Source organism: Magnolia sinica, chromosome 6, assembly GCF_029962835.1.
Source record: "Magnolia sinica isolate HGM2019 chromosome 6, MsV1, whole genome shotgun sequence".
In the NCBI taxonomy this organism is placed as follows: domain Eukaryota; kingdom Viridiplantae; phylum Streptophyta; class Magnoliopsida; order Magnoliales; family Magnoliaceae; genus Magnolia; species Magnolia sinica.
In genome coordinates, this window is record NC_080578.1 from 13,798,077 (window position 1) to 13,870,165 (window position 72,089).

Consider the following 72,089-nt stretch of genomic DNA (forward strand, 5'->3'; position numbering starts at 1 on the left):
TGGCTCGACTAGTCGAAGGTCCCTTCGACTGGTCAAAGCCTATTCGAGTCGAAGTCTAGCAACAATGTATTTGGGATTTTCGAGACACTCGACCAGTCGAGGGATAGGCTCGACCAGTCGAAGGGGTCCTTCGACTAGTCGAAGCTCTGGCTCGACTAGTCGAAGGTTACGTGGACTGCGTAAATTTGAGACGATTTCCGGACTATTCTAAAGTTGGTGCAAAAAAGGAGTTTCTTAAACTATAAATAAGGGTCCCTGGGGCTATTCTAAAGTATGTTAAGGCTTTCTAAAGTATTCTAAAGGGTTTCTAAAAAGGTTCTAGGGTAATCAAAAGGTGTAGCAAGGGTAAGATTCGAGGTTGTTCGAATCGAGTAAGTCCTCTCTCTTTTTAGTTTTTATTTTCATAGTGGATTTCTGTCGCTTTGTGCTGTGATTTTTTCTTGGAAGGATTTTTCACGTTAAATCTTTGTGTTCTCTTGTGATTGCTTGGTGCTCTTGGATTGTTATCCTACATCCATATCTTTGTGATTCCGCAGCACAAATCCCAACAAGTGGTATTAGAGCAATCGTTGGGGCACAGATCTGAATCTGAGGGATAAGCAATAATGGTAAGCACTAGGTATGATATTAAGAAGTACTTAAGAAAAAATAACTTTGAGTTATGGAAGATTCAGATGATTAAGATGGTGCTCTTAAGGAATGAAAGTCTATTATGACTGATGATGATTAGAATACTCTTGATAAGAAGACCTTATCCTCGATCCATTTATGTCTTACAGATGAGGTTCTCTACAATGTCATGAGGGAGAAAACTGCGACTAAGTTATAGGCGAAGTTAGAAGATGTTTATGCAAAAAAAAATCATTTAAAAATTGCCTACACTTGAAGCGTTAGTGGTATAACTTCAAGATAGCAGAGGGTGGAAATCTGGAGGCTCACATCAGCAACTTTAATAAATTAGTTTGTAAATTGCTGGATATGAAGGAAGTGATGAAAGATGAGGAACAAGCATGTATGTTGCTGAATTCTCTTTCGGCATCGTATAAGTCATTCAACGACATAATGTGCACCACGAATAAAATCCTGAGTGTCGATATCATTATCTCGGCTCTTCAAGGGAAGGCCATGAGAAAACTAAACGGCGATATGGGGACATCTTCTGATGCACTGTTTACGGGGGGTAGGAATTCTGAACAAGGTACAGGATCTTCAAGTTTTGGATCTAAATCCAAGGGCCAGGCTAAGGTAAGATAAAGTGCTAGAACCATGTGATGGAAGGACACATTAAGAAGGGTTGTGCAAATCTTAAATCAAAGAGAGAAAAATCTGAGGCTTCAGATAGGGAGGCCAACACTACCACGCCAGATGGATCGAGTGGATGTGATAGTGATGTCTTGTCTATGTTTACGATCAGACGCTCATACGATGATTGTAGGGGCGAGTGGATTCTAGACACAGGGGCATCCTTTCACATGACTCCTCATTGGAATTGGTTCGTTAACTACAGAGAGTGAGATAGTGGATGATTTCTTGCCTCTAAGTGCAGAGGTTTGTAAGTAATATCCTGTGAATACAGGATTGATCCCACAGGGAGATGATTTATGAGAATGAGAAAATTAAATATAAAATTAACTAAGTAATGGAAACTAAACAAATGAAATGATTTCAAAGATTTTAAATGTATCGAATTCAATTAATTTGAAAACAACACCCAAGATTTAAAGTTCTACACAGGTTAATGTTCCATAAGTCATGATGACTTTGATAACACAACTAGGATCTGAGCACTATGGTCAGCCTAATTAAAAAATAAAACAGTTTAAATATTTTAATAAATGATATAAAAGATTAAAGAATCATGGATTAACATCATTGATATATATTCCCAAGCTTCAGCGATTTTAAGCATTCAATATCCATGAGATAATGAATTAAAGAAATGTAGCAGGTTGAGAACATCTCCCATCTAGGAAATCTAACTAATCCAGGTTATGCCTATTCATTAATATGGATCTCATATGATGGAAACATATGGATCTCACATGAGGATTAAAAACCTAAACATAGATAATTGATAACATGTATACATCATTCATCTCATCATTAAAAACAATCAATATTATAATTTATAAAATCATTAAACTAATCTTCTTCCTTTGTAGCTTGGGCTAGAGGGAACTAGAAAAATATAACTAAATTGTAAAATAGAAAAGCAACAAGAAATAAATAAATACAAATAGAAAAGATCTAAAAGAAAAAAATAATTTATAAAACTTTAATAAAATTGAAAACTCTCTAAAAACCTTAAATCTTGCTCTTGAATGCTTTGAATTATGCGTAGGATTGCCCTGAGAAGCCCTATTTATAAGTGAGGAACTCTAACTTTCACACCTAATTGGAAAACTCTAAAAACCGCCTCAAATTTATGCAGTTTGCTAAAATAGACTTTACTCTGCGCAGTTTTTCAAAATAGATTTTACTCTGCACAATTTTACAAAATGACCCAAAGTTTCAGAATATGCTTTTTCAGGACGATTTCATGATTCCTTTTCTTCACTTCAAATCTTTAATTTTCTTCATTCCTCACTTGGTTTTCTTGGATCTTTGGCATGTGAATTCTTCAATCTTGGTCTCCTAAGATCCATCTCTTGCCTTAATAATTCTTGAGCATCAAATCCATGCTTTGAGCACCCTTTTCAATCTAAGCTTTTAAATTCACCTTACAATACAAATATGAGTAAAATAGATCATTAAGCATTATCATGTTCATAAAACTAAGATATAAATGGGGGATAATATGCAATATTTGAATCTCAAGAGTAGACAGGTATTTATGGGTAATGACAGTGCTTGCAATGTTATAGTTGTTGGTACAATGCGTATATGTTCACCACCCCAAGTATAGGGTCGCGATGTAGTAATAATCTTGATAAGACCGAGGTCGAATCCATAAGGACTGAACCTTGTACGTAATCTGAAAGTAACTAGAACTAGAACTAGAAGAAGATGTAATCTAAATCAGGAAATTTTAAGAGAATAATGGTGAAATCTTAAACCAAAACTTGTAAAATTCAAAGGTAGGAAACTAGAGTGCCAAGGATCCACTTATAGAGATCAGGGAGATCTATGCTTGATTCTTAAACACAACTGGAATCAGAGTCCTATCCTATCCAATTGGAAGATATAACATTAAAAATCAACTATGAACTTCCTTTGATCCAGTTTTCAAGAGATGAGAAGGATTAGAATTAGAATTGATTCCATCACAAAACCATGCCCACGAGACAAAGCAAACAACAGAATAAACCAATCCACAACCAATTTCAAAGAGTTATGAATGTTATGAAGGATTTCATCATCCAATCATGCCCATGAGACGATGGTGAACAATAGAGCTTCCTAACTTCATAATCATAATAATGAAAAGAACATACTCAAAACTATCGCAGATTCATTGTAATTTAAGTCACAATAAACCATTAAAAACTAAAGGCATTCCTTATAATTAAACTAGAATCAAAATTAGTTCAACTTAAACCTGAATAAAAAGGCATAAAGAAAAATCTCTTATCTCACTACAAGCTTCACCTCTTAGCCCTATCTAAGAGGTTTAACCAACCATGATCATGATTAACCTATAAACTCTTAAAAACATTAAGGAAGAAAACTAAATAAGAAAAGGAAGAAAAATTGTTTGAAGATCGCCGCCTCCATGCTATCTCTCTCCCTCTCCTCTTCTCTTTATGTCCATCCTTGCGTCTACGGCTGCCTGCATTGAATGCCTCTCTCTCTCTCTCTCTCTCTCTCTCTCTCTCTCTCTCTCTCCTTCTTCTTCTTCTTGCTCTTTTATAAGCAGCAGGGCGGCATGCTAGGAGTCGGTTTAGAGTCAGACCAACTCTGTTTCGCAGTAGAGTTCGCGTGCACAGTGAAAGCACAAATCGAGTTGCGTTTGGAGCAGATTCGCAGTGCGAAATCCACCCATCCATTGATTTTAACTCCTTGGTGGGGTTCAAGACCCCCTCTTGCAGCTTCTGGACGGTCCGGATCATAAATCCGACTGTGATAAAGATCACATAACGGCCCACAGAGGGCCGGATGTGTGGACACACGTCCCTTACGCACGTGACTACGCTGGACTATTCGGTGGGCCCCACAATGATGTTTTTGGAAAGATCCACCCCGTTCATTGGATTCCTGATGAAAAATCAGTTGGAAAGGAGTGGTTTTGGTCGAGTTTTGGTGCAGTCCACTGTATCAAATCAACTCGTCGTTCATCCTGCATTTTCTAGTAATCCACGTGTGTATGTGTGCATAGGACCAAAAGGAGAGCTTGGCTGGGATTGTGGCCACCCCCTGGACATGTTGGACAGTTCAAATCGACCATCAGAGTTGTGATGGTGGGCCATAATGCATGGCAACGGGATGCCTATCTGCTGTTGTGCGAAGGACGTCGGGTCAGCTCGACTTTAACCGGGCTTTGGGTCCGGTGCTGCTCAGCCGTACACATGTTGTGCACACGCATCACATGTGTAGGTCCCACTGTGATGTTTATGAGAAATTCGTTCCATCCATTTGTTTGGCCACCTCATCTAAGGTGTTGAGACTAAAATTGAAGCATATCCAGATATCAGGTGGGCCCCAGATCAATGATTCATGAGCTGATCTGACTATTGGGTCACTTCCACAAGGATCCAAGGGCTGAAATTCGATGTGTATTAAAGTTTTGAGCCAAACGGATAGTAGGAACCCTCTGATCTTGCATTCTGGACGACTATCAGGCCCTTTTAACTTCAATCACGTGATTTGCTCGGATATCCGGTGTGTAAATTCTTCAATCTCGATCGTCTAAGTTCCGTCCCTTGCCTTGATGATTTATAAGCGTTAAATCCATGCTTTTAATACTCTTTTTCAGTCCAAGCTCTTAAATTCACCTTACAACAAAAACACGATTAAAATAGGACGTTAAGCATTATCATGTACGTAAAATCATATGATAATCAAGGTCTAATATGTAATATTTGACCCTTAATAGTATCAAGATGTTTGATGGGACAGAGCGTACCCTAACCGGGCTGAGGCACGTTCCTGACATGAAGAAGAACCTGATTTCTCTTGGTATACTTGAGGCAATGGGCTGCAAGTTCACATGTATTGATGGTACTTTTAAAGTATCTAAGGGAGCACGGGTAATCGTGAAAGCGCAATGACTCAGTAATCTTTATAGGTTGATCGGGAGCACTTCAACAGGTAGAGCTGCAATGGATGTAGTGGATTCTATCTCTACACGTGTGTGGCATGCTGGGCATGGCCACATGAGCGGGCAGGGCATGAAGGATGTGACACGTCGACAGAGATACAGAGTAGGTAGAGCAATCACATGTGAGAAGAATCACACCACATAAATTGCAAGTTATCGGTGAGGTACATGGTTGACTCCAACATTGCATATGCTCTCATTACAAACGAGAGGAATTTGTATTCTATTCAAATGGCTCTAGGTGAGCCCGGTACTGAGAAGTGGAAGGTGACTATGGGCGATGTGATGGACTCGTTGTACCAGATTGACACATAGGATCTAGTGGAGCTTCCAGTGGGCCGAAGAGCGGGGAATATAGGTGGATCTTCAGGAGGATACAGCATAGATACAGAGCGAGGTTGGTAGCGAAAGGTTATGTTCAAAGAGAAGGGATCGGCTTCTCAGAGATATTCACGTCGACGGTATAGCAGATATCTATTACATCCGTGATTGGCGTTGTTGGCCAATGCGATCTCGAGCTGGAAGGATAGATGTGGAGTCTGCACTTCTGTACGGGAAATTGGAAGATCAGATCTACATGAAGTAACTAGAGCGGTTCGAAGTTAAAGGGGCTGAGAAAAAGAGTTTGCAGGAGGTCATGGTATGACTGTCGCCTAGGCAGTGGTATAAAATTTGATTCCTTCATGGTGAGTCAGGTATTATATGTTGATACATGCAGATCGTCAATCATGACATGTCTGAAATCAACGTACTAAAGACTCGGCTAAGTGAGACATTCAAGATGAATGATCGGGGGGCTGCAAAGATAGTTCTCGGCATTGAGACTAAAAGAAGAGTAGGCTTTAGTTATCTCAAGAAGAATACATTGGGTAGGTATTGATCAAGTATGTGATGGACCAGGCAAAGCCGAAAAGCGTTCCCTACGCATCTCTCCTCAAGTTTTCCTTAGGACATGTTCCAAAACATATGAGGAAAAGCATGATATGTCTCATGAGCCTTATTCGAATGCGATTGGCAGTGTATGTCATGGTCTATATTAGATCAGTTATTTCACACACAATCGGTATTGCAAGCAAATACCCCGGCAAGCAACATTGGATGGCGATGAGATGGTTACTTTGATACATTCGAGGTACAGAAGACTACATCTTACTTTTGAGAAGACAAGAGCAAAGGTGGTTGGGCATGTGGATTCAGATTCGGCAGACATGCTCACCTAGATCGTTCCTGCAGAGAAGTTTAAATTCTATGCAACTTCTCTGGGCTTGGTGATGGTGTAAAGGGAAGATAAAGTGTGCACGAGAAGCATTGATGGAGCTGTGATGCAAGACAAAAATAAGAGAAAAAGTCAAGAAGCTACACAATTGAATATTGAAGACATGGTGGAGATTGTTATTAAAATAGATGTGTTAAATCTGGTCTGAGGTGCTTGATCAATTGAGGGACTGGCTCGACTAGTCGAAGGTCCCTTCAACTGGTCGAAGCCTGTTCGACTCGAAGTCCAGCAACAATGTATTTGGAATTTTCGAGACGCTCGACCAGTCAAGGGACAGGCTCGACCAGTCGAAGGGATCCTTCGACCAGTCAAAGCTTTGGCTCGACTAGTCGAAGGATACGCAGACTGCGCGCGGACTATGTAAATTTGAGGTAATTTTCGGACTATTCCAAAGTCGTTGCAAAAAAGGAGTTTCCTAAACTATAAATAGGAGTCCCTAGGGCTATTCTAAAGTATGTTAAGGCTTTCTAAAGTATTCTAAAGGGTTTCTAAAAGGGTTCTAGGGTTATTAAAGGGTGTATCACGGGTGAGATTCGAGGTTGTTCGAATCTAAAAGGTAAGTCCTCTCTCTTTGTAATTTCTATTTTCATAGTGTATTTCTGTCACTTTGTGCTGTAGTTTTTTCCCGTAAGGGTTTTCCACGTTAAATCTCTGTGTTCTCTTGTGATTGCTTGGTGCTTTTGGATTGTTATCCTAGATCCATACCTTTATGATTCCGCATCACAAATCCCAACAAAACTTTGATGAATTTCAAAAGACTTTAGCAAACTTTAACTGAATTTAATACACTTTGATAAATTTTAATAAACTTTGACAAAGACTTCAACACACTTTGATAAATTTTAATGAACCTCAACAAATATAGATAGGCTTCAACTGATTCTAACACCCTTTGACAAACTTTAATGAACTCACGAGACTTTAAAATCTTCAATACACTTCAAAGTGGTTGACTATTAATATCTTTTAAAATATATCAGTCTCTCTCTCTCTCTCTCTCTCTCTCTCTCTCTCTCTCTCTCTCTCTCTCTATATATATATATATATATATATATATATATATATAAGTTCTTCTTTTTTTTTTCATCCACTGGATATTCATTGAAGAAAGATTGGACTGTACATCCATTCAGGCGGGCCTCGACAAAAATGAACCGGGCCACGCCTATCATATGTCATTCCTACACAAGGCTAAAGCAGGAAGAGGAATCTTAGGATTCCCTAATCGAACCAAGACCCGTCTGGTCCAAAACTATCTCGCCTCTGGAAAGGAGAGGGAGGTCAGGTGGAGTTGTGAAGATCCTATTCGACTGGTAGGCGCTGTCCATGTGGGCCAAAATGTCGGCTACTTTGTTAGCTTCTCTAGGGATGTACTTCAAGGAGACGGTGGCCGAAGATATGATATGATCGAGATTGAATTTCCAGTAGTGGATAATCCAGGAGGGGGGAGGGGATTTCCTGGATAACAAGTCCACCACCGCACTTGAATCGCTCTTGACCTCGATCCTATAAGCCTCTATCCAAGCAAAGATAAAGGCCATCTATCACTGCTTTGGTTTCGGCTAGAAAATTTGAACCAATTCCGTAGGCTTTGCAGAAGGCAAAAATCAGATCGCCCCTGACATCCCTAGCTACTCCCACACTACTCGAAGGGCTTGAGTTCCCCCTAGAGGAGTCGTCCACATTGAGTTTAATCCAGCCAGGATTAGGCCCGAGCCATTTGACACTGGAAATTTGAGGTTTTGGGCTACGACTTGGCGAGAGCCCAAGGAAATTGAAAGAAGCAGAGGAGTGCTGGTTGGGGGGGAGCCGGCCACATTGAGTTTAATCCAACCAATATTAGGCCCGAGCCATTTGACAATGGAAATTTGAGGTTTTGGGCTGCGACTTGGCGAGAGCCCAAGGAAACTGAAAGAAGCAGAGGAGCGTTGCGCTTGCTGTGCCCAAAACTAGTGAGCCATCTGTAGATGTTACGGATGGCGGAAGCTAGGTTGGGGGAGATATCTTCAAATTTTTTGGCATTTCTGGCTCCCGAGATTTCCCAACGGACCAGTGAAGTACATCAAAGTTTGTTAAAAATGTTACGTGTATATATATAAGTTCATTGAAGTACAACAAAGTCTATTAAAATTTGTTGAAGTTAATTGAAGTTCGTGGAAGAGCATCTAAGTTTATCAAAGTGTACCAAACTTCACAGAAGTGTTGCTAAAGTTTGTTTAAGCAGCGTGATATCAAAGATGAACAACCATATTAGGCCAATATTAAAGTTGAACAATTGAATTCAATTGATGTTTAGAATAAATGATTAAATTAGTCAGATATCAAAAGATAAAATATTTGACTCCACTTATATTAAAAATGATCTGTCCAAACGATGTCATAACAAAGATTGATGATTTGATTAGGCAAATATTGAGAATAAATTAAAATATTTTTAAACCGATTTTTACGGTGAATAATTAAATTAAGTGGTAATGAGAACATAAGTAGCCAAACATGATGATCATAAACTCTACGGGCCCATCATGATCATGATGTAACATCCAAGCCGTCCATCATTTTCAAGACTCCTTTGACAATTTATTACAAATATCAAGGAGATCTGAAGTTTAACTGGGCCACAATACACATGGAACAGTGGGTATGGGAGCGCCTACTGATGAATCCTTCTTAGGCCCCACCGTTATGTTTATATGCCATCAAGCCCGTTCATAAGGAAGAGCAAATCATATACCGGATCCCAAACAACCTTTCAACTGCATCCAATCGTTACTTTTACGAGCGGTATGACTCACATTGGTTTATGCTGGGCCTGATTTTTGAGATTTAAGTGCTGATATGATTTGCCACAAATGATGGACAGATTGGATTTCACAAACACATATAACTGTGGGCCCCACAGAACTTTTTTTTTGGTGTGTGTGTGAGCACGGACTACACGCGGTTAATTGCGTGTCGACCATTGGCAGAAGAATCCGGACCAGAAGCAGGATTTTACTTGAGTCCGGATCCTCTGTTTGTCAAAAGCTTGTCTTTTCTGCTTTCTTGTATTATCATTGGTCCATGCCTGTCAGCAATGGGACGCGGATTGCGTCCTACCCCCGCCCGGACGGATTACCGTCTAGGCACGGCTCTGTGGGGCCCAACGAGATGCAATTATTTTATCCACGCCGTTCATCGCTTCTATCAGACCGTTTTAAATTATAAAAATGAAGCAGATCCACAGCTCCAGTGGACCACACCAAAGGAAGCTGCAGTGATAATGACAACCACCGTTGAAGCCTTTCTAAGGGCCACTATAATGGTTTTTTACCATCCAACCTGTTAATAAGTTCATGTAGACGTTGATGAAGTGAAAACACAAATATAATCTTGATCCAAAACTTCTCCAGATCCCAAGAACATTTTAATGGTGGAAGTTCAATCCCTACCTTGTGGTCCATTAGAACTGTGTAACTGCCTCATTTTTGGGTTCATATCTTAAATTGATCTTAGAAAATATATGAACGGCTTGGATAAAACACTTACATCTCGATGGCCCCACAGAGCCATGCCCGGACGGATAACCGTCCGGGCGGGGTAGGACGCAATCCGCGTCCGTCAGCAATGACGGTGTGTAATGATACCGTCCAATAGACTGCAACAACCACGATTTTCCTGCCTGACGCAAACAGAGGATCCGTATTCTTGTGGCAAAGCATTCGGATTTGCAGTCCTTTTCTTGTACTTACAAAGCTTCGTATTGGATCCCGTTTCATCTTTATAACCACGCGCGGGGAAAATCCCATTCTGATGGCGCGTTCTTGCAAGGTGGCCGTAATAGGGGCAGGCGTGTCCGGACTCGTCGCTGCTCGCGAGCTCGTCAGAGAAGGCCACCGAGTCGTTGTCTTCGAGAAGAGCGACCGAATCGGCGGCACGTGGGTCTACGACCCGCGGGTAGAGTCGGACCCGCTCGGACTCGACCCGAGTCGGGAAATCGTGCACGGCAGCCTCTACCTCTCGCTCCGCACCAACCTCCCTCGACAGCTCATGAGCTTCTTGGATTTCCCTTTCACAGCCACAGGGAATGGAGATTCCAGAACTTTCCCACGCCACGAAGAGGTCCTGGCTTACATTGAGGACTTCACGGCTGAGTTCGGGCTTCTTGAGCTGATCCGGTTCGGTGCAGAGGTCGTCCGAGTCAGCTCCGTTGACATGAGGAATATTAACGAGTGGGTCGTGGAGTGGCGGACTCAGGGATCGGACTCGATACCGGAGTCCGAGATTTTCGATGCTGTCGTCATCTGCTCCGGACATCACACAGAGCCACGGGTCGCTAAGATTCCAGGTATACTCGAAAACCGACGGTTGAGATTTCTCTTGTTCTTGATTTTGAATGCTGACGTTTGATAGTTTAAACATGCCACAGGCATTGACAAGTGGCCTGGAAAGCAGATACACAGCCACAATTATCGGATTCCGGATCCATTCCTGGACCAGGTTTGGTGAACAGACTGCATTTCAATGCCCGATTGAATTGAATTGCGATAATACAATTCAATGAAGTGGAAATGAACGAAAGTCGGATTAGCCCTGTTCCATTCATTTCTTCGTATGTTTAATCGAATTATTGCAATTCAGTCCAATTGAGCATCCAAACGCACATTAATTGTTATGTGTGGAATTATTAGATATATTTAAATTGCTTCTTTTTCTCATTTTCTGCCTTTTTTTACTTTTTGGAGTTCTAGATTTAAATCGCACGGCAGGAAAGGTTGTGTTTTTGAATGTCAAAATATATATATATATATACACACACACACACACACGGAAACGCTCGCCTGCGAACCGGTTCGTACGTACTACATACCAACTTTTTTGAGAACCAATCATACGTGATGTGGATCCAAAATCTGAACCGTTCATGTGAAGCAGCACCTCGTAAAACCCCCCGGACCAAGTTTTACTTTGATCTAAAACTTTGATGGGCCATGAAAAATGAAAACAGTTTCCTCCCTTGATTTGCATTTCTCTTTTCTATGGCCCATCAGAATTTTAGTTCAGGGTGAAAATTTGTCATATGAGGTTTCATGGGATTCCGCATCACATGGACCATTCAGATTAGACACCCATGACACGTGTGCATGCATAGGTGCGCAGGGGAGCATGACTCTATATATATATATATATAAGCCTAATTTGCATAAGAGGAGCTAGAATAGGCATGTGGCATCATCTTACCAAAACAGTGCAAGTAGTAATCCCATATTAGAGTGATGAAGCGAAGAATCGATTTAATTTGTTCATAGGATTCCTTATCCAAGCCTATATTTTTATTGGTATCTTAGTCTTCTTCATCGGTCCTTTGATCCGCTTTGATTATATGTATTAATTTCTCATATGTCCTTTTTATTTGATCAAACTTATTTTAAGCACTTATCACTAAATTTTGGTATTTTCAGTGATTTTTCCTTATTAAGGGCATTTGGTAAATCCAAATAATTAAGTGATTAATTTCGACTTTCACTTAAAAAGGGAATGTTTTTTTTTTTTTTAGCTCCCCTATCACTTAGTGCAAAATATGGTAAGTGATTTTGCTTCATATCAATAATTTAAAATGAAAACAATGTCCTTCATGTTCTTAAAAAATGTTAACACTTTTGGGGCCACCTTATGAGGTCTAATCGCAGATGTAAATCGTTAATCTCGAAGTACCCATCAAGCCCTTTGAAATAAGTGTTCACTCACCCAGAATGGAGATCAGAACGCTAAGATCTTGAACATCGAAGTTGGTGTGTTGCTGCACATTCAGGCTAGATGTGTGATAGTAATGATTTGACATTGTGGTTCATTTTTGAGTTGTGTCTAGAATTATTTCATGAAGTAGACTGCACATCTTGTAGTACTCATTGATAACTTCAAAACAAGTAGTCGCATGTCCTGAATGGAGATCGAAGCGTTGAGATCTTGTATGTTGAAATTGGGGCGTCGCTGCACATTTAGGCCACGTGCAGTAATAATGATTTAACTTTGTGCCTTAATTTTCAAGGTATTTCTAGATTCCTTTAGTAAAGTAAACAGCACATCTTTTAGTACTCATTGATAACTTCGAAACAAGTAATAATATATTTCAAATGGAGATCAGAGAGTTGAGATCTTGTACGTCGGGTTGGTGTGTCACTGCACATTGGGCAACATGTGCAGTGATAATTATTTGACTTTATGGCCTACTTTCTAAGGTGTTTATAGTCTCCTTTCGACATGTGAACCACACATTTTGTAATAATCATTTATACTTTAAAATAAGTTGTTGCACGTCCTAAACAAGAATCTAAATGTTGAGAGATTGGACATACAAAATTGCGTGTCAACACAATGCCGACAATATATATATATAGCCAAAAATGATGTCAACTGTTTGTCACATTTTTGTCATTTTGTCTCCTTTAGGAGATCTAAACCTTCCATAACGTCCAATGCTTCGAGCTCTAAGAAATCAAGGGATCGGTCGTCTAGATCGGTGCATGAAACGCGAAAGAAACAAATGTTCGAGATGGATCGTTCCTTCAGTGGACCATATTTCCTCATCCGCTGATCGGATTTAGACAACATTTTGTCTAATGGGTTTTTCAATGTGTTCTTCAAGATGGTTTGGTCGGATTGGACCATGCCTGACCTGATCCGATCAAATGAGATCGTGGCCATTCAACCTTATTTTTGATAGATCTAATTCAATTCAGGTTAGATTAGACTTAAAAACTTTTTCTAGCTAATAAATACCTACTAAAAACATCTAACGGTTCAAAATGATCGCATGATTGTCCAATCAAGGAGATATAGACCGTGAACATCTAGGCTTGTTGCATGGCAATATCAAATGATGACCTATCAGAATCAGCCCAATATCTGGGCAGTCTTTATTAGTATGGCACACCTACACAGATCTTGCATGTGCGTCTAATTGACCTTCATTCTCTCGTTACCTACTATTCACTGTTGAACTTACTAAAATAGATAAGGTTAAAACTTATATATTGATCAAGTCACATTCTCTTCCGAAAAAGTATAAGAGGAAAGTATTAAAATTTTATTGGATCAAGCATAGATGCACTGAATTTAGTAGCATGACAATAGCATGTTTTGTCTCATACTCTACAAAAGATATAAATTAAGACAATATACTAAAATATGACAAATTGTCAATTTTCAGACATTTGTAGTTTATTTTTACCAAACAAGTTTTTGCGAAAAAAGTACTTTTCAGATATCATGACTTTTTTTTTAGATAAATTACCAAACAGTTTTTGCAGTACTTATTAAGTACTAAAATTCAGTACTTCAAGTTTTCAGCACTTGAATTAATTTTCAGACCTTATTTATCAATTTACCAACGACACCTTAGTGAAAAGTAAGATCTATCCACCCTTGTGAGGCTGTGTGCTCCATGGCTTAAGATCTCATTCCATGACGAATTGACAACATGTAACTCAGTAATGGCCCTAGACAAGATGATTTTTGGGCTTTATTTAGAAAAGACGTAATCGGAACTCATTGAATTGGATGAATCGATTGGGACTCATTCCTCTTAGGAGCAGTGATAAAGTTATAAAACATGACAAAAGATTTAAACTAATGAAAGAGAAGATGCACATAAAAATCGTGTGAAGTCCAATGAGGGCTTCCACAAAACGCTTATAATAACAAATTAAAATTATGAACTTTAAGCCATTTACACAATGAGATAAGATTAGCAAAAATTACAAGTCGTATATGTATATTTCAATGCAATACAAATGAACAGTATAGATACACTGCAGGTGTACATATTCTATTCATTCCTTTTACAATTCTGATTCGACCAAGTCTCATAGCATGACTTATCAATATGTTAAAGTTGCAGACTGACTTGGGTGTGACTAATCCTCATGATATCAGTATCAGTGATATGATCTGGTCTCAGATCTGACCAGGTCGAGCACCGAAACGTGTGTTTTAAAACCATGGTTTGCACTCCTCTGATTGGAACTTTATTTAGGAATTCTTATCAATATTATTTTCATCCTTCAATACCTATGTGTTATTATTAGTAAATTTTTATTTCTTCTTGGCATTTTAACTACTCCACATAATCATTTTTGGTTGCCTTTTGAACTCTCAAAAAACCCTTCCTAGGCGAGCCCCTACAATGCTAAGTTGAGTAGAGCCAAAAGCTAAAATAACTGTTCCAACTGCCATGCCATCTTGGTTCTTTAGTTGTTCGAAAAGAGGATGGCCATATTTTTATTCCAATTTCCAATCTCTATTGTTTTCTCATTGGTCTTGCAATGATGATATGGTGATTGCCCTTTCAAACTTCAGTTGGATAGATTCAGTATGTCCTATGTACATTGTAATGAGCTGCATTATGTGGCACTGGCTCATTGTTTTATCCATCTTCAAGCCATCTGCTGAAAACTCAGTGCTTACTGAATCTAGTTCCTTGGTATGTTCATTTCAGTTTACTCCATCTAATCATGTTTGGCTGTGGTTCCTTCTTCTTCTTTTTTATGAAAACAACCTGCAAAGCTAAGTTTATGTGATGGAAAGTTGAGTTGAGACAAGTGAAAGACTCAAAGTACAAAGCCAAGCGAAGCAATCCAACCCAGGTTTTTTCCTTCACATTATTCTTTTCTGGAGACAAAATAAGGAAGTTGTACATATTTTTCTACTCGCTCTTACACTGTCAGGAACATCTTTGCCATAAAACTCTAGTAGTTTTCTATTTGTTTCCTCAAATCATACCCATTTTTTCAGATCCTCTTTGTTGAAAGGTATTAGGAAGAATTTTCCTGTTGTGAAGAGAACCGTTTCCCAAGAAAACATTATCACAGAAATTTCATTATGTTCAAAGGCTCACATCTTGCTAATCATTTAAATTTGTACCCTTTTTATACTATAAAAACCTCAAAATTAGTTTAAGTTGGGAGCGTGATCTACTCTATCGATGGGTTAATCTTAGATACTACAAATCACTAAGCTATAAAACTGTTGGACGTAGGCCAGTGGGGCCCACTGGTGAGCAATCACTAGTGGGTGGGTCCCACATGTTTAGGCTTTCTCCGGCCTTCTTTTCCATTCGGTTGAGATTTCAAATTCAACTTTGAATTTGAAATATGATAAGAGATAAGGATTTGACCGGATAATATGGTTTCATCTTATCTCATCCGATTTCTCCCTCCTTTCCTATAAAAGGGATGCGTTCTCTCTCTCGCAACAATACAATTATACGAAATACCGAGAGTATACAGAGAGATATAGTGTGCACGGTAGTCTGTCCATCTTAGCTTGTCCTTGGGACGATCTGATCCATAGATCGCAATCCGGGGCCACTATATACCGTAGGATCAGAGGTGTGAATAGTTCCATCTGCTCCAGTAGTAGATAGGCGGGCCGTTGGAGCGTCAATCTTCTGCTTTGTAAAGGTTCCAAACATCGTGTAGACCGTCAGATCTTGAGGGCTCACCTTCCGCGCTTCCCTACAAAAACAAGAATCATGTAATACTTTATCCCATACTGAACTAATTATGCTTGCACTAAATTGATTTTTTTTCCCCCTTGATGTGAATATGGTGCATCATTTTATTTTTCTTACTAGTGACTAACAATCCTCAAAGCCATTGGTACTTGTACTGTCCCACATTTTGCTTCCTTCTTGTGATATCTATGGAGCATTTTGCAGCCAGCTTCTGTCGAATGATTGAGAAAGTTCATTTTATCCATTTTAAGGCCACTCGTGTTGCAATGCATGCAGACGTCTTGTATTCTATTTGCTGTAATCAGTGGGTGTACTAAACAGTTGACTGTAACTGGCAGTGCCCCCAACCCAAAATTTTGAGGGGATTAGAATTAAATCTACCCTGTTGAGTAGGATTAGAGTTGAGTAGGATTAGAATTAAATCTATGTAAAACCACATTTAGTGGTTGCTATTGGTTGTGCTAGAAACTTCTATATAGTGAAAACTCTCATATCATCTTCTCCCATGAATGTAGCCACACACCATGAAGAACCATGTAAAATTCGTGTTTTCTTGTGCTTTTTGCTTTTCCATTGTGTGCCATTGTGATTCTCTGAACAAACAACTCACTAGATGTATTATGAAAATGAAGCTCTTCTCATGAAGGTAGACTCTTGCAATTTGAAGTTATTGAAGACTTCTTTTGTTTTCTTTCAGATGAGTTTAGTTTTTGAGGTTCCGGCCAATTTCACGATGAAGGCTACAGAAGTCTTTCATTGACCCAAAGTCATGCACTGAAATGTCGAAAGGGCATGTGGTTAAAATACACAAGGAAAACAAAATTGTTAATGACTAACCTGCTCCAAGAAAGTACAATAGTTTCTAAACAGCACACTGATACTCCCTTCAAGTTGAGATATGCCTACAATACAGAACGCTTGCAAGTAAAAAGCTTGTGTTTTCATGCTCACATTGTAGTTTTCTGATGATGATGTCAACCACCCTGAACTTTCTCACATTTCAGTTTGAATTCTCTGTTAACCAATTTTTATTGAAGTAACTGAAACCTGAGAAAGTAAGGAAATTACGGATGTACATTAAAAGTCTAGATCCCTGAACTGTGTAACAGGATTTCTTTATGCGAGCAAGAAAGGCATTTACATTGAAAGCTTCTTCAGTCATTTTTGTTGGTCTAGGACTACTAATCCAAACCTTGCTCTGATGCCATGGTAAATTGGCTATAAGTGTTGATTTCACTGATTTAAAGTGATATGATACACAACACAGAGACATGCAAAATATTCAAGGGCCATTTGACTAGAATAGCCACAAAGCAAAAAAGAAGAAAAAAGAAGAAGAAGAAGAAGAGAAAGAAGAAAAAAAAGAAATTAACTGGGCTATTTCTGCCTCTGTGATGTTAACTACACTTATAATTATTATTTTCATCTACTCGGTTATTCTTAAGTATTCACTGCATGTTTTGTTGGCCAGATTGTAGTTCTGATTGGAAAAGGTCCTAGTGGCCTGGATATCTGTAGAGATATTTCAAAGTTAGCCAAAGAAGTCCATCTAACATCAAGATCCATAGATGTTGAAGTTGCAAAGTTGGAGGGCCATGATAATATTTGGCAGCATCCGATGGTATGTTGACACCTTTATTGTCACTACATCCTGTAGTTCCCACAACATAATTCCTTGCATTATAGGCGTCTCACAAAAAGCTTTTTCATTGGAAACGTTATGTTGAAAATATGAAATCGGAGTGGACATAAAGGAACAAAGGCACGCCACTAATTTGAGCTCCTTACTGCAGATAAAGTCCATTCATGAAGACGGTACAGTGCTATTTCATGATGGATCATCAGTTTTTGCAGATGTCATCTTCCATTGTACAGGGTATCAAAGCTACTTATTTATCAGTTTCTTCAATTCTTCCATTTTCTTTGTTAAATCCATATTGATGTTTTTGAGGCAGGCTTACAGGTTCCTCTTGGAGATGGAAGCCCTGTAATCAATAGTATTTTACAGAAGTGTTGCATTCTTGGCATACAGAACCATTGATCGGGTGGGCCACTGTTGGAAGTGGCCATATATCATATATTACAGAAATTGGACTATCTGAGCCATTGCATTAGCGTTCAAAATTAGCGGCTAAAAAAGTCAAGCAAAAAAAAAAAGAAGAAATGGTCCACATTCAATTGGTTAAAACTACACTGGTTGGATGCTAGGATTATAAAATTACAGTGATTTTTAGGATGTGGTCTGTCCTCATGGTTGCCCAACTTTTCAGTGGCTCTGATTGCTGTAAATAGAGATCATGTCTCCATTCGTGAACTTCTATCGCTCTCTATATTGAAGAAATCATGAGTTGGATTTTATTTTTTTTAATGGTGGAAAGGCTTGGTAAGCTGATGGGCCTTGCACATCGACCATATCGGCCTTTGCTATTGTAAATTTCTTTTGAATTCATCATTTTCTTTCAGGTACAACTACAATTTCCCCTTCCTGGAAACAAATGGAATTGTAAGCGTTGATGACAACCGTGTTGGACCTCTATATAAACATGTTTTCCCACCACGGTTGGCTCCTTGGATCTCATTTGTGGGCATACCTAGCAAGGTTGGTTAATAAGTTCAATAGCTAGTCATACGTCACCACTGTTTTCCTTTTCCTTTTGGGAATTGAACACTGTTTCTCCCAATTTTTACTTGTGATGAGGAATTAATTTGGTAATTTTGAAAATGACGAAGGCATACAGACTTACCCGATACCAAACCTCACCTTTTTCTTCCCTAAATCATCAACTGGTTACTAAACCTATTCAAACAGCTTATAAAATGATTCTGCTAAATGACTCTGAATCTCTGTCCCTATTAGTAGATATCTTGTATTTTAGACTTGCAGGCCTGCATATCAGAGAGCTGAAAGTTTGTTTTATTTCGTTCTGTTGGATATGAATGAAGGCATGATCAGTTGTGAAACTGGTACTGTAAGTTCTTGTGTGATTTTGATCTGTGTTTAGGTAAATTTCAGCAAAGCTTTGTTTGGATGCTCAATTGAATTGAATCGTAATAAAATCAATTCAATATTGGAAAAATGACAAAAATTGGCTTAGCTCCATCTTACTCTTCACAGCTGACAATGACCAAACCTGACTTAGATACAAAATCATGCACTCCAAGTTGGGTGATCAAAATGGTAATTTTGGACCGAGCTCCTCATGAATGGAGTGGGCTTGCTCCACATTAGTCATCTCCTCTTTATTGAATTGAGTAACTGAAATTCATTTAAATTATGTACGAGTGCCATTGGGCTGATTCTGTATTACTTGTAATTTTGGGGTAGTTTGGGAAGGTGGAAAATCTTGGAAAATTAAATCAATTTTATTGAAAATCTACTTATCCTGTGTTTGAGAAGACGAAAAAAAAAGAAGCATGGAAACTGATTTCCATTTCTAAGGTTTTCCTTAAATAACATGGACACCGATTTCTTCCATAAAACCTTTTAAATGTCTAATTCCACAGTAATGAGAGACATTTCTAATAGTTTTGACCATTGACCTTCTAACATTTCCATGAAAAGCAACACTGCAAACCAAATAACTGAAATACTGTTGGATTCCGCAGTTTTCCATTACCTAAGTATTCCATAAGAGTTTAACCTGCCATCAGTAAGCCAAATCCATCTTGAACTGATTAAACCATATACATAATTAAGTGAAGAAGCTCCCTTTCTCTACTTCCAGGTTATCACTTTTATCACATTCGAGCTACAGTCCAAGTGGGTGGCTCATGTTCTGTCTGGCAAGGTGGTGCTACCAAAGGAAGAGGAGATGTTTGCATCTGTTGAAGAATTTTACATGACAATGAAGGAAGCAGGGAGGCCAAAACACTATACACATACTCTTTATCCATCTGAGGTTCTCATGCTCATATACATCAACTTGCTCATTCAAATCATGATATGGGTTTGCTATTGTCATCATAACTGTCTTTCTCTCTGATGACAGTTTGAGTACAAGAACTGGCTCATTGCTCAGCTAGGCCTCCCACCTCTAGACGAGTCGATAAAGCAGATGTATGTTTCTACTATCACAGGTCTTCTCTCTCATTTCGACGGATTTCGCGACCAATGGGATGATGGCCATTGGACTCAACAATCACATTCTGCCTAAAAGGTTACACTATTTTTCTTGAGCCATATTTTTCAAAGTGGTATCATATGTTGCTTTGATGGAGAGAAATGACATTTTCTTTTTATTTGACCCAGCAGTGGTTCCAGTGGGGCCTACCTTCTGGTAACCAAAGTCATTGATCTGGTGGGCCCCATCTTGGGATGGATTCTCTAATATTTTTCCCCATGTTCTCCTAATCGTGGCCATCCCGTCGAAGATGGACAATTACAAATGAGGGTCCACATCTGATGATGCCTGAGTCGGATGGTTGGGATCAAGAAATGGGAAATATTCTGGGGCGTTCCTATCAATCATGGAGCCACAAATGAATGGTTTGGCTGAGCAGGTGGGCCCCACTTGTACAGCTTGTCGGGCAGAACAAAAGCGCTACCGAACATTTTGTATTTCATCCACCTCATGATGTGAAGTAAAAGAGTCATGTGGGTTTTGAAATATTGCTTTGGATCTCTTCCATGTTTTTTGTTCTTTAGTAACCAACAACTGATGATAGACTTTGTAGGTGGTCATTTAAACTGATAATCAGCTGCCTATCTGCAGAGAATGAAGTTGGTGACCGACGAAGATTGTCATGTATTTTAGCAGCGAGAAAAGTGCTAGTTCTTAAGAGGTTAGTGAAAATAATCAGTGGTCTATGTGCAGATTTTATTAAAAAATAAAGTCAAATGTAGTTTTGTTTGTCCAAGATTTCATTGTATTTTTGTTTCCTGGTGTGGTAGTCATGAATAAAATATGAAATGAAGAGAGATGCAAAAGAAAAAAAAAAAAAAAACCTTGATCATTTGGATTGTTACACAGAGCAATGATCCAGTGGGAATTCATCTTTCCCTTGAACTTTCATCTGTGGGACCTAGGTGAGCCCACATAGGATTATATTGAAGTATTTGATAGGTGTCCGTCATAGCTTGATCATGGCCCCTAGAATCACCATAATCAGATGATAAACATCCTAGAATCACCTTGATCATTTGGAATGTTACACGTGTGAATTCTTCTTATTCCCTTGAACTTTGTGGGATCCAGGTGGGCCCACATAAGATTATATTGGAGCATTTGATAGGTGTCCATCATGGACTGCTCATTGCCCTAGAATCACACATGATCAAATGATAAATGCCATCCAATCACCATTTGCAAACCTTTTTTATTACCACCTTCCATTTCGCTCTCCCATAATTGGATGGCTTTGTGATCATGGTGATTTTGGTGCCATGTCCATTTCATCACTGTGGAATCTCTTTCATCCACCAGTCTTAGTAGTCACAGGTGGGCCCCACAGGAATTTTCACTGCAATAAGGCAAGAAGTATTGGATCACTGTGTGAAAGAAATTAATAATGTGTAGAGATAGGAGCCACTACCCTCACAGCATTATAGTTTAATTACCATGCTCTTAGTTGGATTGGGACACTTGGATAATCCAAGTGATCAATCTGGGCCATCTATCAGGTTTAGTGTACGGTTTGTCTGGGCAAGCCCGCCCTGTTGAGCGAGTGCATGGTTCTCTAAACTTGGTCCAATGGCTGGGCTCAGGCCTGATGTCTGGTTTAGAACAGGCCCTGGCCCAGCCCTCTAGGCCAATGCCATTTTGACCCAATAACAGCCAGGACTGGCCAAGGGTCAATCTTGGCCCTGCTCTAACCCACCCCATTGCCACCCTTACCTGCTCACTTAAAATTCAAGCCCGAGCCTGATCCAACCAGCTGGCCCAATTCAGGTTTAAGAAAGGAATATGGGGCAGTATGTACGCGGGCCACATTTTTCTAAGTTTAGGCCTACCAGCTGACCATTTAGCTGGACCGGAGAAAGCTGAACCATGGGCCAACCCAACTAATTGCCACCCTGTGAAGAACGTTTCGTGTTCACATGACCTGCCAATGGAGAGATGGTGGACCCGGACATGCACCATGAGTGATGACCGTTGAAATTTAGTGGACGTAAAATTCAAATTAGGTTCTGAGGCTGATGAGGTTGATCACCATCTTCCTTAAGGATAACTACTCCGAATCCACGGAGCTTCTTCTCGAATCCAAGAGGAAAAAGCAAGAAAAATATAAAATAAATTCTATAAAATTCTAATTTGATTGTAAAAGAATTTACAACCCTTTAAATAGGGATACTAAGCCTTCGAAGAAATTTCAGAATTAAACTACAACTAAAACTCCCTAAAATCCATAACTTACTATAAATAGTAAATTTACATTTTATAGTATCCTATGTGGCTTAACACGTTAGTTTCCTAATTATTCTATTATAAGCACTTTTCATGCTGCACACAACTCCTAAAGCTCAACGGATGAAGAGTTATAATCAAACTAAAACTTACTAAAAATAGTACAAACGGAAATAAACATGGAATTTGACCGTCAATATGATGGAATCTCGCAAATTCGGCCAGTTTGGTTGGCTAAAGTAGCTCATCTTGCCCCAAAATCATATATGGTACGTCGAGTAACTCATTCCATTTTGCAAGATATGCCTGTTTTAATGTTTTGACGGTCTCAATGACTTCTCCCTCTTATCGGGCCTGCTCTGATCCATCTTGAACATGAAAATGTCCGTGACCCGCTTTATATTCATTTCCTTTATTTCAAAAGAACTCGTCCTCAAGTTTTCATGCAGCTTCGATTTTGATGCACTGTAATGATACTCGGATCCAATTAACAGCCACCTTCTTTTGGTCTACCAGTGACACGCTCTACAACAGGTTCCTGGCACCCCCAGGGTTGGGAAATAAAGTCCCAGGACATGCAGGCAGGGGACAAGTTCTATAATTCCATACCTGATAGGAATGGAATCACCTACAACACCTGTTGTGCAGCAGCACCTGCAACAATCTAGCTCTGTGGGAGTACCGTCCTTTAAACACGTGCAACAATCTAGCCCTGTGGGAGTACCGTCCTTTAAAATCGGATTGCATGCTGAGCTCTTATCCTAATGAGTAAACTCAGTTGGGCTCACCTTGAATGTACGTGGTTTATCCGTTTTTCCATATAATTTAAGGGGTTGAGCCTAAAGTTGAAGCATATCCAAAGATCAAGTGGATCATACCACAGGAAACAGTGGGGATAATGATTTCCACCGTTATAACATTGCTAGGCCCCACAGTGATGTTTATTTGTCATCCAACCTGTTCATTAGATCATATAGACATGGACGGAAAACACAAATAGAAGCTTGATCCAAAACTTCCGTGCCCCCAAGAAATTTTCAACGGTAGAAGTTCAATTCAACCGTTTCATGTGGTGTGGTCCATTTAAACATTTTATATGCTTCATTTTTTGTCTCAAGCCCTAAAATTATCTGGGAAAATGGATGGATAGAGCGGATAAAATACATAAATCATGGTGGACCTCACAGAGTTTACTCAATACGCTAAGCTCAGTGAGTTACTCACTACGCTATCCGGTTCCCCGTCCTTTGAGGGTTACATCCATTCTGGACATCAGGTGGGGCCCTTGATTCTAGACTTTATGGCCAAAATTTAACCTCATCCACAAATGAGTGGGCCACACTACAGAATGTGACAGAGAGTGGAACCAAATGTAGGTTGTGTGGACCGTACCGTACGTGGTGTGTTTATTCCATCGAATCCTTATCAAGCAACCCTCACCAGGATTGTCATACCAAGAACATGGTGGGCCACAGCACTCAGTTGTTTTACCTGGAAGCAGATTGGTTGGTGTACCACACACCACCTATATAGCTGATGTATTGACGTCAGCAAGTTCTGCGGGTCCAATCATGAGGTATGTGTTATATCCAAACCATCCATCCATTTTCCGAGCTCTAAGTCTTGAGATGAAATGTAAGATAGATATAACGATCAAGTGGACCACACTGAAAAAAGCAGTGGGGATTGAACGTCTGTCATTGAAACCCTTTTGGGGCTCACGGAAGTTTTGGATCAATATGAAACTTGTTTTTCCTCTTCATTGACATCTTTGTAACCTTATGAACAGATTGGATGGAAAATAAACGTTATGGTGGGCCCTACAAAATTTTTAACTGTGAAAATCATCATCTCCGCTACTATTTTTGGTGTGGTCCGGTTGATCTTTGGATATGATTTATTTTTTGGATAGTACTCTAAAATGATCTCAAAAAATGGATGAACAGTGTGGATATAATAAATACATCATTGTGGGGCCATGTAACTTTGATCTCCTTTGAACCGTTCGTACAACTCGAAGTTCGAGGAACGTCAGCACTCATGTCTTCGCAGGACACGTACCCACATTAGCTATAGTTGATGTGTGGTACACCAGCCAATCCGCTTCCTGCTTTACCCCCTTTAGTACATGTTTGTGGAGGATTCCGATCCTGCCTTACGGCCTGTTTAAGATGGACGCGGATCGATTCCAAGTGGGGCCTATGGCATAAGCTCTGTGGATTCCACTATTATGTATGCATTACACTGGGTAAGACCCGTATTCTCGCCCGTACTGTTCCGTAAATTTTTACGGTCCTCCCAGTCGAATTTCAACGACCCGCAGATAGCATTTGCGCATGCTCTTGAGTCACATCCTATAAACCCGAACTGACTCAATCTGAGACCTATGTCATTGCGACCGCGCCGTTGCTGCGGTTCCGACGACGCGTCTCGTGCGTCAATGCGACGCTCAGATTATGAGATCCGGCCCGTGCATTATCTCAGCCTTTGATCGCTTGATCGCGGGACCTACCTATCCCTTTGGTTGTACTTTCCTAGAAACATAATTGCTATGATGTCACCCTAGGGGTGACATCACCCTACCCTACCTTAGCCATAACTCATAAATAACCACCCATTCCCTTTTCCCCATAAGTCAACTCATTAATTACCTATAAACCATCACCTCTCTCTCTCCCTCCCTCTTTCTTCCTCACTCTCCATTGCAAAAGCCATGGACGTCCAACCATCCCAAAAATCCAACCACCATCTACCTTAGATCCCCACCAATCCAACCTCTAGATTGTCATCTTCACCGTTGAAAGAGCTTCATAGAAGCATTGGAGTATATGGGAAGAAGAAAAAGAGTAAAGTGGGTGATTCTCTCTCTCTCTCTCTCTCTCTCTCTCTCTCTCTCTTCTTCCTTTATTTTGTGGCCCACTCAATAAGATGTGATGTGTATTTGTCCATCAAATGGACCCCAAGGTCATCCAAGCTATGTGGGCCCTATCTTGTGGGTGATGGAAAATCACAAATATCAAGTTGATCCTGTCAGGTGGGCCACGTCAACGTGGGACCCACCTTAAAGAATTTTCATATTCACTTCGTCCGTCCAGCGTCATCCACGGACGCTGGACGTGCTTCACACAGCGTCAAAAAAAAAGAAGAGATTTTAAGGCTTTTGGGAAGGGTTGCCTATGCAGGCCCCACCTTGATGTATCGGTCTAATCCACACCGTCAACCCCACTTCCCAGATCATTTTAGGCGTTGAACCAGAAAATGGAGTCAATCCGATAATCGAGCGGGCCATACCATAGGGAATAGTGAGGTTAACCGTTAAAACTCGCCTTGATGCTTTTATCCACCACAACATGCTGCATATTAGACTCGATGAGTCTGTCTCGAGCTATGAAATTCAATGACTGGATTGTATGACTCATGCATCTCGCATTATGATTACGGTATGCCCTAGCGACATCGAGGCCGTAGCCTCCACAGGCATATCGTGGATGGCCAAATAGGACATCGAAAATATTTGGTTCTAGCATACGGGCGCCATAGATGTCCCTGGGTAAAAATTCCTAAACCTCCGTGGCCAGGAGACGCCCCAACGTCCAGACCGAGTGGATACATGAGCGCCCGAATGCCGAATACCAGGAGGCCGCGTCTCCCACTGTGTCGTGGTCGATTGGGAGGGGGTGTGGCCTTACTCGCCCGAGGGTAGGGGGCAATACTAGGCTGAGTTTGACCAGCTCGTGAATGGGTCCGCTATCGACGTGCCAGATAGGTATTGGCGGACTATTGGCAAGGCGGATAGTGAGGTTTCTTATGCTCACTTGGACTGTGCGGCTGGGAGAGCGGCAGTGCCATTTGGAGTGTACTAAACCCCGGTGATGATCCTAGAGATGAACTGTACTGATATGTGGATTTAGTGAGTAGGAGTTGCATACTCATTCATGCATTAATTCATTCACTATCCACTCAGGTTGGTGGTGCGCAACTATTTGTTACGAGTGCTTTCGCAATGGCCAGGATTTCGGTTGGGTGCGCGACCAACCTAAGATTAGGAGTTTACCACATTGAGTCTAGCTATCCAAATTTAGGTATGGGACTAGTTTGGATAGAAGTCCCTTGTGATGGACCCCATAGCCTGCGATACTACGTACTATCATCCTGACTTCACACTCCAGTAGGGCCATTACATTCGCACCGCATACCGCATTACATCCGCAGCATATGACATTTTGGGTTGCTATGTTTCTGCATTTATACGGCCTAGATACGACTGACAGTATTCATGGACTCATCAGGATTTGCATATTGTATTGCATCATCGGTATCTGATATTTGGCTTGCTGTCTCCACATTACATAGTTGATCTGCATTGCTTCATCAGTAAATGATATTGTTTTTATTATATTTCATGATTTTGTTCGTATATCTGTTTATTCTGATATTGTACGATTTATGGAGCACCAGTATTTCCGGTCTTGTATGATGATGGCACTGTATTGAATACTTGGCACTTATCTTGTGCACACACTTACACCACCCTCTAAGCTTTCTATAAGCTTATGCACGATAAATGTGTGCAGGAGATGTTAGGTTGCAGCATTGTTGAGCTTGGAGCATGCAGCGGTCTTCTGGAGCTTGATTTTCGATTTATGTATTTTCCTTTCAGCATTGTACTCAAATGATTATATTAGTGGATATGTGATGATGATGTTGCCTTTGTGATTTGGGTATGCTTGTGGTTATGCTTATTATGAGTTAAATGTATATACAAAAAAAAAATTCCTCCTTGTAGCATCCCAGGAACGGAATCTGGCGTATGAACGCGAGGAGCCGAGAATGGGGTACTACGGAGGCTGTCAGCACCGAATTCGGTGATCAGAAATTTTGTGAGTCCGGTTTTCGAGTTTGTGGCGTGACATCCAGTCCGTCTATCCGACAGCTTATTTTAAGACATGGGCCCAAACATGAGGCATATCCAAAGTTCGGGTGAGCTACACCATAAGAAACATTGGGGGATAAAGATGCTGCCATTAAAAACCTGCAGAAAGTTTTTAATCAAGCTAATATCTGTGTTGTCTCTTCCTGGTTGTTGGAGTCACTTATGAATGGTGGAATGACCTTAAAAAGCAATAGATTATCCATTTTGATTCTACACCTACAATAGGTTGAGTAAATCATAATTGTTGTTCAAAGCATTGAAATAAATATAAAGACATAAAAGTTATGCTTTTGAAATAGAGAAATAAATATTAAAATAAAAACAATAACAATAATACATAACAATTTTTAACCTCATTGTATGAATTATATTGGATGATCTTAATAAATAAAACTTCCAATTTTGATAAGCATCCAATCTTCAATCATTTCATTTCAACTTGGGCGTTGTGCTTCCTAAAACAACAAGGCTTGCTACTTGTAATCCACAATGTTAGTTCATATATGAGGTCCAACTAATAAATGACCTATAATAATAATTTGTGATATTTATAAGTCTAAAAATAATAGTAAAGAACAAAAAAAGAAATCTTTCCATATTGTGTGTGTGTGTGTGTGTGTGTGTGTGTTTGTGTATATCACAAGTTTACATTTAATGAGACCTTAAAAGCATGTGTTGTTGTAAGAAATCAGTCCAACCATCCCCTCCAGCCCATTTAACCATCCAACCTTTCATCCAAACATCCATCGATATTGCAAAATATTAACACCACATGATATTTTATCAAGAAATTATCAACAATTGGAAAGTAAACAAAAGATTGTGGTCTCAATATCTCGTATGTTGTCATATCGATAATATCGAGATATTATCAATATTATTAATGACAAATTGAATATTACATACAACTATATACCCATGAAAAAAAAATTGAATAATTTTTTTTTCTAATAAACAAAATTTTGATTATATCAATATATTAGCAATATTATTGAAATATTGTTGATAAACTTATGATACAAGCATTACTTAGAATTTACATAGTCAAAAATATTGGTAATACATTAGCGATATTGATGCATTGGCAATACAAATAACACCTAGAATTTACATAGTTGAAAATATTAACGATTACATTAGCGATATTGATACGTTGACAATACTTAGCGATATTGCTAATACTTGGAATTTTCGATACTACCAACATTATCGATATTGCTCCCAGTGTTATCGGTATCGCTAAGCTGGAGATAAAGATAATATCAGAGATAATTTGAACACTGGTAGTAATATCAACAAATTTCAAAATCAAACTTAAAAATCTCACTCATTATATTGGATTTCTACATGTGCACCAATTCTCCCTGTACACTATACAATTAGCAACCCATCATCTGTACATGCCCTAATCTCAAGTACCTCATTAGGAAAACTATCATTTTTAATCACAAGACTCTGACAGCTACTAATAATGAAAGAGTTATACTAACATGAGAAAAACATTTGCATGTTAACAACAAGAGGTCCATTCACAAAATTGTGATAAACCCTAAAATTTGATTTCATTCCAACTAACGATCATACAAAGTATTATAAGCGATAACAGGCAAAATTCTTTATTTCTATTTTCTTTAAACTGTCTATGAAATTGAAGTCCGTTCATAAAATTATGTTAAAATCTATATTTTGATTTCATTTCAAACTCTAATGATTTTACAAAGCATCATATACTATATTATGACTTGATGTCTTGGTCAGTACAGTTAATAATACCATTTTGCGGCGAATACTACAATTCAACCAATGTAGCCCATCCGGCAAATGGACTGGCCTAAATTTTGAGAATCTAGGTGATAGGAAACATATGATGAAGTATCTAGAGATAGATCACATGGCTATGAGCAATCTTCACATGTGTAACCTAAATTCCCAATCTTATTACTCAATTGGAAATCTAGATTCATTCACGGGTATGTTTTTAGTGTTGAAGACAAAACTGAGTAGGGTTTGGTCAATTATCCCAAAGTGGAAAGGAAATTGAATCTAAATCCAAATTCTAAAAAAATATAGAAAATTAAAAGAAAATGGAATGGAGAAAACATTCATGCCTTCTTTTCTTCTCTATTCTTTTCTTTCACTTGTTTTTGGAGCCGAATTTGAGGGCATGAGAAGGATTAGAAGAGATATTATATAATGAAACTTGTCGTTGTCTAATTCTGACAAACATATAAGATCGATGTAAAACTACACCCTTCAATCGACTTGCAAAAGGTAAAGAAAATATAAGCAGCGAGGGATGTTGGTGGCCGACTGTAGACCCTCCGATGCCCAAGTTTGGTGTGTAGATGATTTCAAATGTGTGGATTGGAGCTTAGATGTCACATTTTTTTATCCATTCACATCTGGTTTAGAGTGGTTGTATATATAAGGTGTCTGAGGAGGTTTTGAACTACTGGCTTTTAATGTGCTACACTAGAGAGTTCTTCTTCTGACAGGATTCTTATGCTTGATTTGTCGGAGTGATATTCAGCCGAGTCCGAATGTATCAGACTGATTTTCAGCTGAGATCAAGATGGATCCTTCTCTTTCGAATCGGGGTCAAGATTCCCTCTGAATTTTTCATACCGCCTCTCTAGCAGTGGTCAACTTGATCAGCTTGGGATGTTGGGGAGCTTGGGGCTCAAGCTCATTCCCCACGGGTTCTTTACCCGCGTCATAAACATTCTTGGTAGGGCAGGTCCCCTCCTACCAAGATTCGTCCTCTAACGGCTTAGGTTGGTGGCCCATCTCTAAGTCAGTGAAACTGTTCGTCCCATGTCGATGTCTCAAAGTCGGTCACCTCTGAGAGTTTTTCTCAACTTGGAGGCATATCACTTGTAGACAACTATCATTTTTTGTTACTAACAAAACTCTAAATCTCTTAATCTTATTTTAAGTTTTATTAAAAATATCTTGATGTGATGATTTTGAAAGTTGATCTCTTTTATGAGAGGGAGAGACCAGAGGGATACTGCATGTGATTGTGTCGTTGGGTGAGATTGAGCTGGAGGTGGCAAATAGGGGTGTACAACAAGTCGAACTGAGTCGAGATGGCCTCAGTTCGACTCGGCTCAACCACTAGCTGACCTTAGCTCGTACTTGGCTCAGTTTGGTCAGCAGCTCGGGCTGAGTTCGAGCCGAGTTCACCATTGAGGCATTTTCACAAACACTTGGATTGCACCTTCAAAATCTCACTGTATTTGAGATAGCAGCAATGGTTTTACAAGTATTTTATCAAGCATCTTCTAAACAACATAAAAATCAAGAAAAAAGGGTGCTGGTTTCATATACGTACCTTCCTTGCCACCTGCCATACTTCTTGGAGTCATTTCATCAAACACTTGGTGAGCAACATCAGTATCAAAGTAATCGAGTCAACGAACTGGTTTCATCTGAGTTCGATTTGAGCTGGGTTCGATCCGACTCGAGCGGGGCTAGCTCGATCTATGCTCGAACTCATTTTCGAGTCGAGTCCAGCGAGCTAACCGAGCTAGCTCGGTTCGTGTACACCCTGGCAAGAAAGGGACCTCGCTGGGAGAGATAAATAGGGAGAGAGGGGCACAAGCGTGGGTTGTGAAAAATCCACCCCGACCATCTGTTTAGACAGATCATTTTAGCAAACGGGACCAAAAATGAAGAGAATCCACAATTTAAGTGGGCCACGCGAGAGCAAAAAGTAAGAATTGAACTACCACCGTTGAAACAATCATAGGACCACTGGAGTTTTGTATCACGCTAAGAAATTTGAATGTTTTCAGTTCATCCAAGTGGGAATGACCATATGAACGGTTTGGATATAAGATAAACACCAAGGTGGACCAGGAAGATTTAAACGGTAGACATTTCTTCCCCCCTCCCCCTTTTCTTCTCGTGGTCCACTTTTCGATCCGTCTTTTTTATTTCTCTTTTCTTAAAATGATTTGACAAAACGAATGAACAGGGTGGATTTCTCACAAACATCATGGTGGACCCCACGTAGCTTCCGAGCGAGGAACTTTCTGCCACAAGCTGTCGCAGGAAATCAGCGTCACATTCTGATGGCGCGTTCTTGCAAGGTGGCCGTAATAGGCGCGGGCGTGTCCGGACTCGTCGCTGCTCGCGAGCTCGTCAGAGAAGGCCACCGAGTCGTCGTCTTCGAGAAGAGCGACCGAATCGGCGGCACGTGGGTCTACGACCCAAGGGTAGAGTCGGACCCGCTCGGGCTCGACCCGAGTCGGGAAATCGTGCACGGCAGCCTCTACCTCTCGCTCCGCACAAACCTCCCTCGACAGGTCATGAGCTTCTTGGATTTCCCTTTCACTGCCACACGGAACGGAGATTCCAGAACTTTCCCACGCCACGAAGAGGTCCTGGCTTACATCGAGGACTTCGCGACTGAGTTCGGGCTTCTTGAGCTGATCCGGTTCGACGCAGAGGTCGTCCGAGTCAGCTCCGTTGAAATGAGGAAAGACGAGTGGGTCGTGGAGTGGCAGACTCCAGGATCGGACTCGATACCGGAGTCGGAGATTTTCGAGGCTGTCGTTGTCTGTACGGGACATCACACAGATCCGCGGGTCGCTGAGATTCCAGGTCTACTCGAAGACCAACGGTTGAGATTTCTCTTGTTCTTGATTTTGAATGCTGACGTTTAATAATTTAAACATGCCACAGGCATTGAAAAGTGGCCTGGAAAGCAGATACACAGCCACAATTATCGGATTCCGGACCCATTCGTGGACCAGGTTTGGTGAACAGACTGCATTTCAATGCCCGATTGAATTGAATTGCGATAATTCAATTCAATGAAGTGGAAATGAATAAAAGTCGGGCTAGCCCTGTTCCATTCATAATGAAGGGCTGGTTCTCCAAATAGCAATTCAGATCGTTTCAAGTTGAAATGCAAGGATTTGTAATTATGGATTGGTCCTCATTTGTTGTTATATTTGATCGAATTATTGCAATTCAGTCCAATCGAGCATCCAAACGTGCACTCGTTGTTATGTGTGGAATTTTCCTGTTATTAGACTTAATTATGTATTTTTCTCATTTATCTGCCTCTTTCGACTTTTTGGAGTTCTAGATTTAAATGGCATGGCAGGAAAGGTTGTGTTTTTTGAATGTTCCGGTAAGAAGACAACTGAATGGATAAAAGGACTTTCTAACATAAAAACAAAAGGACATTGGGGTGTGCACGAACCGAGTTAGCTCGGTTAGCTCGCTCGACTCGACTCGAAAAGGCTCGATTCGACTCGGTTCGAAGCTGAGTTCGAGCCAAGTCAAGCTGATTTTTTGAGCTCGAAAAAATTTCAAACCGGATCTCGGTTACTTTGATATTGATGTTGCTCACCAAGTGTTTGATGAAATGATTAAACGAAGTGTCGGCTAGTGGCAAGGAAGGTATGTATATGAAGCAAATACCATTTTTTCTTGATTTTGTTGTTGCCTACAAGGTGTTTGATAAAATACTTGTAAACAGTTGTTGTTTTACATACAGTGAGAAATTGAAAGTGCACAGCATGTGTTTGTGAAAATTCCGCAGAGGCTCGATTTTGGCTTGAACTCGGCTCGAACTGGCCCGAGCTGCTGACCGAACCAAGCCAAGCTGAGTTCGAGCTGGGGTCAGCTAGTGGCCGAGCCAAGTCGAGTTGAGGCCAGCTTGACTCGGTTCGACTTGGTGTACACCCATAATTGTCATGTCTATTGATTAAAAGGCTAATGTGCATAAGAGGAGCTAATATGGAAATATTGCATCATCTACCAAAGTAGCAAAACTGGTTATCCCATATGAGAGTGATGAAGTGAAGGACCCATATTTTGATTTATTCATAGTAGGGTTAAAAACGTGTTCATTTATTGTTTTTTTTTTTTGACAGTTCCCCTTAGTCTTCATCATTGGTCTCCGATCCACTCTAATTAAATGTTTTAATTTCTCATGTCCTCCTTTCTACTTAGCGAAGAGTAAGATCCATGTACCCTTGTGAGGTTGTGTGCCCCATGGTTTGTGATCTCATTCGATGACAAATTGACCACATCTAACTCGGTGATGGCCCTAGACAAGATGATTTTGGGGCTTTATTTAGAAAAGACGTAATAGGAACTCATTGACTCGGATGAATTGATTGGGACTCATTCCTATTAGGAGCAGTACTTCGATAAATCAAGACAGAAGATTTAAAACTGATGAAAGAGAATAGAAGGCATAGAGATGCACATGAAAAACTTGTGAAGTCCAATTGGGGCTTCCACAAAACACTTATAATGACCAATTACAATTATGACCTTTACACCTTAGACACAATGAGATAAGGATAGCAAAAATTACAAGACGTGTATATTTCGATGCAATACAAATATACAGTATAGATACACTGCAGCTGTAATGTATACTATTAATCTCTTTTACAATTCCTATTCGACCAAGTCTCATAGCATGACTTATCCATACACTAAAGTCACAGGCTGACTTGGATGTGACTCATCTGAGTGGTCTTGGTAGTAGCAGTATGATCTGGACTCAGATCTGACCAGGTCGCGCACTGAAATTTGTGTTTTAACTCATGGTTTGCACTCCTCTGATTGGACCGTTCTTTAGGAGTTCTAATCAATATTATTTTCATCTTTCAGTGCCGATTTGCTATTATTAGTTATTTTCATTTGTTCTTGTCATTTTAAGTGTTCCGATTAATAATGTTTTGTTGCCTTTCGATGTCTCAACAAATCCTTCCTGGACAAGCCACTGCAATTCTGAGTAGAGCCAAAAGCTAAAATAACTGTTCCAACTACTATGCCGTCCATCTTGTCCCAAGCGGCAATTTATTCCTTTATTTAGTTCTTTTCGTTGTCCAAAAAGTGGATGGGCATACTTTTAGTCTCATTTGCCTAATCTCTATTGTTTTTCCTGTTGGTATTGTCAATGACAACATGGTGATTGGCCTTTGAAACTTCCATTGGATAGATTCATTATCTGTCCTATGGACATTGTATTATGTTGCCCTGGTTCATCATTTTATCCATCTTTAAGCCATCTGCTGAAACTCAGTGCTTACTAATTCTAGTTCCTTGTTATCTTCATTTCAGTTTGCTCCATCTAATCATATGTGGCTGTGGTTCTTTTCTTTTCTTCTTTCTTTTCTCTCTAACACAACCTACAAAGTTGAGATGATGATATGGTTAGTTGATACAAGTCAAAATACAAAGCCAAGCAATCCAACCTAGGTCTTGTTCCTTCACATTGTTCTTTTTCTGGAGACAAAATAAGATTGGAAGTGGTACATTTTCCTAATCCCTCTACACTGTCTGGAACATCGTTACTGCAAACTGTAGTAGTTTTCTATTTGTTTCCTCAGAATCATGCCCATTTTTTCAGATCCACTATGTCAAAAGATATTAGGAAGAATTTTCCTGTCGTGAAGAGAACCATTTCCCAAGAAACCATTATCATGGCAATTTCATTATGCTTAAAGGCTCACATCTTGCTAATCACTTAAATTTGTATCCATTTTATACTATAAAACCCTCGAATTAGTTTAAGTTGGGAGTGTGATCTACTCTGTTGATGGGTTAATCTTAGATTCTACAAAACACCATCCACAGCTATAAACCGAGAACTGTCTAATACTTCATCCCATACTGAACTAATGTATGTTTGCACTACATTGATTTTTCTTTTTCATGTGAATGCAGTGCATGTTTGCACTACATTGATTTTTCTTTTTCATGTGAATGCAGTGCATCATTTTGTTTTATTAGTGACTAATAATCCTCAAAGCTATTAATACTTGTATCGTTCGACATCCTGCTCCCCTCTTCTGATGTCTATAATCCAACATATGATTCCATCTTTGATAAGAGCTGTTTGCTGCCAGCTTCTGTTGGATGATTCAGAATTTGTGTTTTATCCATCTTAAGGCTACTCGTGTAGTCGTGTTGCAATGCATGCAGACGTCTTGTATTCTATTTGCCCTAATTGGTGGGTGTACTATATAGTTGGCATAACTGGAAGTGCTCCCAGACCAAATTTTTCAGGGGTTATTTCCTGTGTAGGAAATATGTACCCTGTTGAGTAGGATTAGAATTAAATCTACATAAAACCTCATTTAGGGGTTGCTCTTGGTTGTGCTAAAAACTTCTATATAGTGAAAACTCTCAAATTGTCCTCTCCCAGGAATGTTGTCACACACCACGAAGAAGCATGTAAAATCCTTTTTTTTTTCTTGTGCGTTTTGCTTTTCCTTCGCGTTCCATTGTAATCTGTTGAACAAACAACTCACTAGATGTATTATGAGAATGAAGCTCTTCTCATCAAGGTAGACTCTTGCAGTTTGAAGATGTTGAAGGCTTATCTTGCTTTATTTAAGATAAGTTTATTTTGTGAGGTTTCGGCCAATTTTGTGCTTAAGCCTACTAAAGTTTTTCATTGATACAAAGTCATGCACCGAAATGCACAAGGGGAATGTGGTTAAAACACATAAGGAAAATAAACTTTTTAATGACTAACCTGCTCTGAGAAAGTATTATGGTTTCTAATCAGCACACTGATACTCCCTTCAAGTTGAGATTATCCTACAATTCCGAATGCTTGCAAGTAAAAAGGTTGTGTTTTCATGCTCACATTGCAGTCCTCTGGTGTTGATGCTGACCAGTTGAACTTTCTCACATTACAGTGAGTTCTCCATTAACCAGTTTTGATTAAGGACCTGTTTGTTTCGCCCATTACTGCAGTAATGTAAAGGAAATGGTCAATAATTACAACTTACTTTTCCCGTCTCCTGGCAACAACTACACTTGACACAATAATGACAATTTTACATTGTTTGGTTTATCCATGGTAAAATCGTAATGATTGTTATTTTACATTACTTCAAAATAAACTGGTGTTGCTATTTGGATTGGAGATTTTACAGTAATTGCATAAAAATTTGCTAGCATTGGAGATTTTACAGTAGTTATATGGAAAAAAAAATGCGATGATTACAAATTACTTGTCTGTTGAATACATTTGCATTAGACCGACCATTCCTATGCTTGGTTTGGCAGTGGTAAAATAGTAATGATGATGTAATAACTTTACATTGCTAGGGAAATGGGCAAAATAAACAAATCCTAAAGCAGTGTTCAAAGTATCAGTATTGCTACAAGTTTCGTTGGCCGAGGATACAAAAACAATATCAATGTCGCCGATAACTGGAAATGTGGGGAAACATGGGGAAAATGGTGGAATTTTCAGTGAAACTTTAAGTGATGCTAAAATACACATATTTGCATATTTAAGAATAAATAAATTGCAAAAATAAAAATAAAAATAAATGCACACATAATAAGTTTCCATTTAACAATGGCTTAAAAGCATGTGCTATCGTAAGAAGCTAATCCAAGAATCCCATTTATCCCATCCATCCATCCAAACATCAATCGATACTTCAAAATATCGACAACACACGATATTTCGCCGAGAAATTGTCGACAATTGGAAAGGAAATGAAAGATTGTGGTCTCGATATCACCATGTTGCGATAATGATAATATCGCAGTATGATTGATATTATCATCAACAACTTGAACACTGGATATGACCATTGTTGAGAGTCAAATATTGTATATTAGACCCCTGTTATTGCTTGTTTTTAGTACATGATGATGCTTAACGTCCTATTTTAATTGTGTTTTTGTTGCAAGATGATATTAGGAGCCCGGACTGAAAAAGGGTACTAAAATCATGAAATTAATTCTCAGAAGTCACCAATGTAAGGGACGGACCTCAGGGGACCGAGATCGAAGAATTTACATGCCAGAGATCCGAGAATCAAGTGATTGAAGTTCAAGTGGCCTCAAAGTCGTCAAAAATGCAAGATCACAGGGTTCCCACCATCCGTTTGGCTCAAAACTTTATATTTGTCCTGAGGACCCTAAATTAACCGTACACGTCAAATTTCAACCATTGGATCCCTGTGGAAGTGGCCCAACGGACAAATCAGCCCTTAAAATACTGATCTGGGGCCCACCTGATATCTGGATATGCTTCAATTTTTGTCTCAACCCCTTAAACGAGGCGCTAAAACATATGGATGGAGCAGATTTCCCACACACATCACGAGTGGACCCCATTGGACAGGCCTGTGCACAGTGCACGAGTGCACTGGACCGGGACAGCCAGTCAAATGGGTGTTGACCCGTCCCCTTCTCTCTCACACGTCCAGCGTCCAGCGAGAGACGCTGATCAGGTTGGGTTTTGATAGTGGGCCCCACCCATCATCCAAACGGATGATCCAAACCGTCCATATGCTCCCAGGGGTAGGGACGACCCTAACCATGGTGGTCTTTTGGCCCCATGCACACGTACACACGTGGATCGCCAGAAAACGCGAGATGAACAACGAGTTGATTTGATATAGTGGATCGTACCAAAACTCGACCAAAATCACTCCTTTTCAACTGAAATTTCGCCAGGAATCTAATGAGCAGGGTGGATTTTTCAGAAAACATCACTGTGGGGCCCACCGAGCATCACAGCGCAAGAATTTTCGCAAGAAACGCACGTCTGGTTTTTCCGGACGTTGCGGGGTGTCGTGGGCCACTGTTTGTGGTCGGATGGGTGATCCAAACCGTCCAGAACCTTCAGGGGGGGAGAGGGGGGGGATCTTTCAGCCAAAAGATTTATTCAAACGCAAGATGTTTGCGTTTTCTTTGCGCACACGACTGCTAGTGCGTAAAGCTTTCGCAGGAACCGACCTAGCACCTCTCCAACCAATAAAAGAGAGAGAGAAGGACGTGGGAAGCCAAGAAGAGAGAGAGAGAGAGAGAGAGAGAATTGGCCGGCCTCATCAACCTTCCTCCTTCTTCCTTTTTCATGCTTTCTTTATATCTTTACTTTCAAAGATCTTAGTTTCGTCATGCCTATGATGAGCTAAACCTCTTAGCTAGGGCTAAGAGGTGAAGCTTGTAGCGTAATGGATGGTTTTCTATGCTTTGATTCATACTTTAGTTGAACTTTCTTTTGATTGTAGTTTGATATTAAGGAATGCTTTCAGTTTTTAATGGTTTGTGGTTTGTTGTAACTTCAATTACAATGGATTTGCGATAGCTTTGAGCATGTTCTTAGTATTATAGGGTTTGTGAATTTGGAAACCTTGTTGTTCACCATTGTCTCCTAGGCATGGTTGGATGACAAAATCCTTCCTAACATTCATACATCCCTTAGATTGGATGTAGATTGACTAAATTCTGTTGTTTGCTTTGTCTCATGGGCATGGTTTTGTGATAGAATTAATTCTAATTCTCATACCTATCTTCTCTTGAAAACTGGATCAAAGGAAGTTCAGATTTGGATTTTAATGAAATATCTTCCAACTAGATGAAGATGTGACTCTGAATCTAGTTGCGCTTATGAATCAAGCATAGATTTCCCTGACCTCTATAGGTGGATCCTTGACACCCTAGTTTCCCACCTTTGAATTTCACAAATTTTAGTTATTTAATTCATTATTATTCTCTTAAATTCCTCTGGTTTAGATTACATCTTTGTCTAGTTCTAGTTCTAGTTACTTTCAGATTACACACAAGGTTCAGTCCCTATGGATTCGACCTCGGTCATACCGAGATTATTACTACATCGCAACCCTATACTCGGAGTGTGAACAACCATGTGCCAGAAAAAAATTAAGGGAAGCTTTTAATAAATAGATTTTTGGCGATACCGATACGTTAGCGATATTATTGAAAAATCGCCGATACATTGGCAATACAAGTGACACCTAGAATTTACACAGTAAAAAATATTAGTGATATCGATACATTGGTGATACAAGAGACACATGAAATTTACACAATCAAAAACATTGACGATATCAATAATACAAGCGACACCTGGAATTTACACAGTCGAAAATATTGGCGATACTTAGTGATATAACCCTGATATCTAGAATTTGTGAGACTACTAATGTTATTGGTACCATGTTATTTATATCGTCGAGCTAGAGATAAGGATAATATCAGGGATGCTCCGAACAACGCCCTAAAGTAACTGAAACCCAAGCAAGTAATGAAATTCTTGATGTGCATTAAAACTCCATGGAATAGGATTTCTTTATGTGAGCATGACGAGTTGCATTTAAATTGAAAGGTTCCTCAGTCTTCTTTTGTTGGTCCAAGATTATCAATCCATACCTTGCTTTGATGCCATGATAAATAGCTATCAGCATTGATTTCACTGATGTAAAGTAATGTGGTACACACACACACACACACACACACACACAGAGAGTTAATTAAGCTTTAATTATTATTTGCATCTACTTGGTTTTTCTTTAACATTAATTGTAAGTTCTGTTGGCCAGATTGTAGTTTTAATTGGAAAAGGACCTAGTGCCCTGGACATCTCTCGAGATATTTCAAAGTTAGCCAAAGAAGTCCATCTAACATCAAGATCCATAGATGCTGAAGTTGCAAAGTTGGAGGACCATGATAATATTTGGCAGCATTCGATGGTATGTTGACCCCTTTATTCTTACTATGGCCTATAGTTCCCACAACATAATTCCTTATGGTGATTGTAGTACCAATAGTATTGGCTGATCTATTCGATATCGCACATTGCCGATATGAAACTAGGTTACAGTTAGGAAACTTCTTAGTATCTGCTGATATATCACAATGAATCTACGATATATTGATATACTGCGATATTATGAAAATATCGATGTTATAAATTCCCTGATAGTGTTTATACATATTGACAATATCACCCTTGGAACGGTCCCATTCTGAGAAATTTGGATAATTCATCTAAAAAAATGATTTTCTCTAAATTCTTGTTGGGATTACTTTGCTAAGGGATTTTGATTAATCAGTTGCATTTGTTTGGAGAGAAAAATAGGATTTGGGTGCATGAATCGAGATTGAAGAGCATGGGGTACTAGAAACCTGATCGATGAGTTTTTGCTTGTAATCTAATTTCTTATTTACTTGTTTGGAATATGTGGAATACCAAAATGATGGTATCCTCCTCACTTGCGTCGGTGGATCGGGTTTCTCCACCTCGCTACATAATAACCTGGAGTTCACTACCAGCAATATAACAATCCCTACCCTCTCACGTTGAAGTTAGTAATCCATGAATTTGTATGTTTTGAATGCTCAATCATTGATTTTGACCTACGATTTTTGAATTTGTCAAAAAGGGGGGAATTTGGGGAAATTTCTAAATTTCTTTGATTTCACCCAATTCAATTTGTAGTTAAGAGTGTGGAAAAAGCATGAGAGAGTGCTTTGAGGTTGATCTATAGATTGATGGAAATTTTTGGAAATTTGATTTTTTTTTAAATTAAAAAATATATAAATAAATAAATAAGTAATATTTTTTTGCAAAAATTTACATCGACTAGATGTTATTTATGCTTTATATTTATGTATTTATGAGTGTATGCTAATCTTAACATCTTCCATACTCATTTATTTATTTCCAAAAATAAATTTATTTTTAAATTATTAAAAAATATATTTTTTTGAACAAATGCACCATACATTGCAGGACATATTTGGTTTTTAAATGTATCGTTTGTGTTTTTATACATGTCTTCTATAATTTAAATTATATGAACTGCTTTTAAATATAGTTGCGTTGTTTCTTTTAGACAGTGCATAGTTTAGGACCCTATACAAAAGAAACTTATCATGTGTTCTTGATTTTTGTGATCTTTTGAGTTCTAAGTGTGTATTAATGTCTTTTTTAACATCTCCTGAACTTTTATTGAAAAATCGACTAATTTCCAATGTTTCCCAAAAGCGGCATTATATTATGCAATACATGTCATATAATCCCATGTGATACCCGTTGTGTTTCCGTATCCCAAGGGTGAGATACATGCGTCGATACAATAATGAAAACACCTGCAATAAGGCGTCACACAACAAGCTTTTCCATTGGAAACATTATGTTGAAGATATAAAAATCAGAGCGGGCATGAAGGAACAAAGGTTCGGCACTAATCTGGGTTCCTTGCTGCAGATAAAGTCTGTTCATGAAGACGGTTCAGTGCTATTTCATGATGGATCATCAGTTTTTGCAGATGTCATCTTCCATTGTACAGGGTATTAAAGCTACTTTTATCAGTTTCTTCAATTCTTCCATTTTCTTTCTTCAATCCATATTTATGTTTTTGAGGGCCTGATGGGGCTTTCAAGTTCCTCTTGGAGATGGAAGCTCAGTAATTACTGGCATTTCATAGAATTGTTGCATTCTTGGCAAACAGAACCGTTGATCGGGTGGGCCACTGTCTGAAGTGGCCATAGATCAGATAGTGCAGCGATTGAACTATATGAGCCATTGCGTCAGCGTTAAAAATTGGTGACTAAAAACGGTCTAGCAAAAAAGAAAGAAATGGTCCACATGCAATTGGTTAAAACTACACTGGTTGGATGCTAGGATTATCAAATCACAGTGATTTTTAGGATGTGGTTTGTCCTCATGGTCAACTAACAGATCAGTGGTTCTGATTGCTGTAAATAGAGAGCATACCTCCATTCAGGAGCTTCTAGGGCTCTCTATGTTGAAGAAATCACTAAGTTGGATTTTTCCTGGTGTGAAGACTTGGTAAGCTGATGGGCCTTACACATTGAGCATACTGGCCTTTTCTATCGTAAATTTTCTTTTGAATCATCATTTTCTTTCAGGTACAACTACCATTTCCCCTTTCTGGAAACAAATGGAATTGTAAGCATTGACGACAACCGTGTTGGACCTCTATATAAGCATGTTTTCCCACCACGGTTGGCTCCTTGGCTCTCTTTTGTGGGAATACCTAACAAGGTTGGTTAATATGTTCAATAGGTAGTCATGCTCGCCACTGTTTTCCTTTTCGTTTGAGGAATTGAACACTTTCTGTCCCAATTTTTACCTGTGATAAGTACTTGTGATAAGAAATTAACTTGGTAATTTTGAAAATGATACAGACTGCAAACAGCTTATAAAATTATTCTGCTGTACGATTCTGAATCTCTTTCCCTATAGTAGATATCTTGTATTTAAGAATTGCAGGCCTGTGTATCAGAGGGCTCAAAGTTTGTTTTAATTCTTTCTGTTGGAAATGAAAGAAAGGCTTGATCGGTTGTGAAGCTAGTACTGTAAGTTCTTGTGTCATTTTGATCAGTGTTAAGGTAAATTTCGGCAACGATGATTGAATCAAATTATAATAAATTGATTCAATAAAGACAGAATGACCAAAGTTGGGTCGGCTCAATCTTACTACTGACAGTTGACGACGACCAAAACCTGACCTAAATGCAAAACCATGCGCTCCAAGTTGGATGATCAAAATGGTAAATTTGGGCCGAGCTCTTCATGGATGGAGTGGGCTTGCCCCACATTGTTCTCTCCTCTTTATTAAATCGAGTTATTGAAATTCATTTAAATTGAGTATAAATGAGCGTTATGGGCTCATTCTGTATTACTTGTAATTTTGGGCCTGTTTGGGAAGGTGGAAAAGTTTGGAAAAGAAATGAATTTTGAAGAAAATCTACTTTTCGTTTGTTTGGAAAAAAAATAAAAAAAAAAGCATGGAAACTGATTTCCATTTCCAAGGTTTTCGTTAAATAACAGGGATACTGATTTCTTACATAAAACATATTAAATATCGATTTCCACAGTTATGAGAGACTGCTCTCACGGTTTGACCATTAACCTTTTAACATTTCCATAGAAAACAACACTCCAGACCAAATAACTGAAATGCTGTTGGAATCAGCAGTTTTCCATACCTACAGAATCCATAGGTGCTTTCTCTGTCTACATTGTCTATTTATTATTATTATTTTTTTTTTCTTACCTTGTTTTACCAGCCACCAGTAATCCAAATCCATCTTTAACTGTTTAACTGCATTCATAATTAAGTGAAGAAGCCCCCTTTCTCTGCTGCCAGGTTATCCCATTCCTTTCATTTGAGTTACAGTCCAAGTGGGTGGCCCATGTTTTATCCGGCAAGGTGGTGCTACCAACAGAAGAGGAGATGCTTGCATCTGTTGAAGAATTGTATGTGAGAATGGAAGCGGCAGGGAGGCCAAAACACTATACACATATTCTTTATCCGTTTGAGGTTCTCATTACCATATCCATTGGCTTGCTCATTCAAAGCATGATATGGGTTTTCTGTCGTCCATGACTTTCTTTCTCTATGATGACAGTCTGAGTACAAGAACTGGCTCATTGATCGGTTAGGCCTCCCACCTCCAGATGAGTCAATAGAGCAGATGTATGTTGCTACTATCAGCAGTCTTGCCTCTCATTCCGATGGATTTCGTGACAAGTGGGATGATGGCTATTGGACTCAACAATCACATTCTGCGCCCATAAGGTTACACTGATTTTCTTAAGCCATACTTTTGAAAGTGGTATTAGATTATACACCATTGAGAGATGGCAATTTTTAAAATTCAACCCAGCAGTGGTTCCGGTGGGGCCTACCTTTTGGTAACCAAGTCATTGATCTGGTGGACCCCATCTTGGGATGGATTCTCTAATATTTCCTCCTACCATGTTCTCCTACTAATGATGGTCCGCATCTGATGAGGCCTGAATCAGAAGGTTTGGATCAAGAGATGGGAAATATTCTGTGGTGTTCCCATTTCACCATGGAGCCACATATAAATGATTTGGCTGAGCAGAAAGTATGCCCCACTTGTACAGCTTGTTGGGCAGAACAGAAGTGCCACTGAACATTCTATATTTCATCCACCTCATAGTGTGAGAGTAAAAGAGTTTCACGTGTTTTGCATCTTGCTTTGGATCCCTTCCATGTCTTTTGTTCTTTAGTAACTGACAACTGATGATAGGCTTCATAGGTGGTCGTTTGGTGGTATCCAAACAGGCCCTTAAACTGATAATCAGCTGCCCATCTGCAGAGAATGAAGTTGGTCATTGGCAAAGATCGTCATGTATTTTTGTAGCCGGAAAACTGAGGTGGCTTGCTGGCACACATCCTGCGGTTGGTGGTGCTAGTTCTTAAGAGGTTAGCTAAAATAATCAGCAGACCCTGTGCAGATTTCATTAAAAAAACAAAGTCAAATATACTTCTGTTTGTCCAAGATATCATTGTATTTTTATTTCCTCATGTAGTAGTCATGAATAAAATATGAAACAAGGGAGATGCAAAAAACACCTTGATCATTTGGAATGTTACACAAGACTCACAGATCAATGACCCAGTGGGAATTCTTCTTATTCCCTTGAACCTTCATCTGTGGGATCCAGGTGGGCCCACATACGATTATATTGGAGCATTCAGGGGTGTCCATCATGGACTGGTCATGGCCCTAGAATCACCATGATCAGATGATAAACACCCCCACAATCACCTTGATCATTTGGAATGTTACACAGAGCAATGATCCAGTATGAATTCTTCTTATTCCCTTGAACTTTCATATGTGGGATCCTGGTGGGGCCACGTAAGATTATATTGGAGCATTTGATAGGTGTCCGTAATGGAGCGCTCATGGTCCTAGAATCACCATGATCAGATGATAAACACCATCCAATCACCATCTGCAAACCGTTTTTGTTAACATCTTCCGTTTCACTCTCCCATTATTGGATTGCTTTGTGATCATGTTGATTTTGGGGCCATGTGCATTTCATCACTGTCGATTCTCTCTTATCCAACAGTCTTAGTGATCACAGGTGGGCCCCACAGGAATTTGCACTGTCATAAGGCAAGAAGTCATATTGGATCATTGCTCTTACACATAGTGAAAGAAATTAATATGGTTTAGAGATAGGATGCACTGCCCTCACAGCATTATAATTTACAGCTTGGATTGGGACACGTGGATAATCCGAGTGATCAATCTGGACTGTCTATCAGGTTCTGTTTACGTTTCCTGTTTTATAATGTGAAAATCACAATAATCGGATGACCTGATTCAATTTTCATATATTAAACAATGGTTTCGCATAATGATTGTACAGGATGATTTGTTCTTCGGTTTGTAGTAGTAGACCCTGCTTCAGTGATCCAAACCATTAATATGATAAGTCCCACTATGGATAGCCCATGTACAAGAAATCCCTCAGATTGGAAGATCCATTATTCGGCTGATGCTTGTGCGTTCTTTATTAACCATCGACTTCATTGCCACCTGTTGAAGAGTTAGAATTTCCTATCTCAGGGGAGTTTTGGCTCATGAACTGCCCGAGGAAGGCATGTTGTCCATAGTTTCGATCATTGCATCATGGGCCCACTTGAAATGATTACATGAGAATGTTTTCATACACACATTAACTGTGATTTTTTAACACTCTGATCCACAACTCAAGTGGCAGACTGAGTGAAGATAACCTCATTTCAACACTGACATCTTGGTATCGATTCTGAGTTTACAAAGCTGATGTATGTAGGCCACATTTTCTAACTTGAGGCCTACCATCCCTAGGGTTGCCCTTGGTGTGGCCCAGGCCACAGAACTCAGGTGTTTTACCCCCCTTCATACAACAAGTTGATAGAGGATTCCGGTCTTGCCTTATGGCCTGTTTAACATGCCGCCCAGCCAATCCATTTCAGCCAGGGTTTGCAGGGAATTCCTGCAGCAGTAAGCTCTGTGGGATCCACCATGATGTATGCCTTACATCCCTCTGTCCATCCATTTTGTGAGATTATTTTAAGACGTGCTCAAGCATGAGGTAGATCAAATTCTCAGGTGGGGCTACACCAGAGGAAACGGTGGGGATAAAGATGCCTGCCATTAATTTCTAGCCCAACATCCTCTGACCAACGTTTTATGCCGTAAGTATGCCTAGTCTTATAGCTAGCCTAAGAAATTTCTCTTCTGATTGAATGGTACATAAACGATTATATAAAACTTTCGTAGGCACGTCTCCATATCTCCCACCCAACTTGAATTGCATGAGCAACATTCACAATTCTAGCTTTATGCTTATATTCTCTGTCCTGTCAATTAAAACCATGTCATCTACAAACAACACATCATGAGTTCTCTTTTTACAAATGCCTCGTTAACTTATCCATAACCAATATAAAAAGATACAAGGTCAGCGCTAACCATTTACTTTAGCCTACAATTATAGGGATTTCTTTTGCCTTTCTACTAATGGTATCCCTCATGCATATCCATAACAATGTTAATATATTATTCTTTTAATATTTCTTTTTTTCTTAGTAATTACCAAATTAACTTTATAGGAACTCTTTATCATATTCTTTCTTTAAGTCAATAAAGACCATGTTGAGATTCTTCTCTCTCCTTACATTTCTCATCAATGATCTAAGTAGGAAAATAGTTTCAGTGATAAACCTCCCAAGCATGAAACAAAAAGTTGATACATTCGTGTCATGTCGTAGTCTTTACTCAATTACTCTCTCCAAAAGAATTATAGTATAGTTCATAAATTTAATCCAATGATAGTTAGTGCAACTCTACATGTTTTCTTTATTTTTATAAATAGTAATATAATAATTTTCCTCCTATCTGACTTCTTTCACTATCTTAATTTTGTTGAACGATTTTGTCAACCAAACAAAGCAAGCATCGCTCCTATACTTCCAAACTTCTATTGTTAAACTATCTTGTCCAAGGGCTTTTCATGTCTTCATCTTGCTTAAAGTTTTTTTCACTTCATATGTCCTAATCGAGTGAAAAAGTTTATAGTATACAATGTAATTTGAATTTATGGTTTCTTTCTTCCTTATATTCTTACAAGGCTTTATATTTGATAAGTTCTAAATAGGGATGCACACGGTCTAGTTCGGTCCGATTCTGGGGTTAAACCATAACCAAACTGTTCCTTACAGTTCTAGGATTTTTGGAACCAGAACTAGACCGTTAACACCCTAGAACCGAACTAGAACCGAACCGTGAAAACTAGTTCGGTTCCACGGTTCTGCGCTTTTTATAATCCGGACCAATTGCATGTTCTATTTTATAATTGTGCCCATGTCCATTCGTATTGTGATCCACTTGATGAATGGTTTAGATATTGTATATGATGTGAAAAATACATTTATAAAAACAAGCAAAGAGTGCATTGTAAGCCATAAATCATGAGTCAAATATACAACTAAAATATATTGTAAATTCATAGTTCCAGGTTCAATTTCACAGTTCGGTTCCAAGTTCAGTTTCACGAATTAGATCCACGGTTCGGATTCACGGTTCGAATCAAGGTTTGATTCGGTTCTACATACCCCCAAACTGGAACCAAATCGAACTAAACGATTCTTTAATTTTTGGAACCGAAATTGGAACCGGTGCACTCTATAATCGGACCAAACCGGACCCTTTGGTTCGTTCCAATCCAGTTCCATGGTTCTACCGGTTCGATGTGCACCCCTATTTCTAAATATAGCTTTTCTATCTTTCCCTTATCTAATTATCTTTTACTATTCTCTATTATTACTCTTAATGTATTTCACGTGATCTATATTTCTACCGTCTTCTCTCTCATTTTTACAAGATTAAGCTATTTTTTTCACTTTCTCTTATTCCCAATCAGTTGTAAAGATAATTCCTGCTCAGACTAAATTAACCATCAATTTCTAAAACTGCTAAGGGTCGTCGCACCACACTAATTTGAACGGATTATCCCAGCAAACTGATTTCTTAAATCACTAATTGGATTGTTAGATTATCCAATCAAAGTGATTAAGAGGGATGGAGTATCAAAGTAGGCCGGTCATGAAGGTCCAGTCGGATTGATTGCAACAACCTATCTGGAAGCTAGGTAGGGCTCACCATTATGTTTGTGATAAATTCACCTATCCATCTATTTCGTTAGATCATATTAAAACATCAAAATTAAGTTAGATCCAAGACTCAAGTGTAGTCATTCCTACTGGAATGAACTGAAAACATAAAAATATTAGCCTGGGCCATACATTCTTACTGGGATGAACCCGAAAACACAAAAATATTAGCCTGGGCCATACATTCTTACTGGGGTGAACTGAAAACACAAAAATATTAGACTGATTCAAAACTTCTATGACCCATGAATGTTTCAACAACGGATGTTTAATCCTCACTGTTTCCTATCATGTGGCCCACTTGAATTTTGGATCTGCCTCTTTTTGGGCGCATGCACTAACATGATCGGGAAAAATGGATGGATGGGTTGGATTTCTCACAAACATCATGGTGGGTCCTATCTATCTTCTTGTTGCAGGAAGTTCCTTGGAGGTGCAATCCGTGACTGCCGACTTCTCTTTCGAAAAATGGACCATCAATCTACTCCTACTCTTATGGATGAAAGCACATGTGAGACTCTTCTACAAGTGGCATTCCCAACGAGGGTCGACTGGATGGATAACATCAATCACTACCGTACATCCTCAGTACGGTGGTTGTTCATGGCCAAGCAATATGGGCCATCACATTGACACAGATCATAATAGAGTGGGTTCTCCTAGATGGACAGCCAGGATGCAGAGGATGTCTTGGAAAGCGAGAGTCACGTGGCTGGATCTTTCATGAGATCCACCCCGTCCATCAGGTACACTGCCTCTTTTTAACCATTGAATCCAAAATTCATGATGATCCAAACTCAGATGGGCCACAGAACAGGAAAAAGTTAAGATGAAACACTTGCCATTAGTTTCGTGTACATAAATGGATTGGTGTACATGCCATCCCATCCATTCATCTTATGTTAATCATCAGGATGAAATAATATCCTAAAAATAAAAGTATTCCAAAACTCAGGTGGGCCATACCACATGAATTTATAATAATCATCTATAATTCGTTTGGTATGGCCGACCTTAGTTTTAAATCAACTTTATTTTTGTAATAAGAGCAATAAAGAAATGGTCTATCTGATGGACGGCATGGATTTCATGAACGTTTAAGTCGTTTTCTCCACCTTACAAAAAGTGAGGTAGCCCGCGGTAAGCAAGCGTTTTTCCAGATTTTTAAAGTGCAGACTGGAGAGCAGTGCCCTTTTCCACGCTTTATGGCAACAAACCATGCACCATTCATCCTTCTATAAAAGTGAGTCCCGATGGCCTGTCCGACCCCTTAACCGGCTCGATTCATTACGTGGACAGTCCCAGTCAATGGTTGGTGCCCATGAAACGTGTCCGTATCCCAATAATAAAAAAAGAAATACAAGCTCGTCCGAAAGGACGCGTGGGAGCTGCTTAGGTGTTACCTGTTACCCCTGTCGCGTTGGGGAAACGGATTGGCTACTCCCCCTGCCACCAGCCAATGGCTGATGTATAAGTAGCATCCATGCCGTTCATCTATTTTTCTAGATCATTTTATAATATGAGACAAAAAATGAGGTATATACCAATCTCAAGTGGACCATATTACAGGAACAGTGTTGAATGAACGTCAACAATTAAAAACTTTTTGGGAGCTATAAAAGTTTTGGATCAAGCTGATCTTTGTTTTTTCCCTTCATCTGGGTCTGTAGGACCTAATCAACAGATTGGATGTCAAATAAACAGTACAGTGGGCCTTAAGGATTTAATGGTGGATATACAATCACTATTTTTTTCTGTGGTGTAGTCCACCTGAGACTTATATCCCTCTCATTTTTGGGATCGAGCACTAAAATGATCCGTAAAAATGGATGAACAGCATGGATGAAACACACATCATGGTGGGGCCACAGAGCACCGACCACCAGCCAAGGGCTGGCAGGGGAGTAGCCAATCTGCTTCCTCGCGTTGGTGGGTGGTTACCTGACTGTGGCCCACCTTAAACCTTAATGTATGTGTTATATATCCATGCGGTTATCAGGAATCTTTCCTGCTTATTTTAGAACCCGGTCTAAAGAATAATTAGATCCAAATTTCAAGTGAGCTACGGGGTAGGATTAAATGCTCACCATAAAAAACTTCCTACAGGACACAGGTTTTAAATTAAGCCGATATCCGTGGTTTCTCTTCATTCAAGTTATGACCTTATCAGCATTCAACGGGTTGGATGACAAATAAACACTTGAGAGGCTTTAGGAAGTTTTTAATGGTGAACGCTGGATCGCTACTATTTCTTGAAGTATAGTCAGCTCAAGATTTGGATCTGCTTCATTTTTTGGGATCATGCGTAAGATAAGTTGAGAAAATTGATAAGTGATGTGGATATATATGACCCATATATATCTTAAGGTGGGCTCCATAATCAGGACAACAACCACTAACTTATTATGTGGGTAATACCTAAGCCGCTGATTGTGTAGTGAACCCAACACCAATCAACTCCATAGTGTAAAGACTCTCAACTTAGTGGTATGAAGACTCTATCGGCCAATCTAATGTATGTAACTATGTATTTTATCCACATCATTCATCTTTTTAGCCGGATCTTTCCAAGGCATGAGCCCAAAATTGAAGGGGTAGTTTGGCTGGTGTCTCAACACCAGCCAAGCTAGCTGGTGTTAAAGCACTATGGACCCACCATGATATATGTGCTTTACCTTAGGAAAACAGTGCTAATTGAATGCACACCATTCAAAACTTCCTAAGGCCCAATGTAAGTTTATTGTTCATCCACCGGGTTGATAAGGCTCTATAGACTTAGATGAAGGGAAAATATTAATATCAGCTTGATCCAAAACTTTTACAAATCCTGAGAAGTTTTCATTGGTAAGTGTTCAATCCCAATAGTTTCTTGTGGTGTGGTCCACTTGAGGTTTGAATCTATTTGATTTTTTGGTTCATGCCCTTAAATAAGTTGACAAAATGGATATATGGCATGATAAAACACATATCATGGTGAGGCTCACAAAGCTTTAACACCATATAGCTGTCTGGTGTTGGGGTTACCAAACAAACCACTACCAATTGAAGCATATCAAAATATCAAGTGGACCACACACATGAAAGTACATGGATATTGACCATTGCAACCTTTCTAATGCCCACAATGTTTATTTGTCATCCAATCGGTTCATAAGGTAATACAGATCAACATGAAGGGAAAACACAAATCTTGTCTTTATTCGAAAACTTTCGTGGTATCTAGAAAGTTTTCAATGGTAGGTGCCTGGTCACTATTTGTTTCCTTCGATGTAGTTTACTTGAGGTTTGGGTCTTTACTTATAGATTAGTGATAGACTCACAGGAGTTTCAACATCTAGGTCATGGGTTCAATTAGCTATTGTAGTTTGTGTGGGTGTGAGAGTGTGTGCGTACGGTTAAAAAAGAAAAGGAAAGGAAAAAAAAAAAGAAGCTTTGAATATGTTTTTAAGTTTGGGAGCATGCCTTTAAAATGAACCGTAAAAACAGACTTATTACCGTGTGGATAAAACTCATGCATCACAGTAGCCATACGGAGTCTTTACACCTATCCGTCTTCCGAATCGCATGAGGTCCACGCAACGCGGCTGCCGCTTACATTACTTCCACGTGATTTCCACCACACCATAGTGATAGTCCGCACTTTCTGACCGGAATCCTCTGCACCACCCGAGCTCTGTGGGGCCCACTGTGTTGTATGTTTTACAACTGCACTGTCCATCTTGCTCGCCCTCAATGTTAGGCCGCAAGGACAAAAATCATCTTGATCCGTAACTGATACTAAACTCAGGTGGGTGAGCAATTAGAATGAGAAGCCACCAATATGTTTGTGGAGGTCCCATAATAGTGTTTAAATTACATCTAACCCGTTCATCAGGTGTCTCCTGCTAGGATGAAGGGTCATGCCAAAAATTAGCTTTACCCAAAACTTAGGCGGTCCACACCAAGTGTAAGTTTTAGAAGTGGTTTTAAATCGTTCCCTGTAGTTTGGCTATCTGATATTTGGGTCAGTCTATGTTTTGATCTGTACAGTGACCACAAGGGGTCGCACCTGATGGACAGAATGGATACTAATACAACAGGGCTGGTCCAAAGAGCTCGGGTGTTGTACACACTCCACACAACAACAGATGTAGTAGAGTATTCCCGTCCAGCACTTCAACCAAATAATTCGTCTCCCAGGAATCCCATTGGTGCAAATTCCGGGTCCCATATTTTATTAGGTGGGCCCCACTGTTTCTATCAGTGATGGATCATGGGAGTAATATATATATAGACACACACACACACTAGAAAGGCAACACGCGTGAATAGTCTAACCACAAATACAAGCCGTCCATAGATAAGTCTTTCTTATTGTCCATGCGATCATTGATCATACTCGCAGCAATACCAGATAAGACAACCCCTGATTTCTGCTCAACCCTACTCTCCCAAAATAATAGTAATAAAAAAATAAAGAGAAAAAAAGGTGATTGGTTCACTTGTCATTTCCCGTCTAGTAGATTGGCCCTTCAAGACCCTGAAGGAATGCTTTGAATAATTATAATCCATGTTTATCTGATCTTCTTATTGTCTTATCATCATATTATCATGATTATTCAACAGAAACTTATATTTCTTTCAATGCCGTTGCTCCTGTAAGCGAACACAGCCGATGTGCGACACACAATATATACATGTGACGCATGAGATGTTTTCAACGATCGCGCGTGCACCTCACCATACACATGGCCCAATATAAAGGTAGCCTTTAAAGTGATGGTACGTATTAACATATGGCATGGGCAATGCGTTTTCTTCAGGATGAAATGATACAAATAAGGTTGTTACTGATATAATGCAATGGGTGGGACCATAGTTTCAATATGCCAAAAGTATACCCTAACTTGCAACCTAGTTGAATCAAGTCCATTGAAAGCTCAGGCTGCGAGTTCCTCAAAAGCTCCGACAAGTTTCTCAAAAATTATAAGGAATATATATATATATATATATATATATATATATATATATATATATATATATATATATATATATATATATATATATCGGAAATGGTTCTATGCGGGCGACCTTGGGGGAACTTCTCATGAGGTCGAGCTGTGTGGGCCCATCGTGATTCATGTCGAACATTTACCCCATCAGTTAGGTGCACCATTTCATGGTGGGTCTTGGGCTTAAAAATCAAGTCAATCCATGACTTGTATGGACCTCACTACGTACAAAAGTTGAGAGGAGTTAATTACCCTCCCATTAAGACATTCATAATCATTTGTTGGGCCCACAAAGATGTGGTTCACAGCTTTAGCCCATCCATTATGTGTATCTCACTTGGATGAGGGGTCAGAGTAAGTTTCAGATGCGTCCAAGTTTCAGGTGGGCTCCACCAACTGTTTTTATATGTTTTAGGCATGTCTTCATATGTTTTTAGATGGTATGACCCACCTAAGTTCTGTATGCGACTAATTTTTGAGATATCCTATAATTTAAAGGGGACCATCAAATACACAGTGTTGTTGTTCAACACACATCATGGTAAGGCCCACACAACTCGACCTCACAGGAAGTTCCCATGAAGTTGACCGCATAGAACCATTTCCTATACATACATACATACATATGAGAATGCTTACCTGCACACCTTTGTACACGTGTCATGGGCATAGAATTTGATCATTAATCCACATGATGTGGCACTCCTCCTAAAACTCTACAGGCCTAATTTTCAGCCCGATCCAAAACTCTAGTGGATTATAGTAAAGAGAAATGCAAATCAAAGAGGAAAACCATTTCTTTTTAGCATGGCCCACCAAAGTTTTGTATCGGGCTGAAAGTTGGGCTTACGAGGTTTCAAGGAGTGCCACATCAAGTTGACCATTCTGTGCGCAAGACAAGCATGCAAATGTGTGCACGGTGCTCATGTAAGATAGTGCACAGGTGACCATTCCTCTCATTCATATATATATATATATATATATATATATATATATATATATATATATATATATATATATATAATGTTGAGTCATGTGTGGTAAAGCCGAGTTTAATTTCAAGATTAGTTAGGGTGTGAGTTGAGTCATCTTGGGTTAGCCATGGTCAGTCATTTCAAAATTTTAAACTATGGGTGGGACCATTTGGAAATGACATGGTCTGAATACTTTATGTCGACGTCACGGGCACGTTCGCTGTAGATGTGGGTGCAATTGCAATCTGATTGATATTTGGGCAGTTTGGGGATAGCTGATGCGAGTGCTTATCTCTTGCATGCTCTTGGGAAGGTGGGGACAATACCGGAGTAGATAGAATATGAACGTTTGAAAACGACGGACCGACCAAACTGTGTCCGAAGAACAATTTTTTACACGCTCCCTGACCTTTCATGCCAACATGGCACATGTGTGGGACATCTAATCCATGCATCTAGTGGGCCCCACCTTGAATCTAACCTTCCCTGGAAGTCGGGTGGGCCATCTGCATGGGAGTGCGGGGAATTTTTCTCCAAACATCGATTGTTTTACATGAAGAATTTGTGGCTACGTAGAGAAATGAATGTGGGCTCAGTGAAACTCTATGACCGCAGCTTCCATGACTCTCACATACAGCTCCTCCTTTCTACATTAAGCAACGTTGATTGTCAACCACCTCCCTTCTGAGAAAATGACCACTGTAGATAAAACCTTTTACCCAGCGGTTTTTATGAAGGAATACAAACTTAAGTTACCAACTTAGACTAGCACGTGCGGACAGCGACTTTGAGGACGAAACTACCCCTCCTTTTCACTGCGAAGACGAGCGCTGACGCTCCTCCAACTGAGAGTTGTACGAACGGCTTAAAAGAGATCAAAGTTACATGGCCCCACAGCTATGTATTTATTATATCCACAACGTTCATCCATATTTCGAGGTCATTTCGGAGCATTATCAAAAAAAAGAAAATCATATCCAAAGATCAACTGGGCCACACCACACGGTAGCGGAAAATTGATTTTCATCGTTGAAACTTTTGTAGGGCCCACCATAACATTTATTTTCCATCCAATCTATTCATAAGGTCACAAAGACCTGGATGAAGAGGAAAAACAAATTTCATAATGATCCAAAACTTATGTGGCCCGTAAAAGGGTTTCAACGGTAGACGTTCAAGCATAATGGTAATGGTGTATGCCCAGGATACGGATATAGCTACGGTTATAATCCGTAGCAATAATAGTAGCTCGGCGATCAATCACAAATTCCGCGAATCCACCGCAAGTCACTGCCCCTATTAGCGATTAATCGCGGATTCCGCGATTCCACCCCCGATCTATGGCTACGGATTATAACCGTATCCCCATGCACTTTCTTTTTTTCTTTTCTTTTTTCTTTTTCTTTTTTTTACATGGAGAATTTTATTCAACCTACATTTTTTTCTAACACATATTTATATAAATATGTAAATATAAGCATATAAAAAAAAATTCTCTTTTTTTCATTTCTTTCTTTATTCATATAACAAGAATATTTTCTAAACCAAAATTAGTTACTTGATATACCATATATAATTTTAGGGCTGAAAGTTGGGCGGGCTCAACCCGACCAACCTGTGACCGACCCGACATTGGGTTGGGCTTGGTTAGGATGTATCGGGTTTGGTCTTGAGGTTGGAACATACAAACAGCAACTCGATAAAACTTGAGTTGGGCTTGGGTTGAGGTCTCGGGAATTGTCAGGAAATACATGAAAATGACCGTGAAATGCATGGAAATGACCGTGAAATGAAGGAAAATGACTGTGAAATGCATGGAAATGACCATGAAATGTATGGAAATGACCGTGAAATGAAGGGAAATGACCATGAAATGCATGGAAATGACCGTGAAATGAAATGGAATCACCGGGATTGACTGTGAAATGCATGGAAATGACCATAAAGTGAAAGGAAATGATCGTGAAATGCATGGAAATGACCGTGAAATGAAACGGAATCGCCGGGATTGACCGTGAAATGCATGGAAATGACAGTGAAATGAAACGGAATCGCCGAGATTGCCCGTGAAATGCATGGAAATGACCATGAAGTGAAACGAATTGACCGTGAAATGCATGGAAATGACCGTGAAGTGAATGGAATTGACCGTGAAATGCATGGAAATGACCGTGAATCAAAAAGGAATCATCGGGATTGACCGTGAAATGCATGGAAATGACCATGAAGTGAAGGGAATTGACCGTGAGCGAGGGAAGCTAGAAATTCAGCGAGACAACCTAAAAATTGAGCGAGGCAACCTACAAATTAAGTGAGGGAACATAGGATTTGAGCAAGGGAAGCTAGAAATTCAGCGAGGCAACTTAAAAATTGAGTGAGGCAACCTAGGAATTGAGCGAGGAAAGCTAGGAATTGAGCGAGGGATTAAGCGAGGCAACCTAGGAAATGAGCGAGAGAACATAGAATTTGAGCGAGGGAAGCTAGAAATTCAGCAAGGCAACCTAAAAATTGATCGAGGCAACCTATGAATTAAGCAAGGAAAGTTAGAAATTGAGCGAGGCAACCTACGAATTGAGCGAGGGAACATAGGATTTGAGAGAGGGAAGTTAAAAATTCAGCACGGCAACCTAAAAATTAAGCAAGGCAACCTAAGAATTAAGCGAGGGAAGCTAGAAATTCAGCGAGGCAACCTACAAATTGAGTGAGGGAAGCTAGAAATTCAGGGAGGGAACCTAGAAAATGAGCGAGGGAAGCTAGAAATTCAGCGAGGGAACCTATGGATTGAGCGAGGCAACCTACAAATTGAGTGAGGGAAGTTAGGAATTGAGTGAGGGATGCTAGAAATTGAGCGAGGGAACCTATGGATCGAGCGAGGCAACTTAAGAATTGAGCGAGGGAAGCTAGGAATTGAGCGAGGGAACCTATGGATTGAGCGAGGCAAGCTACAAATTGAGCGAGGGAAGCTAGAAATTGTGCGGGGCAACCTAGAAATTGAGCGAGAGAACATAAGAATTGAGCGAGGGAACCTAGGAATTGAGCGAGGGAACGTACAAATTAAGTGAGGCAACCTAGGAAATGAGCGAGAGAACATAGGATTTGAGCAAGGGAACTAGAAATTCAGCGAGGCAACCTAAAAATTGAGTGAGGCAACCTACGAATTGGGCGAGGGAAGCTAGGAATTGAGTGAGAGAACCTAGGAATTGAGCGAAGGAACCTACGAATTGAGCGAGGGAAGCTAGGAATTGGGTGAGGCAACATACGAATTGAGCGAGAGAAGCTAGGAATTGAACGAGGCAACCTAGGAATTGAGCGAGGGAAGCTAGGAATTGAGAGAGGGAACCTAGAAATTAAGCGAGGCAACCTAGAAAATGAGCGAGGGAACATAGGATTTGAGCGAAGGAAGCTAGAAATTCAGTGAGGCAACCTAAAAATTGAGCGAGGCAACCTACGAATTGAGCTAGGGAAGCTAGGAATTGAGCGAGGGAACTTACAAATTAAGCGAGGCAACCTAGGAAATGAGAGAGGGAACATAGGAATTGAGCAAGGGAAGCTAGAAATTCAGCGAGGCAACCTAAAAATTGAGCGAGGGAAGCTAGGAATTGAGCGAGGCAATCTAGGATTTGAGTGAGGGAAACTAGAAATTGAGCGAGGGAACCTACAAATTCCGCGAGGCAACATAGAAATTGAGAAAGACCATAGGAATTGAGCGAGGGTAAGTGTAAGGTGAGATAGGGAAATTTGAAATTAGGCGGGGCAAACTATAAGTTGAACAAAACAAGCATGAAAGTTGAGCGACGGAAACATTTACACGTTATAAAATTTAATTCATTATAAACTTTCCTGAAGTACAAATTGTGTGGGAAATATACAACACCATATATAATACAACATTCCACAAAATTATCATTCTCATCTCATGCCTACGACAAGTATCATTTACAGGTTACAAACAAATAATCATACGCTATCGACTTCCTCCAATGTATAGTGAATTTTTGTATATCTGCTCCCTTCAAGGTGCGACCACTGCATAATATATCGATGAATTTTTGCATGTCTGCTCCCTCCAAGGTGAATTAAACAACATTTCAGCGAGGGAACTAGAAATTCAGCGAGGTAACTTAGGAATTGAGCGAGGGAAGGTAGAAATTGAGTGAGGCAACCTAGGAATTGAGCGAGGAAAGCTAGAAATTAAGCGAGGGAAGGTAGAAATTGAGCGAGGGAAGCTAAGAATTAAGCGAGCCAACCTAGGATTTGAGCGAGGAAAGCCAGAAATTGAGCGAGGGAACCTATACATTAAGTGAGGGAACGTAGGATTTAAGTAAGATGACATAGAAATTGAGCAAGGCAATGTAGGGATTGAGTGAGGGAGGCTAGGAATTGAGCGAGACAGCCTACGAATTGAGCGAGGGATGCTAGAAATTTAGCTAAGGAACCTATAAATTGAGCAACGGAAGGTGAAAATTGAGCCCACTCAATTTTCAGTTTATCCCACTCAATTTTCAGTTTGACCCGCTCAATTTCCAGTTTGTCCCACTTAATTTCCAGTTTGGCCGGCTCAATTTCCAGTTTGGCCCGCTCAATTTCCAGTTTGTCCTGCTCAATTTCATGTTTGCCCCACTAAAATTCATGTTTGCCCTGCTCAAATGGATTTTCCACCATCGACCCGATGGAATCTTGAAAAATAACTAGGTTGGTTGGTCTAGTGTCGATAGTTCCAATCGACTAAATAATTCAGGATACTTTATAAGATCCATTAAAATATCTAGTAGAATCTCGATCATTAATGAATTACCATATAATACATTGCATATTGAAGAATATCATGATTATCCCAAGTTAGAGAATGTTGAAATCATTGGCCATTTACAAAATGATAATCTAATTGTATCCGGATGTGGCATGCCAAATTTATGCCTATACAGTGTTCGTGTCCAAATTAAATACATTCCAACCCATCGCATTCTCTAATGTTCAAATATTATTTTTTTAATAATATTTATTGCATGAGAAATATCATCATTGCCAACTCAGCTATTTCAATTCCCTCCAAGAGGAACTACAAACAGAAACAAGAAGGACAAGCCCAAAAGTAATGGCTGGTCAAAGTAAAACTACAAGAAGAAAAAAATAAGTTTGTAGAGTCTAACAATGTAAAACCTCACCTCCAAGGATTTTGTTGACTCCGTACATGTGGTGCAAACCACGTACTATTTCCCTAATCACTGTATTAAGCCCGAGGCACAGGCCCCCACATGTTACAATGCATGCAGGCCTCCTTGGAAATTTTCAGTTTGGCCTGCTCAATTTCTGATTTGGCCTGCTCAATTTCTAGTTTGTCCCGCTCAATTTTCAGTTTGTCTCGCTCAATTACCAGTTTGGCCCGCCCAATTTTCAGTTTGGCCCGCTCAATTTCCAGTTTGCCCTGCTTAATTTCCAGTTTATCCCGCTCAATTTCCAGTTTGTCCTACTCAATTTTCAGTTTGGCCCGCTCAATTTTCGGTTTGGCCCCCTCAATTTTCAGTTTGTCCCGCTCAATTTCCGGTTTGGCCCGCTTAATTTCCGGTTTGGCCCACTCAATTTCCAGTTTGGCCCGTTCAATTTCCAGTTTGGCCCGCTCAATTTCCAGTTTGGCCTGCTCAATTTTCAGTTTCTCCCACTCAATTTTCAGTTTGTCCCGCTCAATTTCCAGTTTGGCCCGCTCAATTTCATGTTTGCCCGCTCAAATGGATTTTCCACCATCGACCCGATGGAATCTTGTAAAATAACTAGGTTGGTTTGTCTAGTGTTGATAGTTCCAATCGACCAAATAATTCAGGATACTTTATAGGATCCATTAAAATATTTAGTAGAATCTCGATCATTAATGAATTACCATATAATACATTGCATATTGAAGAATATCATGATTATCCCAAGTTAGAGAATGTTGGAATCATTGGCCATTTTCAAGCATTTCACGGTCAATTCCCTTCACTTCACGGTCATGTTCACGCATTTCACGGTCAATTCACTTCAGTTCACGATCATTTCCATGCATTTCACGGTCATTCCCAACCATTCTGTGTTGATTCACGGTCATTTCAAGCATTTCACGGTCAATTGCCTTCACTTCACGGTCATTTCCACGTATTTCACGGTCAACTCGCTTCACTTCACGGTCATTTTCATACATTTCACGGTCAATTCGCTTCACTTCACGGTCATTACCATGCATTTCATGGTCAATTCCGGTGATTCTGTTTCATTTCACGGTCATTTCCCTTCACTTCACGGTCATTTCCATGCATTTCATGGTCAATTTCAGCGATGCTGTTTCATTTCACGGTCAATTCCCTTCACTTCACGATCATTTCCATGCATTTTTTTCTAAACAAATAAGCTAAAATATAGGACAACTACTCCATTACAAGTCGTATTTTGTATCAAACAATTTATTTGGGAGAGGAAAATTCGACATATCTTGTTAGCTTGAGGGGAGTCATTGGAATTTCCTTTCCTTTGCCTTCAACACAAATGATCTGCACTCAATTATAATTAATTTATAAGGAACTTATATCTTAATCGGGTTTGTGTTGGGTCAGGCAACCCGAGACCTCAACCCCAGCCCAACTCAAGTTTTATCGAGTTAGTGTTTGTATGGCCCAACCTCAAGACCAAACTTAATACATCCTTCCCAAGCCCAACCCAATGTCGGGTTGGTCACAGGTTAGTCGGGTTGAGCCTGCCCAACTTTCAGCCCTAAAATCATATATGGTACATCAAGTAACTAATTTTGGTTTAGAAGATAATCTTGTTATATGAATAAAGAAATAAATGAAAAAAGAGAATTTTTTTTTATATGCTTATATATACATATTTAAATAAATATGTGTTAGAGAAAAATGTAGGTAGAATAAAATTCTCCATGTAAAAAATAAAAAATAAAAACTAAAAAAGGATAAGGATACAGTTATAATCCGTAGCCATAGATTAGGGGTGGAATCACGAAATCCACTATTGATCGCCGACTGGGACAGCGACTTGCGGTGGAATCACGGGAGTCGCGATTGATCGCAAAGCTACAAGTATCAAAAAAGTAGGGGCTAGGATATGGCTACGGTTATAATCCGTAGCTATAGAAAACCGTAGCCATAGGTTCCTATTTTATTTTTTTTATTTATTTTTTTGCTATTGTAATCCCCACCGCCTTTTGTGGGTCCCATCATGAGGTCTGTGTTATATCCAAACCGTCCATCTATTTGGAGAGCTCATATTAAGCTTGAGACAGAAAATAAGACAGATCTAACTATCAAGTGGACCACACTGTAAAAGGCAGTAAGCAATTGAACGTCTACCATTGAAACCCTTTTAGGGGTTACAGAAATTTTGGATCAGTATGAAATTTTTTTTTCCTTCATCCAGGCCTTTGTGACCTTATGAATAGATTGGATGGAAAATAAATGTTATGGTGGGCCCTACAAAATTTTTAACAGTGAAAACTGCTGTTTGTGGTGTGGTCCAGTTGATCTTCGGATATGATTTTTTTTTTTTTTTTTGGATAATACTCCGAAATGATCTCGAAGTATGGATGAACGTTGTGGATATAATAAATACATAGCTGTGGGGCCATGTAACTTTGATCTCTTTTGAGCCGTCCGTACAACTCTCGGTTGGAGGAGCGTCAGCACTCGTCTTCGAAAGGAAAGGAGGGGTATTTTCGTCCTCAAAGTCGCAGTCCGCACGTGCTAATCTAAGTTGGTAACTTAAGTTTGTATTCCTTCATAAAAACCGCTGGATAAAAGGTATTATCTACAGTGGTCATTTTCTCCCTTCTTTATTCTTGCGAGTTATTTGATACTCTGACAGGGTATGATGGTTGATACACATGCACTTGGAAATTATACTCGTCCAACCAACTACTTTAAACTGATCTTTCATAATTGTGGGAATCACGATAAATAGGTCATCATCCTGAAATCAAATAAATCAAATGATGCTAAACTCTTATTAATGGACATCTCTATAACAATTTCAAACCGTTTACTATTTTCATTTGAACCGTTCATCAAATGTTTACCAATCTTTCAGAAAAATAATAGAATCAGCTTAACTTTTAGTCTATGGTCCATCTGAATTAGAGCCCACAGGTATTATTTATTGGTGCCTGTGTATCAACCATCTTAGCTACACTAGAGTATCAAAGATTTTTCTCTTTCATTTTTACCATCCATTTAGCCGTTGTTATACTTGCATTGCCGACAGTAGGAATCAGGGGCCCACTTTTCAATCACGGTGGATGTAGATATCCGCATAAATAACTGCTTCAATATAACAACGCGGCCCAAGCTCTGTGGAGCCCACCGTGATGTCTGTTTTATATCCATGCTGTCCATCCGTTTTAGCAGTTAATATTAAGGCATGAGCTCAAAATTTATGTCGATCCAAAGCTCAATTGGACCACACCAAAGAAAATAGTGGGATTTGAATGCCTACCGTTGAAAACTCCTTGGATGCCACAGAAGTTTTGGATCAAGCTTATGTTTTTGTTTTTATTTCATCCAGATTTGTGTGACCTAGTGAACAGGTTGGATAGAAAATAAAACATTACGATGGGCTAGGAAGTTATCAACGGTGGGTGTTAAATCCCCACTGTTTTCTGTGGTGTGTTTCACTTGAGCTTTGGATCTGCATATTTTCCAGGATGATGCCTAAAATGAGATTAAAAAAAACGGATGGACGGCATGGATAAAATACATACATCACGGTTGGACCCACAGAGCTTGGGCCACGTCGGGCCACAGCGAGGGATAAAACTCATACATCCTTGCGGCGGGGCGGGTACGTGTCACATGCAATCCGCTTTCCCAAAATAATGGTAGGGTAGTGCGCAACCAACTGGAAAAAGTTAGAACCATCTCTCTCCATAGCTCATGTGGAAACGTTATTAATCAATCTGGGCCATCCATTTTGTGAGACATATCATCAATGCCATACGTTTCAAAGATGAAAAAAAATATTGTTTCAAAGATCACATCTATTAGAAAACCCTGTAGGACCTATACACCACTTTCTCAACTTTTAACGATTCAGCCTTTGCCTTTTTTTTGTATGGTCGATTTGTAAGCCACGATCACATATTGATAATCCAATAGATGTGTGTTTTGGATCTAAGGCGGTGTACCAGATGGACGGTCCGAAATGACAAGTCACCAGCCACATGTAAAGCACTATTCTGGCTCAACCAGGCGGCCGGATCATTTCCCTCATGTGAGGGGAATCTCCACTCGTCACGTGGACAATTATTGTAGCCGTCCAAAAGGTATTCTCATACATACCACTTGGAGTTGGACGTGGACGTCTCTATCATAACAAGGCCAATGCCTACAAAGGTTTTTTTGAGCTTTGACTAGTGAGATAGATAATCCACAGGCGTATGGACGTTAGTCACCGAATAAATAACACGTGGCATGTGGTGTAGGTTTATCTAGGCCATTGATCTGGTGCGTTCAACCATGGGTGGCCTACTGTAGAGATCAAGTTACAATGTTTAATGTCGACCTCAACTATTTCAGTTTCTACCGTCCATTTCAAACGCCTCACATGCTGTCCGAGCCTTTCTGGTTCAGTCGTAAATATTATTCCACGAGGAGCTGTGGATGCGGTTTGGTTAGGGACCCAACACCAGCTAGCTAGCTGATGTCAAAGCTCCGTCGGCTCACCATGAAGTAAATATTTTATCCACACCGTCCATCTATATTTCTAGATCATTTTAGTGCATGAGCCCAAGAATGAGGCATATCCAAATCTCACGTAGACTACACCGAAGGAAATAAGTGTTGGTTAAACATGCACCATTAAAAACTACCTAAGGCTTACTGTAATGTTTATTAGCCACATTTTGATAAGGTCACAGGGACGAGGGAAAACACAAATGTCAGCTTGATCCAAAACTCCTGTAGCCTGAAAAAGTTTTCAATGGTAAGCGTTTATGCCCACCACATGAAATTTAGGTGTATTTAAATTTTGAGCGCAAGCCTTATTAATGAGTTGGAAAATGAATGAAAGGTGGGAATAAAACACATACATCGTGACTGGGCTCACATATCTTTCACACCAGCTAGCTCGTGGTGTTGTGGGGCAGTAATCGAACCAAAAGCAGATTGGATGGTGTACCATGCTAGTGTATTGATGTCACCAAGTTATATGAGTCTCGTCGTGAGGTATGTGTTACCATTCAGCGAGCTCATCGTAAATGTTAAGCTACATCCAAAGATCAAGTGGATCACACTGCAACAAGTAACGAGGGATTAAAAGCCTACCATTGAGACTCTTTTGGGGTCACATAAGTTTTGGATCCAATATGAAATTTGTTTTTCCTTTTCAACCACATTGGTGTGAGCTTACGGAGCCCATTAGATGAAAAATAAACATTATGGTTAGCCTTTTGAATGTTTTAATGGTGAGAATTATTGTCCCACTGTTATTCATGGTGTGGTCCACTTAAGTTTTGTATATACTCATTTTTTGGGTTCATGCTCTAAAATGATCATTTGAGCCGTTCGTGCAACTTGGAGATGGAGGAGCGTCAGCGCTGGTCTTCGCACGACACGTACCCCGACCAGCCAGGTCGGTGGTGCTTGGTACACCAGCCAATCAAACCCGTTTCTATTCCCATCATTCAATGGAAAAGCTTGTGTACCTTCCTAGGTACGTACCGGGATTCCTTTCTCTAAAACAGATGAATTTGTATGAAATCCACTCCGTCCATCAGGTACATCACATCTTTTTTGTCCTTGATCCAAAAAATCATCCTGATACAATTCTCAGGTTGGCCATCCGACAAAACCATACACAAAACTTCTAAATTCACGTGGTTTGGCCCACCTCAGTTTTGACATACTGTGATTTTTGTTAAATTCTTTCATCCTGTCTATTCAAATCATATGGATGGATTGGATGGAATATAAACGCCGGAATGGACTCCAAAAAAGAAAAACTATTGGTAAGTTTTCCATCTCAACTGCTTCCTATGATGTGTCCCACCTGAGCCTTATATCATGACTATTGTTGGATTTCTTACTGAATATGAGGCAACGTACCTGATGGACAGTGTGGATCTTATTAAATTCCACCCACGTGGCTCTCAGTGAGAGAAGTAATCCAGCGTGTAATCATGCGCGATGCACGCTAACGGAGCTCGCATTCAATGCTCCACGCAGTGGTTGGTCCCTGGGAAGGAACGCCTGAGGAAGGGTTTACTGGTCCAGTAGACTCCTGTCGGGAACGGATTGGCTACTCCTCCTGACACCAGCCAATGGCTGGTGGTCGCTGCTATGTGGGACCCACCATGATGTATGTGTTTCATCCATGCCATCCATCTGTTTTTAACGATCATTTTACGCTATGTGTCCAAAAATGAGATATATCCAAATTTCAAGTGAACCACATTATAGGAAATAGTGTTGAACGAGGATCAACCATTAAAAACATTTTGGGGGCCATAAAAGTTTTGGATCAAGCTGATATTTGTTTTTTCTCTTCATCTGGGCCTGTATGACCTAATCAACAGAATGGGTGTCAAATAAACAGTATAGTGGACCTTAGGAGGATTTTAATGGTTGATATCGAATCACTTTTTTTTCATGTGGTGTGGTCCACCTGAGATTTATATCCCTCTCATTTTTGGGATCAAGAAGTAAAATGATCTCTAAAAATAGATGAAAGGAACGGAGGAAACATGTACATCATGATGGGCCTACAGAGCACCGACCACCAGCCACGGCGATGGTGTCAAGGGGAGTAGCCAATCCGTTTCCCCTTCGGGAGGCGGAAGCGAATTGGCTGATGTACCACGAACCAGCTATAAAGCTGCTGTAGATACGTGTCGTGCGAAGGGAAGCTGATTGCGTACTAAGTATACTTTGTGGGGTCCACCTTTATTTATTTATTTTTATCTACTCCGTTTATCCATATTAACCGATAATATTAGGCTTTGATCCCAAAAATGAAAGATATTAAAGTCTCAAGTGGGCCACACCACAGGAAAGAGTGTGATTGAACATCTACCATTGAAAAATTCTTGGAGGCCACAGAAGTTTTGGATGAAGCTGATGTTTGTTTTGCTCTTAATCCATGTCTTTGTGATCTTATGAAAAGTTTGGATGACAAATAAACATTACTGTGGGCCCTAGGTAGGTTTCAACGGTGGAAATCATTATTCCACACTGTTTCCTATGGCATGGTACACTTGAGCTTTGGATTTACTTCAAATTTGGGATCAACGCTTAAAATTAGCAGCAAAAATGGATGGACGGTGTGGATAAACCACATACAGTGGACCCAACTGAGTTTACTCAGTACGATAAAAGCGCACTGAGTAACTCGGTACGCAATCCGATTTCCATCTGATTCTGAAATCTGATGTTAAGCAACGGTTAAACAAAACTTATCCTATTATCCAATTTTCAGAGGTTAAGATGAAATCTGATTCTGCGACTGTGGCTTACCAACAGTCAGTACCACAACTTAGTCTGTGTAATTTGAGTTTATGCATGCTCGATTTACAAGTCCTGATTGCCTGTGTATGAAGTTGCACACTCTACCAGTGTATCAAATAACATCCCACGGGGGAAACTGTGACATTCAATAAAAAGCAATACTGAATTAATACTGCGGAAAAAGAAGTAAATCAATGCAACAGAAATAAATGCCCATCCATACTATCCTTAGTTAGAATCAGAGATTATTTAAATGATCGCCTGTAACCAGTTGTACGCTACAATCACTTTTTTTATTTCCAATTTTGCCCCTGCAAATATCTTTATGGGTTGTAGGTTAACCTACAGCCACTTGCAGGGGATCAGTCTTTGAATATAATTTCCTGGCAGAACCGGACGGTCACGATATTCGAATCACAAAATCAAAGCAGGGTGGGGCCCTGACCGTCTTGCCACCTTGATGCATGTTTGGTATATACACGCCGTCCATCCGTTTTTCCAGTTCATTTAGGGCATGAGCCCAAAAAATAAGTAGATAGGAATCTCAGGTGGACCACACTACAAGAAAGTGGTGATTGAACGATCACCATTAAAAAATTCCTAGGGCCTACTGTAATGTTTATTTTGCGATCCAAGCTGATGATAAGGTCACACATATCTGGATGAAGGGAAAAAAAACAATATCAACTTGATCCAAAATCTTTGTGGTCCACAAGAAGTTTTTAATTGTGAATAACCATTATTTCCTGTAGTGTGGTCGACCTGAGATTTGGATCTGCTTCATTTTTTATCTCATGCCCTAAAATGATATAGAAAAATGAATGGACGGCATGGATATACTATACATACATCAACGTGGTGCCAAAAGTCAGGCCCGCTCGCACCTTCTGTCCCACCATGCAGTGATCCAGACCTTTCATCTAGAAGCTCCCATTATGTTCTTGTAACATCCTTTTTTTTTTCAATGGTAGGTATCCCAAATCCCATTGTTTCTTATGGTGTGGCCCACTTGAGCTTTGGATCAGTCTCATTTTTTGGGCCCATGTCCGAACGTGCTCAGCCAAACCTGATTGACGGAGTGGATCTGCCTTGTCACCTATACTGGGCCCACTATAAAAATAAAATAAAATAAAATAAAAGGTGACATGTTGATGCACGTCACTACTCTCACATAACCAACCCACCTTGTGATTCTTTCTTATTCTCTTTCTCCTTCTTTTTCTCCGTTCACCGCAACAACCGCACCAACTACATCCTTATTCATCTTCATGTCCATCATGGCTAGCCCCTCATTCAAATCTAAACCATCCATCTAACCAGGTTGTGGTGGAAACTCAAAGCTTAACTGTCCGATGCTCCAAAACTCCCTGTACGAACTACTCAAACCACTGATCAACCTCATTTTAAAGCTCTCATCCTCAACTAAAGTGCTGAACCTGTTAAATAGTTTAGATTTCTTTTCAAACCATCTTAGTGGACCCACACAACTTCCATTATGCAGTTATAGTCTGCAAATAACCCACGACTGTTATAGAGTCTACTCGAAATGCAATCCTTCCACTTCCACAATCAACGTTCACCTTCAATGAAACCGACACTCAAAAACGATGGTGCTAACTTTCGTTGTACCACTGAAACTCCAGAGCCGTGTTTTCTAAAGACATGTGTACGTCTATTGAGACTTCATATAGTCTTCATCATGAGAAAGAGATTAGAGATAGAAATAAAAAGAGAAATGAAAGAAAACGAATCATTGAGAGGAAGAGATAGTCAAGCGTTCCGAGTCACCTGGCTCGTTGTTTTATCTCATCTGAGTTGTTGTTCAAGCATATTTTAGACAAGATCAGAAAAATGAATCAGAAGAAAAAATTATATGAAATGAGAAGAAAATAAAGAAGAAAAAAAGAGAAGCAGATAATTTCATCGAGTTAACTCAGCGAATCAACCCGATGACCCGCTAGCCCGATCATCCAAGCTGATTCCATATTCCAACTTCGAGTCATTTATCAGTTATGTTTTTATCTCCATCTTTTGATTTTATACATTAAAATAGCCTTGATTCGAGTCGACTCATTGAGTCAACTCAGTGATTTAACGTGGTATATTTTTTATATTTTAAATATTAGATAATTAGAAACCTTGGTGTAGGTCTTGGTAAATCAGCATGTATGATTTGTGAAGGGACGCGATCGTTTTACGTTAAAAACATTTACCGAGTGATAATAGTTTAAATGCGTCGAATCGAGTTCATGAAAAATCAAATTCAGACCATCTACATGTAGAATTCATCATTCTAATAGTAGGTAGGTGATCTTCCCTATTGAAAATTTTAGGTTAACATATAGATTAATTTCATTATTTGTTATGTATTCAATTTATTTGATTATTGTCATTAGTTACAGATTATTTTATTGATTCTTAATTATAATTATAGAGGTAATTTATTTAAGTCATTAACTGACTTCAATTAATTATTATTATGTGCTTAAATTGTAATTATTTTCTTATTATTACATGATATATAATGTATTTCAATTTATGGGTGCTCCGCCCTTAAAGAATCACTGTGTTATTTTTATGGGGTATCCTACTCATGGTCATTTCCGAATGAATAGACACGGTACGGGTGCTCTGCTCAGGGTCATTTCCGAAAGGATCGGTACGGGTGCTTTGCCTTAGATGATTCCCTAAAAGATATGCACACATATGTGCTCTGTCTTGAGTATTTACTCTAAAAGTTTATTCATCAGGTGCTTTACCGAGGGTCATTTCCTAAAAGGATCGACAACGGTGCTCTGCCGATGGTCATTCTCTAAAAGAATCAATACACACGGGTGCTCTGTCCTAGATTGAACCAAAAAGGATTTTAGATGACTTTATTATATTATTTTGTTGTTATGAAAAACAGATTGTTATTGTTATCATATAAAATGTTGATTTAATACTCGTAATATATTCTATTTATTTTATTGAGTTGTATTAGTGTTAACGTAGAGTTTTTAATTTTGAAAATGATGTAACCTTATGAGCCGTTGTGCTCACACCCGTATAGATTATTTTGCATGATTTGTATAGGAAGAATCAATTGGGCAAAATTGAAGATTTTTATCCTTATTTATTTATAAATTAACTAAAATTCAATGTATATTGTTATTATTTATTTTTGAATATCAATGTAATTAAAGATTCAAGGATTGATTAGTGGATAATATTTAATGACAATTATTAGTATCCTTTTAATTGTTCTGATTGCCTTAAAAATACATGAAATAATGTGGGTTGCGATATATATTTTATTTAAATACAACTCACAGTCCTGAAATTCGGGTTTGAGCCTAATCAACTCGGGTTCCGATTTTCGGGGCATGGCAGTTTATGTTGATCATAGCTCCTCACCACCGTCCATACAAAGGTAAGCTATGAAGAGCTCTCTTAGACCATTGTATCTGAATCTTCTCCATATGGATGAACAGTCTAGATCATCACATGGTGGGGCAACCGGGTCAGAAGCAGCTTAAGTGAGTATCCAGGGGTGCCTAACTGACCATCACTCAACTAATCCTAGCCGATTAGGACCTCATGTTACTTCTCTGTTGGCCCCAATAGTTTAAGTTCAATTCAAACCATCCATCACATGTCCTTATTCTGGATAGGATATAACTCAAGAAATGGACTTAACTTCCCGATTTATGGCCCATCTAATGTACGGTCAAGATCAGAAGCATTCAACGGTCCAAATTCAACGAACAAATGTCCATAAATAGGAGGCTACGATCGTCTAATCAATCTGATCTTGGGTGCATGTCCCATGTAAAGGAGGGCCTCCATTTGGACAGGTTGACATGCTTATGTGCCATTTGGACAGTAGTAATGCGCAGGTGTCACTATCCTGTGGTGGATCAATGTTTATTTTTTTTTATTTTCTATGTTTTCTTACCACAGCTGTTGCAACTTTCAGCATCCTCGAACACATCACATGGTGCTGACTTTTATATACGTCGTATGCAGGCAATACACCACTCTCGAATAGTGTGTATCACCCAAGCTAAGCTCTGGGAACCATTTGCTGTACACATGCGACCATGAACCCTTGGACTTCGTGAATTTAACCGGCAGCTTATGATGTCACATGCTAAAATAAAATAAAATAAAATCATTTCCTTGTTGTGGAAACGAACTGTCGAGCTGGTGGACGAACTACTGGACGGACCATAGGGCCTACAATGGAATAGTGAACAATGAAATTCGGAGCATTCAACAATTGTCATTTTAATGAAAATTTGAGGTTGATGTATAACAATTAACTACTTGCTCTAAAAAGTAAAACTGTTAGAATATGGAGATTTAATCCCTTTATCTCATAGTTCAGCCCCACATCTCATGAGTTAGCACATTTACTGAACCTCTTTCATGTACCCTAAATTACATGAATACTGCCTCACACAAGCCGCCCACTTTGAGTGTATCCCCACATCTCACGAGCTATCCCACTCGAGCTCGGTGTGAAGGAGCATCACACATGCGACCAACATTGACAGGAAAGGAGAAGGAGGAAGTCAGACATAATGATTTCAATTCTAGCTAATTCAATTCCAGCGCGCGACACTAATCACCTGACCGAAAATTGAAATAACAATGACACCGGTAACGTAGTTAATTTTTTTATTTTTAAATGTTCCCAATTAAAACGTCAACAGGGAACAGTAACATGCCCTTTTTTCTTTATCATTACTATGCAATTGCTCATGAACCACGAGTGCCGGTTCTCAGCCTATAAAAGGGCCACATGCCCCCGCGACGCGGCACCAAAGCCTCTATACTCTCCTCTACTCTCCTCTCTTAGTTTCTCCTCCCTACATAGCATGGCTCTTCCAGAAACCAATGACGATAAGATCCTCCCAGATGCTTGGGATTACAAGGGCCGTCCAGCTGGCAGATCTGAAACGGGCGGATGGACGAGCGCTGCTAAGATTTTAGGTCCCAAAAAAAAAAACCCTCTTTGGCCCTTTTTTTCCACTTATTTATGCAACGGATCTTCACCAATTTCTGATTTTTGCTGATTACAGGGGTGGAATTGTGGGAAAGAATGACGACGTTAGGGATCGCCGTTAATCTCGTGACGTATTTAACGGGTACGATGCATTTGGGCAATGCCACGTCGGCTAATACCGTCACCAATTTCTTGGGCACTTCTTTCATGCTCTGTTTGCTCGGCGGTTTCGTTGCTGATACCTATCTTGGACGGTAGAGATTAAACCTTCCTTTCTTTCTTTTTGTTACATCTTTTTTCATGGAGGTTCTGGTTTTTGGGATTGATATCTCTACCCCCACTTTATTGATTTCAGTACACCCATTTTCCGTTTTTGTGAATCGGAAAATGGACAATGCTCCTTTTGAGAATCCGGCAGTGCCAACCGTTTTTCTCCTGGATGCAGGTACCTCACAATTGCCATCTTTGCTACGGTTCAAGCAACGGTAAGATCAACTACCCAATGCTTACTAAGGTGCGCTGGTGGATCATTACTGGTGTACTACTACTACCCAATGGAACCGCAACTCATAGAATTGTCTCTA

General features: G+C 39.6%; 3 protein-coding genes across 4 annotated transcripts in view; all 3 read left to right on the forward strand.

Moving 5' to 3' along the window:
* Window positions 1-5,762: 5,762 nt before the first annotated feature.
* Window positions 5,763-20,959, forward strand: LOC131249507 (flavin-containing monooxygenase FMO GS-OX-like 3). Its single transcript, XM_058250317.1, has 9 exons — window positions 5,763-5,839; window positions 10,247-10,860; window positions 10,942-11,012; window positions 17,498-17,647; window positions 17,820-17,902; window positions 18,490-18,625; window positions 19,752-19,925; window positions 20,016-20,183; window positions 20,739-20,959. Exons 1-8 carry the CDS (start codon window positions 5,763-5,765, stop codon window positions 20,178-20,180), a joined length of 1,470 nt encoding a protein of 489 aa, XP_058106300.1. The 3' UTR covers window positions 20,181-20,183; window positions 20,739-20,959.
* Window positions 20,960-31,308: 10,349 nt separating this feature from the next.
* LOC131248327 (flavin-containing monooxygenase FMO GS-OX5-like) lies at window positions 31,309-44,533 on the forward strand. Of its 2 annotated transcripts, none has more exons than XM_058248574.1 (8): window positions 31,309-31,911; window positions 31,993-32,063; window positions 39,657-39,806; window positions 41,327-41,409; window positions 41,992-42,127; window positions 43,236-43,409; window positions 43,498-43,667; window positions 44,146-44,533. In XM_058248574.1, exons 1-8 carry the CDS (start codon window positions 31,380-31,382, stop codon window positions 44,186-44,188), a joined length of 1,359 nt encoding a protein of 452 aa, XP_058104557.1. In that variant the 5' UTR covers window positions 31,309-31,379; the 3' UTR covers window positions 44,189-44,533. The 2 variants fall into 2 exon arrangements, with proteins under 2 accessions (XP_058104557.1, XP_058104558.1); XM_058248575.1 differs by having other exon boundaries at window positions 31,315-31,911; window positions 44,215-44,533.
* A 26,772-nt stretch (window positions 44,534-71,305) lies between these two features.
* The window catches only part of LOC131248328 (protein NRT1/ PTR FAMILY 6.3), a 6,541-nt gene continuing 5,757 nt past the window's right edge, over window positions 71,306-72,089 (forward strand). Inside the window, exons 1-3 of the mRNA XM_058248576.1 lie at window positions 71,306-71,492; window positions 71,582-71,759; window positions 71,951-71,990. Of these exons, the coding sequence (XP_058104559.1) occupies window positions 71,378-71,492; window positions 71,582-71,759; window positions 71,951-71,990 (333 nt within the window). The 5' untranslated portion in view covers window positions 71,306-71,377. The remainder of the gene's footprint in view (window positions 71,493-71,581; window positions 71,760-71,950; window positions 71,991-72,089) is intronic.

Coding starts and splice junctions, on each gene's coding strand:
- LOC131249507 (XM_058250317.1), top strand. CDS start 5,763: ATGCGATCTCGAGCTGGAAGGATAGATGTGGAGTCTGCACTTCTGTAC. Junction 5,840..10,246: donor GAAGATCAGATCTACATGAA/GTAACTAGAGCG, acceptor TCGGATTTGCAG/TCCTTTTCTTGTACTTACAA. Junction 17,648..17,819: donor ATATTTGGCAGCATCCGATG/GTATGTTGACAC, acceptor TCCTTACTGCAG/ATAAAGTCCATTCATGAAGA.
- LOC131248327 (XM_058248574.1), top strand. CDS start 31,380: ATGGCGCGTTCTTGCAAGGTGGCCGTAATAGGCGCGGGCGTGTCCGGA. Junction 31,912..31,992: donor GCGGGTCGCTGAGATTCCAG/GTCTACTCGAAG, acceptor AACATGCCACAG/GCATTGAAAAGTGGCCTGGA. Junction 41,410..41,991: donor GTCATCTTCCATTGTACAGG/GTATTAAAGCTA, acceptor ATTTTCTTTCAG/GTACAACTACCATTTCCCCT.